Source organism: Podarcis pityusensis (assembly GCF_964106645.2).
Source record: "Podarcis pityusensis genome assembly, chromosome: 3".
NCBI classification, from domain to species: Eukaryota; Metazoa; Chordata; class Lepidosauria; order Squamata; family Lacertidae; genus Podarcis; species Podarcis pityusensis.
The window spans coordinates 114,142,715-114,214,803 of record NC_138026.1 but is presented as its reverse complement, the minus strand read 5'-3'; the positions used below and the strand labels follow the sequence as shown (position 1 = coordinate 114,214,803).

The window sequence follows — 72,089 nt, the reverse complement described above, 5'->3', positions numbered from 1 at the left end:
CAAGTTACAGGGAACCAGGCAGAGGGCCTTCTCGGTAGTGGCGCCCGCCCTGTGGAATGCCCTCCCATCAGATGTCAAAAAGATAAACAACTACCAAACTTTTAGAAGACATCTAAAGGCAGCCCTGTTTAGGGAAGCTTTTAATGTTTAACAGGCTATTGTATTTTAGTGTTTTGTTGGAAGCCGCCCAGAGTGGTTGGGGGGACCCAGCCAGATGGGCGGGGTATAAATAAATTATTATTATTATTATTATTATTATTATTATTATTAACCTTTTCTTCTCTTGAAGATATCCTGCAAGGCAGTGGAGGTTAAAGATCAGAGTCTTCCTTCTCCTAGATGGGGTACCTTCCCCGGTTGATGAGCCCCATTTTCTCCTTACTTCCCTCTACAACATATGCAGAAACTGCTTCCTTTACCGCTGGACTCACTATTGGTCTCATTCGCTCAATCCGCCAGACCTTGTCTTTGTATGCAGGGGATAGACAAGCCCCTAACTCATGGGGCCCCTAAGTCCCATCAGCTACCCTCACTTGGTTTAGCTGGCCAGTCAAAGCCGTTTCCTGAGGTGTGGCTGCTGTCACAGAATCCTAGAATTCTGGTGTTGGAAGGGACCCCAACTCATCTATTCCAACTTCCTGCAATGCAGCAATGAATATGCAGCTGTCCCATATGGCAATCGAACCTGCAACCTTGGCATTCTCAGCACTAGGCTCTAAGCAACTGAGCTGTTGCATGCTAACAACTTCTCGGAGCCACAGGTGAGAGCTTAGTATGGTTTGTCCCAAGGTGGACAAACTACCACAGAAGGAGCCCAACATGTGTCACCCTCCCCCACCAGAAGTACTACCCCTCCTCTAGCACCTCAGAGCATTGCTCCATCTAGTATTGTCCACACTGAGTAGCAGGGACTCTTCAGGATTTGGAGCAGGGGACATTGCCCAGTCCTAAACCTGAGATGTTGAGATATTTGAACCCGGAGCCTTTTGCACACAAAGGAGATGCTCTGCCCCTGAGCTACAATGCTATTGTATGGACTGGAGAAGGAAAACAAATTAACCAACGGGGGGCATTAGAGAGGTGTTTACAGTTATGAATGGGATGGCAACCCCACTTCCTGAAACAATGTGCAAACCGAAACACAGCCCCCCTTTGAAATCCACCCTTTTCTGAAGTTTGCAATGCCATTATCCAGCAAAGTGATGTGTCGAAAACTGCCTGAGTTAGTGTTAAGTATGCTTAGATATGTGAATATTAATGAAAATAGTGTACAAAATCCTAATATGTGTACACTCAGGGGATAAAATTGCACATAGTGATGTGTGTTTTTGGAGAGATTTGCACTCAAAGGCTGATGAGTTTCCCTGAGGATTTTCTTCTTCTTTTTTCCTTTTTAAATCAAGAAACTCTTTTGGAAATGTGGATAACTTAATTTAAGGTACAGAGAGACATTGGAATGGGTGGATTCACCCAGCCCTGGCAGGGAGATGCTAATCAACTAGGGTCCTCGATTGTGTAGAGGAATTTAAGGTAAAGGTAAAGGGACCCCTGACTGTTAGGTCCAGTCGTGGATGACTCTGGGGTTGCGGCACTCATCTCACTTTACTGGCCAAGGGAGCCAGTGTACAGCTTCCGGGTCACGTGGCCAGCATGACTAAGCCGCTTCTGGTGAACCAGAATTGTGCATGGAAACGCCGTTTACCTTTCTGCCGGAGCGGTACCTATTTATCTACTTGCACTTTGACGTGCTTTCGAACTGCTAGCTTGGCAGGAGCTGGGACTGAGCAATGGGAGCTCACCCCGTCACGGGGATTTGAACCGCCGACCTTCTAATCGGCAAACCCTAGGCTCAGTGGTTTAACCCACAGCACCACCCGCTCAAAAACAACAAGTTGAAGGCCTTCCTTGCACATGCAAGATTGTTGCGGTTAGGACTTCTGTTCATGTTCCTGCTCCAATCCATACTATGAGCCTTCATGTGTTCAGACACATGCCTGAACTTGCCATTGTCAGCAACTGACCTGCAGCCTTGGCAGTTGCCTTCTTCCAGAGAGCACAGCTTCTTCCTTATGTCAGAATGTCCTGAAACTGTGTCTTAAGAAAGGAACAGAAGGAATAAGCCCTATTATCCAATACTAGGCTCCGGATGAAGGAGGACTAGTCAGACCTTGAAACTAGCTTCTTGAAGAGCTATTGGCCAGGCCAGGGTCTGTGACAAAAGTATGCAATCCAGGCTTATGCTACCATCTGAGCATCTAGGAGACTCATGTTCAATCAATCAATCAATCAATCAATTTGTTTGTCGCCTTTCCAATATTAAAACCAGGCTCTAGGCAGATTACAACATATTAAAAATTACTGTCGTACTTTGGAAATCAAACGGAATCGGTTCTGGAAGTCCGTTCGACTTCCGAAGCGTTCAAAACCCAAAGCACAGCTTTGGGTTGGCTGTTTTTTAACATATCATTTCCAACAATCGTTTAACATATTTTCTTATCTTATACAATGTTTTAGACTTTGTAAAAGACTTTGTAAAAACTTGGCCACATCTGAAGATTTTTCAATCTTTATCACTTTGTCTACATTTCTTAATTTCTCTATTACTTTTAATCATCCTTAACTAATAACTCTCTTCATAGTCTTCATTGCAATATTTCACACTGTCCTCCTTACAAAACTTCTTGCAGTCCTACTAGCGTAATCTGTTTATTACAATTGCTTTCCAAATACTTCAAATATTTACTCCAGTTCTCTAAGAATCTCTGGTCCTGCAGGTTTCGGATCCTTCCTGTCATCTTATCTAATTCTGCCTAGTCCATTAATTTCATTTGCCACTCTTCGTCTTTCGTCGGTAGTTCTTCTGAACTGAAACCGTTCTTAAACTGAGGCGCACTTTCCCTAATGAGGCCTTCTGCCGCTGGTGCCCTTCCACCGTTCGGCTTCCGTTCTTAGACCGAGGTAAAGTTCTCAAACCAGGACACCATTTCCGGTTTTGCAGAGTTTGTAAACCGAATCGTTCTTAAACAGGACTGTTCTTAAACCGAGGTACCACTGTATAGAGTACCCTGAGGCCCTTGGAGAAGGGACTATGCAATATTTTTTGTGTCAGAGAGAGGGAGGGAGAAGGGGTTAAGTTCTGCTCTCTTTTGCACACTTCCCCATTCCTGCTTTAATATTGCATTAACGGATCTGCAGCTTTTGGGGGGATTTGAATATTTTGCTTTTTGTTGTTGTTTAGTCGTTTAGTCGTGTCCGACTCTTCCTGACCCCATGGACCAGAGCACACCAGGCACTCCTGTCTTCCACTGCCTCCCGCAGTTTGGTCAAACTCATGTTGGTAGCTTCGAGAACACAGTCCAACCATCTCATCCTCTGCCGTCCCCTTCTCCTTGTGCCCTCAATCTTTCCCAGCATCTGGGTCTTTTCCAGGGAGTCTTCTCTTCTCATGAGGTGGCCAAAGTATTGGAGCCTCAGCTTCAGGATCTGTCCTTCCAGTGAGCACTCAGGGCTGATTGCCTTCAGAATGGATAGGTTTGATCTTCTTGCAGTCCATGGGACTCTCAAGAGTCTCCTCCAGCACCATAATTTAAAAGCATCAAATCTTTGGCGATCAGCCTTCTTTATGGTCCAGCTTTCACTTCCATACATCACTACTGGGAAAACCATAGCTTTCACTATACACACCTTTGTTGGCAAGGTGATGTCTCTGCTTTTTAAGATGCTGTCTAGGTTTGTCATTGCTTTTCTCCCAAGAAGCAGGTGTCTTTTAATTTCCTGGCTGCTGTCACCATCTGCAGTGATCATGGAGCCCAAGAAAGTAATATCTCTCACTGCCTCCATTTCTTCCCCTTCTATTTGCCAGGAGGTGATGGGCCCAGTGGCCATGATCTTCATTTTTTTTTTTTTTTGATGTTGAGCTTCAGACCATATTTTGCCCTCTCCTCTTTCACGCTCATTAAAAGGTTCTTTAATTCCTCCTCACTTCCTGCCATCAAGGTTGTGTCATCTGCATATCTGAGGTTGTTGATATTTCTTCTGGCAATCTTAATTCCGGCTTGGGACTCATCCAGCCCAGCCTTTCGCATGATGAAAAATGAAAGGAATCTGGTGCTGTTAGGGTGGGCGGTTTGGAGAGTAGCGTAGAATGCAGCATGTGAAGTAAAAGTGCTACTTGGGGAAACTTGCAACAAGCAGTTTATAATGAAAATGCTTCTTCAAGCAGAACTGTAGCATTGCAGCTGCAAAGCCATATAATACAATAAACTATCCTATTAAATCTAAAGAGTTTGATTTAATAAGACAGGGCTTGTATATCAAATAAATGCCAAGCGATTATTAAGAATCGTTTCATGCCGAGGATTAACAACTATTTCATGTGCTTGTTGCCACCTTATTACACCTGAATAAAAAATGCACAGAAGCAAGCGGGGTGGAGAGGGGGTGGCCGAGGATGCCCAAACATGTGGATGTTACGAATGATCTGTTAAAAGCCGCAAGCGTCTTTATAGCGATCCTTCCAAATATTGCATTAGAAAGGGAGCGAGGGACAAAGGGAATTTGGCAGCTTGCGTAATTGAAGCAGGAATCTTTCCTCAAAACACAGTCTCAACAGATTGTGGCAGGAAGAGAAGAACAATAGTCCGCTAAAATCCCCCGCACCTTGCTAACTCTTTGATGAATTTGCTTGCTCTGGGTTTGGGGATGATTCATAAAGTCTGTCGCACATCAGGAGGGACGGGCAAACTAAGCTGTAGCAAGGAGGCGGTTGGATGCTGGTGTCAATAGCAGGGCTGCTTACACCTTGACCTCAAAGAGTAAGTGTATCCCCCAAAAAAGAGGGCAAAAGAGGGTGCTTATTTGCATAACATTTGCATATGCTGGTGATGTAATGCTGATGATGCCTATTTGAGGCATATGATGTGGGCACATCCTAGGGTTTCTTCTTGGTGGTCAGAAATAGTCGTTCGCCATTAACTCCATTTTGGGGGGGGGGGAAATCCTTGATATTCGCAGATGTTCACGCAGTGTTAAATTATATTCTTGTGATGTGGGGACAAACAGATGAGCCATGGAAGTGGATCCCATGAGCCCATCTGATTTGCAAAGAGACTTATACCACAAGGCTGGGAGGCTAAAGACCCATAATCCATTACTCAGTGGTCTGAAGCTCTTACTGCCATTTCCAGATTTGAAAATCAATCTTATAACCATCACTCTTATTTCATTATCTGTTTGGACACACAGTCTGTCTGTCTGTCTATCTATATCTATCTATCATCTATCATCTATCTATCTATCTATCTATCTATCTATCTATCTATCTATCATCTATCTATCTATCTATCATCTATCTATCTATCTATCTATCTATCATCTATCTATATCTATCTATCTATCTATCTATCTATCTATCTATCTATCATCTATCTATCTATCATCTATCTATCTATCTATCTATCTATCTATCTATCTATCTACCTATCTATCTATCTATCTCTATCTCTATCTATATCTATCTATCTATCTCTATATCTATCTATCTATCTATCTATCTATCTATCTATCTATCATCTATCCTCTATCTATCTATCATCTATCTATCATCTATCCATTAAAGATAATGGGCTTAGGCTCCCTCTGTACAAGGAGAGAGCAGAAAAAATGGTTCTGTTCTGCAAAGCAGGGGTGGCTACTTGGATTTGACCAAAAGGTTGGCCCTGTGGACCAATTCTGAGCCACCCACATGCCAACCAGCTGACACTCTTATGACAAGAGGCAACAACTTCAAAGGGGTTTACTGGAAGCGCAAATCAGAGTTGTTGGCCAAGGTTTTGCTTGCAGGCTTCCAATGGGCTTGCAATGGGCATCCTCATATGAGAAGAGGATGCTGGACTGATGGAGCCTTGGCCTGATCCAGAAGGCTCTTCTGATGTTCAGAATAGAACCATTCCACTTTGCTAGAACTTTGAACATGGCTATCAAGGGGTGATATGATAGCCATGTTCAAATATATAAAAGGATGTCACCTAGAGGAGGGAGAAAGGTTGTTTTCTGCTGCTCCAGAGAAGCGGACACGGAGCAATGGATCCAAACTACAAGAAAGAAGATTCCACCTAAACATTAGGAAGAACTTCCTGACAGTAAGAGCTGTTCGACAGTGGAATTTGCTGCCAAGGAGTGTGGTGGAGTCTCCTTCTTTGGAGGTCTTTAAGCAGAGGCTTGACAACCATATGTCAGGAGTGCTCTGATGGTGTTTCCTGCTTGGCAGGGGGTTGGACTCGATGGCCCTTGTGGTCTCTTCCAACTCTATGATTCTATGATTCTATTCTATGATTCTAACTTCAGGGTTGCCAAAGTGCCCTAACTAACCGTGGGCCCAATCCAGGCTACATTAAGCACTTTCCAGGTCTGTTGACTTCAGTGGAACATATGCCACAATCTTGTGCATGCTTCCTCGACGGTAAGACCCCCTGACTGCATGAGAACTTTGTTGTTGTTTAGTCGTTTAGTCATGTCCGACTCTTCGTGACCCCATGGACCAGAGCACGCCAGGCATGCCTGTCTTCCTCTGCCTCCTGCAGTTTGGTCAAACTCATGTTTGTAGCTTCGAGAACACTGTCCAACCATCTCGTCCTCTGTCGTTCCCTTCTCCTTGTGCCCTCCATCTTTCCCAACATCAGGGTCTTTTCCAGGGAGTCTTCTCTTCTCATGAGGTGGCCAAAGTATTGGAGCCTCAGCTTCAGGATCTGTCCTTCCAGTGAGCACTCAGGGCTGATTTCCTTCATGAGAACTTACTCCCAAGTAAACGAATTGAGGACTGCAGTGCCGTTGCTTTAAGCCACCAGCCATTCTTGAACTGACCCTCCTTCCTTCTTCAGCTTCCAAATGCTTCGCTGTGCCGCGTTGTCCCATCAAATGTTCCTAAGGCCGTCTGAGGCAAGAACGTACATATATGAAATGCAGCTGTGTTGAAAATAAAATAAAATAAAAAAATAAGCCCCAACAGAAATTAACCTTAAACTCTATTTCTGGCCTGCAAGAGGTGGAAGAAATCTTGCAAGCAGCAAGCAGAAAATGCGGGGTTGACAAATGAGTCCATTTACAGTCCAGATTTCGGACACCTTGTCCTTAGTCACCAATGACATCCAATTTGTCCCTTCCCCCCCTCTCTCTCTTACACACACACACACCCCCCCTTTGCATTTTTGTTACCTTAGGCCTGAGGTTCAGACTTGTGGCTGCCCCTCGTAAAATCTGATCCCCTATCTATTCCCGGAAGCTTCCTATTTAGAAGAAAAACAACCCAAAATTATTGTTACTATTACTATTTTTTAAAAAGTAAAAGAGAAATGACCCTGAATTTAGGAATGAGCTGCCATGCATTTGTGTGAAATATTAGCGGTTGGAGAAAGAGAGAGAGAGAAAGTTTGGAAAGGGAGACAGGAAGAGAAAAAGCAGCAAAGAGCTATAAAAAGCAAATGAACACACACACACAAACTCTCTCTCTCACACACAAAAAACCCCCACTGCTTTTTACCGGCCACTGAACTATCTCTGTGGGTATACACTATACAGGGACATCTGTCAGTGTTAATCAATACATGGTGTGTTAGTCATGGATGATAAATTTGAAAGGGATTATAACAGTAAACAGTGATCAATAGAGACTTTGCTGGAGGAGACAGGGAGGAAGAAACTACGTTAAAAATGTTACAAGGTTAATAAAATAGGGTGGTCAGTCTTAAAGGAAAAACTCCAGCGAGACCCACTTATTTTCCCCTTCCTCCTCCAAGCTTGTGGGGGTTTGGGGGATGAGAAAGGAGGCGAAGGGCATTAGGAGGAGAAAGGTGTGTGTGGGGCGAGGGAAGCAAAAAAAAAGGAGGAATAAAGGGAACGCTAAACACACACACACACAGAGCAATTTTCACAAGGCAATTGCTACTAAAATGGCACATTATTAATTTAGAGCATATTTGCTGATCCCTCTGTTTGGAAGTCAGGTTCTCCATTAGCACTGAGTGGGAGATGCTTTGCTGGCTATGAGCTTGCATCTCTGAAGCCCCAGAGAATCTCATTTGCCTCTCCCCAAGCTGCCACCTTTTATTTTCTTAATACACTTTCCCCTTCTTCGCCTACCCCTGACTTCACCACGGGCCTGCGATGGATCACGACGTTGGCGAATGGTGTCACGCTTCCCGGCAAAGACATTTATCCAGGGATTTCAAGGGGTGAATTTATTTATTTTATTTTTTTTAGAAAAAGCAACAACATTCCCTCCCCCTTAAATGCAGAGAGTTCCCACTGTTCACCTACAGATGACTAGAATGATCTGTCTTGTCACCAAGGGTCGTAACAAGAGGTTACTGCAGGAATATACCTTGGGCTTAGATGCTGACGTTTGCAGGCAAATTCCTTTAAAAAAAAATCTATTATCTATCTATCTATCTATCTATCTATCTATCTATCCTGCCGTATCAAGAAAGAAGAGTGTTTATCCAATCCTTCTAGAACCTTGCTGGGTCTGTTTCCAAGATCTTTGAAGCTACAGCTCAGGGGATATATATATATATATATATATATATATATATCCTGCTGACCTTTTTGTGTCCTTTCTGCCACACTGTATAAACCATAAGCAGATATATGAAGGCAATTTTTAGTGGTGCCACTTGTATCTGAGTGATTGCACACACTTTACGTCGCTGGCCTGCCAACCTCCCAACCTTTTTGAAGATCTCTATTTCTCTTCAAGGAACTGCAACAGAGGTGAAAGGAAGTTTAACTGCTTCAAGGCTCTGATGGACACAAAGCCCTCGGTTGGGCTGGAGGAGTGTGTGTGTGTGTGTGTGTGTGTGTGTGTGTGGAGAGATGGGAAGAGGAGGCAAGACAAAGGGCTAGGACGCCCAACAAAAGTGCCAGAACAGCTGCCAACAATTTTGATGATGATGATGATGAGCCAGTGCGCAGGAATATATCTACTGACAGGGCCGACCCGCCCATGAGACAAGGTGAGGTAATAGCCTCAGGCGGCAGAATTCATTGGGGCAGATGTAGATCTTCCTTCTTCCCTGGTGAAGAGGGAGGTGCCATTTTGGGGTCCTCTCCAAGTGCCAGAATATCTTGGGCCAGGCTACTGAAGCCTTTTCTTTTCATTTTTGTGGGGTGGCTTTACAGCAAGGTTGTTTTGAATCAGGTTTCTTATGCCTTCAGTTCTGCAGCAAATGCAGCGAGCTCCAGGGAGTATCTTTTTTAAAAATAGAAGTTCCCCAAGAAGAACAAAGAAGGCCTGCTGAGAAAAGTATTGATCCCAGGAAATTGGCAGTTGTGTGTGATGTACACATATGCAGCGCTCATACAATCCATGAGAGATATTGCTTGGTTTCTCTTGTACCAAAGAAAAAGAAATTTCATGTATTTGGGGAAAGTGGGCATAAAATAGGCATTGCTTATTTATTAGCATTTACAAACCACTTTAATGTTCTTTCTTTTTTTCTTTTTAAAGCCCTAAGTGGCTAATGAGTTGTTGTTTTTTCAACGGATACAAAATGCATTATATTATGGGAAATCATTTGCAAAAATGTGTATATCTGGAGAAAAGCACCTTAAATACTGATGAGTTTCCATGAGGACTTAAAAAAAATGTTGTCAAACAGACGCGAAGATGTAGTGAACTGAACGGAAGATCAGGTAAAAGAAATGAGAAAAACTGAACCTGACAGATCTGCCCATTCCTGCTCTTCAGTATGGAAAAAGCTCCCTCAATGCAGAGTATGCCTTGTCCCTCAATGCTACATAAGCAATAAGTGGACCAATAGCAGGGGCGTATTTTGGGCTGTGTGAGTGATGGACACACACTGGGCACTGAGCCTATGGGAACACCTTCTCAAAGCCTGCTAAGTGAGGTGCCAGGTTTCGAAAGGAGGTGTGATGCTCTGACAGAATTCTAGAAACTCCCATCCACCTTCTCAAAGCCTAGGTAAAGGGACCCCTGACCATTAGGTCCAGTCGTGACCGACTCTGGGGTTGCGGCGCTCATCTCGCTTTATTGGCCAAGGGAGCCAGCGTACAGCTTCTGGGTCATGTGGCCAGCATGACTAAGTTGCTTCTGGCAAACCAGAGCAGCGCACAGAAATGCCGCTTACCTTACCACCGGAGCGGTACCTATTTATCTACTTGCACTTTGACGTGCTTTCGAACTGCTAGGTTGGCAGGAGCAGGGACCGAGCAACGAGAGCTCACCCTGTCGCGGGGATTTGAACCGCCGACCTTCTGATAGGCAAGTCCTAGGCTCTGTGGTTTAACCCACAGTGCCACCCGCATCCCTCCCAAAGCCTAGTAATAATAATAATAAAATGTTTATTATTTATACCCCACCCATCTGGCTAGGTTTCCCCAGCCACTCTGGGTGGCTTACAGCATATCTAAAACCATAATAAGAACATCAAACATTAAAAATCTCCCGATGCAGGGCTGCCTTCAGGTGTCTTCTAAAAGTTGTGTAATTCTTTATCTCCTTGAAATCTGAAGGAAGGGCAGTCCACAGGGAGAGTGCCACTACTGAGAAGGCCCTCTGCCTGGTTCCCTGTAACTTCACTTCTCACAGTGAGGGAACCAGCAGCAGACCCTCAGAGGAGGGCCTCAGTGTCTAGGCTGAACGATGGGGGTAGAGACGCTCCTTCAGGTATACAGGGTTGAGGCCATTTAGAGCTTTAACGGTCTGCACGAACACTTTGAATTGTACTTGGAAATGTACTGGGAACCAGTGAAGATCCTTTCATGCTGGTGTTATATGGTACTGACAGCCACTCCCAGTCACGAGTTTAGCTGACACATTTCGTTATTAGTTCCTGAAGGTAGCCCCACGTAGAGTGCACTGCAGTAGTCCATGCAGGAGATAACCAGGGCATGCACCACTCTGGCAAGACAGTCGGCGGGCAGGTAGGGTCTCAGCCTGCATACCAGATGGAGCTGGTAGACACAGAATTGACCTGTGCCTCCATGGACAGCTGTGAGTCCAAAATGACTCCCAGGCTGTGCACCTGGTCCTCTGCACCTGGTAAGTGTGTTCCCAGCTTTGGAAAGGAGGTAGGAGGGCTCGAGTTCCCTGCCAGAGCCTCGTGCCTCCTTTCCAAAACCCAGTGACTCACACTGGGTGCCATACTGCCCACTGCCACTGCCAACAAGATATTGTGACACTTGAGTCTGTAAACCAAGTTCCTTCTCTTTGCCTGATTTGCATGTTTAGGCCATTATGACATCATCAGCTGGTATGTGTTAAGAAGGTGTGTCCTCCAGAAGTTGCAGGAGTACATATCCCATCATCACTCACTAATGGCCATGCCAGCTCGGGTTGATCAGTGCACAATCTGAATGCAATCATCATGCATACATACATGTTACGTTAAACATGTAACTTAATATAAGCCCTCCAAATGTATCCTGAGAGACGTCCGCACAAAAGTTATGGCTATATGAAATGTGCTTAAACATGTTTGTGTGTGATTTTGCCTAATAGGCACACTTTTGCAAAGCAATTTCCCCAGGTACCGTATTGGCCAGAATATAAGCCGCACCCGAATATAAGCCACACCTTTAAAATTCAAGGGGGGGGGGGAGAGAAGAAGAAGTCAATAACCGAATATAAGCCTCTCAAAATTCCATAGGCACTCACACCCGTAAATGGCAAACGTAGAAGAAAATCCTACAGCAATATCGTAAAAGCCAATTTTTGTAAGGTCGCAAATTTAAGCCGCACTTTAACTTTTCATGGTCGGAATTTGGAAATAAAAGAGGCTTATATTCAGGCCAATATGGTATAACACACGCTCGTATGCTATTTTCACTTATCTCTGCATTCTATGCTCACTTTACTCCAAAATATGGCTTTTCATACACATTCCTTGCTTTGAGAACCGCATTGCAAAATTTGTAGGAGTGCAAATTTCAAAGGGTGGCTGTTTTTTCAACCTGCCAATCGTTTAGGAAAACGCAAGTTTCAGTCCGACGTGAACTGAATCAAATTTCTTCCCTACCCACCTCCGAGTTAAAGTATCCGGCAACGAGGAAAGCCCCAGCTGTTAAGAGTTCTGACTCTTGCACTCTTCTGAAAAGCACGTAGGCCGAACCGGGGGGGAAATGGCGGCAGGAACTCAGTTGTGAAAGGAAAGTGTGGCCAGCCTGTTGAGAACAGGAAAGGGAAGTTGGGGCTAGTGCCTGCCCACTCACCTGCCGCCCATCAGTGTGGCCATAGTTCTATAGCCATCTCTACCACTGTTGGGCATCTTGCTGACAGTGAACAATTTTCGCAACGAGTGGTTTTCACAGTCATTCAGATAGGTTTCAGTGGTGGCGAGAGGAACTTTTGTTCCCTTTTTTTCCCCCTGAGGCAAAAGAGCTCATAATGACCCTGGTTTTTTCCCCCTTCTAAAGGTATGACATTTAAATTTAGTTCTTTTCAGATGTCACCCTGTTAAGCTATTGTTTTACAACAAGAGTAAAAAGTGGCGGGTTCAGCCTTCCGCGGTTTCAAACAGTTCCTCGTTTGAACCGCTGTTTTTGTTCCCTTGGGAAATAAGCTATTTGTCCCCTCCATTTCTTTTCTTCTTCTTCTTTTAGTTTTATTTTTCCAACCCCCCCTTCTTTTTTTTACCTCAGAGGTAGCAATCCCACTGCTATTAGCAAGATGTCTATTATAGTGTCATTTAAAAAGCTATAGTCAGAGCATGGAATGACTCACATCATGGAGGAGTTAATAATTCACTGTAATAAAAGTATAAAGTTTTATGATAAACCACTCTCAGGGGAGTTAAATATAATCCTTAGCGGGTCACACACTGACTACAAAGCTTACATTTGTAATGGTAATTTGAATTTACTACATCACCTTTCGTTTTTAAGCGTTTGTGTGTCATTAGACCTTATAAATTGATTTATATGTTCAACTCCAGTATAATTCCACATAAAGGTACAATAAATTTTATGGCTTGGAGATATGGCATCTAAAACATTTTTTTGGGGTGGAGGGGGAGAAATAATTTTATTAAACCAACTTAAACGGCGGTGACGTACATAGGCAAAGATCCCACGACCCATAATAAGTCAAGTCCAACAGCCGTGGGCTTGGTAGGTTCATTTGAGTCAACATAGAATCCCTCATCGATCCAACTTGTTTCATGGGCATCTCCTCTTGGTCCATTTTATTTTTCAGTTTTGCTTCTCACTAAGTCCTCTGATCCCACCTTGCCCTCTCCGCCCATCTCAGCAGCTCAGCCAATCACAGTTGTCAGAGACCCCTGAGATCAGAGCAGCTTGCCCAATGTCTATCCAATGCCTCTCTCATCTCAGTGCAGATCATCCAATCACAGCCAGAGGCTTTAACAAACCCTTAGCATTGAGTAACACACAAGAAAGGCAGATTAAAATAGGAGAAGCTGAAACAAGAGAAAGGGAAGACTTGTTTTAGGTAGTAGTAGTAATAATAATAATAATAATAATAATAATAATAATAATAATAATAATTTATTTATACCACACCCATCTGGCTAAGTTTCCCCAGCCACTCTGGGTAACCTTTTTTCCTTACAGGATCTAGTGGGGTTCCACTTACTAGCTGTAGCCCATGCATAGCATCTCAGCTCAATCTTTTTGAAGACTAACAAAAAGGGAGCTCTGAAAAAGAATGTTTAAGATGGACTTATGAGATTCGGCTTCAGACACCTGAATGTTTGAGGGTTTTTTATTGTTTGCTTGGTTAGACAATACTTCTTCGAGAGTACGTTAATTATAATTGGGCTAAACCTGTAATGGCCATGGGAAATGCATGCAACGTTATTTCTACAAAAGCTTGAGTGAAACACACATACACACACTGTTTCAAACCCACCGTTTTTCATCAAGGCTTTGACTTAATGCTTTAGTCCTCATCCCAAATTGAAGTGAAGCTAGCACGTAGTTGTTCTGGTAGATCGCATTGTGCTCATATTTACATTTTAGCATTTACGTAAATAACACATCGTTTATTTGTATGCCACCTTTCCATAGTTCAGACCACGCTCAAGGGGGATTACAACATGAAAAACAATTACATAACTGCAATGTGGCAAAAGTAGTTATAAGTAGTAAATAAAACAGCAAAAAATACACAACCAAACTGAACCGTTTCCATATAAAGATCTAAAATAAATGTTGAGATCCCATGTTGAGTTCCTGTATTGCAGAGGGATGGATTAGATGACTCTAAGGGTCCCTTACAACTCTACAATTCTATGATTCTATTACTAAAGATTTTACTTTCTAGGGCTCCATGATCACTGCAGATGGTGACCGCAGTCATGAAATTAAAAGTCGCCTGCTTCTCGGGAGAAAAGCAATGACAAACCTAGACAGCATCTTAAAAAACAGAGACATCACCTTGCCGACAAAGGTCTGTATAGTTAAAGCTATGGTTTTCCCAGTAGTGATGTATGGAAGTGAGAGCTGGACCATAAAGAAGGCTGATCGCCGAAGAATTGATGCTTTTGAATTATGGTGCTGGAGGAGACTCTTGAGATTCCCATGGACTGCAAGAAGATCAAACCTCTCCATTCTGAAGGAAATCAGCCCTGAGTGCTCACTGGAAGGACAGATCGTGAAGCTGAGGCTCCAATACTTTGGCCACCTCATGAGAAGAGAAGACTCCCTGGAAAAGACCCAGATGCTGGGAAAGATTGAGGGCACAAGGAGAAGGGGACGGCAGAGGATGAGATGGTTGGACTGTGTTCTCGAAGCTACCAACATGAGTTTGACCCAACTGCGGGAGGCAGTGGAAGACAGGAGTGCCTGGTGTGCTCTGGTCCATGGGGTCACGAAGAGTCGCACACGACTAAATGACTAAACAACAACAACAATTACTAAAGATACAAAATATTAATAGCAAAAATAGCAACAACACCCACCCCCTAACAAAATCTCCTGAACAATTCCCCAGCCCAAGAGTCTGTTCAGCAGTCTCAGCTTTTGTAGCTGGAGTCAGTCAGGGCCCATAGCTCCCAGGCCAGGTGGGAAAAGACCTGCAAGGCAGGGAGCAGGTTTTCAGGACACACAACCAAGATAGTCCTTGTTAGCCTTTGCTCAGGATGGAGGAAGAGACCACATTTGCCTCTCCTGAAACAAATGTGAATTTTAGCTCCCCTGAGAAATTGGCACGTCACTAAACGTGATTCAGTTTTCCAACCAACAATGTCTACAACAGCCCCCCCGACAAATTATTGGAAAGTGTGTGCATGCATTTGTGAAGTTAACACACACAAATGCATTCTATTAAGGGGAAGGGCATACAAAAATGTGTATTTTAGGAGAAATTTGCACTAAAATGTTGACATATTTTCACGAGGACTTTAAAAATAAAAATCTGCAAACAGATGATGTAATGTGGCAAGACCAGAAAAATGAGAAAGTAAGAGAAACCAAAATTGCCCATCTTCTCTCTTGACACTCTCCCTGTTTACTTTTTGCGTGTGTGTCCCACATTTGCCAAAATGTAGACTGTAAGCTCCTTGGTGCAGAGACCGGTCTTTATCTTCTTATGCTACTCTCTAAAGTCATATGCACATTGATGATATGATCAACATTCAGACAAAGAAGTGTGAATTCTGTGCCCAGTTGTGTGAATTGTTTACCCAGCTTTTAGGAAAAAAGATTAGCTCTTTCCTTTTGCAAAGAAAAGCTGGCTGTTTACATTTAGAAGAGTGGTTTTCAAAAAAAAAAACAAAAACAAAAAAACCCTGGCCAAAAAGCACTTGATAAACTTTAGTGTCTGGCTTTCTTTTAATAAAAATATAAAAGTAAGAAGCCAAGAAAACATGGCTTTAAATATTCAAGTGCCTTTTAAAGCTGCTCCCTTTTAAGGCTGGTGTAATTTCAGCACTGATCTTCCAAAACCTTTTGTCTAATCCTGTGCTGTAAGCTTTCCCATAACAAAACTTAAAAAGAGCCTTCCTCTCCCCAGTGGGCAGTTATCATTGTACTCCCCCCATCGCATTTGCACATTAGCAAAGCTTTATCCCATCATCATATACAGTTCTCTGTTTTGTTTTGTTTTGAAAGCATCTAGGTAACTCTCAGGTGGCATCTAACCAACGCAGAGTGGGTGTGTCACTTGCTAAATGACCCAGCTAGCTGGACAGGTTTAGGTACAATTTACTGGAAATGTATTAAACGCGCCTTGGGAAATGATTCTTTCAAATGTTCCCACTGCCGGTGCAATGCAGATTAAGACCTTGGCAAGAACCAGAAAGAAAAATTAAATAATAATGACATTTGGAAAGAAGCAGGGTGGGTGGAATGAAAAAGTGCCTTGATGTCTGACGGATGTTGCCAGCTCTCGAGCAAATCCAAGTGCAGACATTGAGAGTGTCGCTGAGACGGCTGCAGCATTAAGCTGGTCAGAACTGGATCTCTGCCGTGCTAGGTGCTGTACAGGCACGGATAGTTATTGAGATTTAAACCTTTCAAGTACAGTGGTACCTCGGGTTAAGTACTTAATTTGTTCCGGAGGTCCGTACTTAACCTGATACTGTTCTTAACCTGAAGCACCACTTTAGCTAATGGGGCCTCCTCCTGCTGCCGCACCGCCGGAGCACGATTTCTGTTCTCATCCTGAAGCAAAGTTCTTAACCTGAAGCACTATTTCTGGGTTAGCGGAGTCTGTAACCTGAAGCGTATGTAACCTGAAGCGTATGTAACCTGAGGTACCACTGTATAGTGAGCACAAACACATCACTTTCTTATGTTCTTATCTCAGCATAGCTGTCAACGTCTCCCTTTTTTAAAGGGAAATCCCCTTATTCCGAATAGGATTTCTCAGAAGAAAAGGGAAAAGTTGACAGCTATGTATCTCAGGGGTAGGCAAACTAAGGCCCGGGGGCCAGATGCGGCCCAATCGCCTTCTCAATCCGGCCTACGGATGGTCCGGGAATCAGCGTGTTTTTACGTGACTAGAATGTGTCCTTTTATTTAAAATGCATCTCTGGGTTATTTGTGGGGCCTGCCTAGTGTTTTTACATGAGTAGAATTTGTGTTTTTATTTAAAATGCATCTCTGGGTTATTTGTGGGGCATAGGAATTTGTTCATCCCCCCCATATAGTCTGGCCCCCCACAAGGTCTGAGGGACAGTGAACCGGCCCCCTGCTGAAAAAGATTGCTCTAGTGCTTATTGGCTGTGGCAGTGGGAGTGCCTGATTTATACTCATTGCGGAATATCAGAGCTGTTATAGGTCCTTGGTGAAGGATGGGAATTGAGAATCCTAAATTGCTCCCTCTCAAAAAACATTGCAACCTAGGGACAATAGTGTATAGTTCCGGCCCACGGCTGAAAAAGGTTGCTGACTCCTGTTCTTATCTCCACCAGCTGGTGGCCACAACATCACTCCCAGAATATCCGGTAAATAGGATAATTGGGGGGTGGGATAGCTGCCACAAAAAATTTACAAAGCAGGTAAAGTAAGGCTTTTTAATATTAAAAATTGCAATTTTTTTTATTCCCATATTTATACAATTGCAAAAACTTCAAAGTAATAAAAGATAATTAAAAGATAATTCTGATTAAGGAGGGGGTGAGTGGAGGAGGGGTTAGTCTTCCAATTTCCTTATACCATTTCAATCCCCCCAAAAAGTATCGTCCGCTCGTCTGTAATAACATTGCATTTATTTTTAACTTTCTGGGAGCTCGTTAGAAGGGATGCTCATTATAGACAGGAAAGAGGGTGAGGAGAGGGAAAGAAAGGCTCAAAATGAAATGGGATGTTCGGAACTCCCCTGAGAATTTTTGACAGCCTTACGGTAACTCTTTTCTCTTAACTTTGACATCCTTGGATGTTTTGCTTAAGCAGGTACCTATAAATTTGTCTCAGATATGGCCTTGAATGAACCGCAGAGGGTAAGATGTCTGGCTGTCCTGATTGAAACCCTTTTAGCTTCCATTCAAATCTCTTGGATGTTTGATCAGAGCTAACAGTGGCTAACTGGATAAATTTTTCAATATACTTCCTTTGCTCTGGGTGTGACAGCAGAAATTGGCGAATCCCGGTCCATGGCATTTTTGCATGTTCTCACCCATGAGCCTGTTCGGTCCTTCTTTCACATTAATTAGGGGTTGTTTCTAGTCCGTATAAGCATTTATTTGTTATTACTTATGAAATTCATATACTGTCCCTCATCTGAAGATCACAGGGCTGTGGATGAGGTGGTGATCACATCAAATTCCTCTAGCTGAAAATGGCCTGAGTTGTGTTGCTGTGAGCATGTTGCTTGCTTTGTGCAGAAATAGGAATTCTGTTTTTCTAATCTTAAATCCAGTTCTCCATGTTTCTCTTGCAATCTGCATTTTTTTTTAAAAAAAATCCTCATAACAATTCATCAGCAGATTTTTAAACACATTGTTTGTATGCGGTTTTGACTAAGGTAGAGTTTTGCAAGGGACTTTCCCCATCTAATGCATTTTGTATGTTCTTTCCACTAATATATTCACTTGCCGATCAGAAGGTCGGCGGTTTGAATCCCCGCGACGGGGTGAGCTCCCGTTGCTTGGTCCCTGCTCCTGTCCATCTAGCAGTTCGAAAGCACATCAAAGTGCAAGTAGATAAATAGGTACAGCTCCAGTGGGAAGGTAAACGGCGTTTCCGTGCGCTGCTCTGGTTCGCGAGAAGTGGCTTAGTCATGCTGGCCACATGACCCGGAAGCTGTACGCCGGCTCCCTCGGCCAATAAAGCGAGATGAGCGCCGCAACCCCAGAGTCGGTCACGACTGGTCCTAATGGTCAGGGGTCCCTTTACCTCTTTACCTTTACCTCCCCCTAGCTATATGCATTTTTGTAAATGCTATTTGGTTGGAGAACTGCCCCATGAAACTCGCAGAAGGGCGGATTTTGAAGGACGTCTGTCCTTCAGTTCTCGTACTGTTTCAGAAACTGTGTGTTAGGTAAAGTTCGCCTTTGAATGTGAACCAAATCCAATTTCTCCGCCAAGCCTTGCAGGAAATGACTCTGCTCTTGAAGATGAGCACCGCCCAGGAGTCTGCCTGCTCCCACCTGCTCAACTTGTATATTAATAAACAGCAACAGCAACAGGCTAGTGGTCCTTTGCTAAGAGAATGACCCCCGTAAGTGGCTGCCCTCCAGAAATATCCATAGCTGTCAACTTACAGATTTGAAAATAAGGGACCTGCAGCCTCACCTGTTCCAGGCACTCCAGTCTCCCTGTCCTCCTGCAATCTGGTCAAACACATGCTGGTAGCTTCGAGAACACTGTCCAACCAACTTTGTAACCAGAGGTTCAACTGAATAGAATCTGAATCACATGCACCACAAGGCCTATGCAGCCTCAACTTAAGATGGCTCCCCGGCCTGGCTTTGCACTGCAAAGTTTGCAGCAGCACGTGCAAGAAAATGGCGTCCAGCATTCAAAAACTCCCTCAGCTTGCATTAACTAGCCACACACAAGGCATGCAAGCTCCACCCCCCAGTCGTTCTTAGACTTCTTATTGGGTGAGCAACACAGCCAAGCAACACAGTTGGAGCCTCCCTCCTCCCTGGCCGGCAGGGAGGGAGGGAGAGGAGCTGCTTCCTTTGAAATTTAAGGGACATCATTTAAGGGACATCATTTAAGGGACATCCATCAATGAGGGACAGCAGCAGGACATGGCGCTGGAATAAGGGACTGTCCCTTCAAATAAGGGACACTTGACAGCTAGGGAAATATCCTGTTGCTTGAAGATAGCAGGGAATGTGAAACAGTATAACTAGGGTATCTCGCGCCATTCCCCCCTTCTTTTTGCAGTTGCCTCTGATGCCAAGACTTTACTAAACAAACCCATTAAACCAACCTATTCCTTCTGCTAAAAACACTCAATTTGAAAATAAAAGATAATAACTGACAATATACTGGTGCCGAGTATTCCATTCTTCACAGATTAAATGATCCTTGCTTGAGATCATCAAAAATAATAAAACCATTTGTAGACTTTGGGATGAAACACGACAATTGGAGAAAAATGGTTTCTTCCCAATCTGTGCCTTAATAATGAAAGAATCAAATAATAATAACAATAATGAACATGCTGATGGCCATGATGAATGGAGGGGGTTCTTAGTGATGCAGGAAATTGAAAATGGTCTGAAGAAGGTCTCAGACTAGGGATGGAACAGAATTGCTCGCATTGTTTCACGTCCAAGTTTTCTTTTCTAAAAGAGATAACGTGTTTAGTGTCTTTAGCTCAATTTCTCAACTATTTTGCAATCATTTAGGGCTGAATTCTTTGCCGCTATCCCCCCAGAGAACCTGACGTTTTGCAGATGACCCCCAAATGGCTGAAAGTTCAGCCACCTCATTGTTGTCTGGGGCCTGGAGGTAGTCAGAGTGTCAGTCTTGTTCCAGCTTCACAGTGACTTATTCACAGGTTAATTCGGGCTCAGTTTAAAATGCTGGTGTTGGTTCCTTCTTAAAACCTTGTGGGGCCAGGTTATCTCAAGAGCAACCTCCTGTCATATAATTCATCATCATCATACATCCATCTTTCTTTCTTTCTTTCTTTCTTTCTTTCTTTCTTTCTTTCTTTCTTTCTTTCTTTCTTTCTTTCTTTCTTTCCTTCCTTCCTTCCTTCCTTCCTTCCTTCCTTCCTTCCTTCCTTCCTTCCTTTTACAGTTAGACCAGGGGTGGAGAATCTCAGACCCAGAGGTCAAACGCAGCCCTGAGAAAAGTAGAAACCTGACAGATTTGTGCATCCTTACCTGAAAGACCGGGATGCGGGTGGAGCTGTGGGTTAAACCACAGAGCCTAGGACTTGCCGATCAGAAGGTCGGCGGTTCGAATCCCCACGACGTGGTGAGCTCCCGTTGCTCGGTCCCTGCTCCTGCCAACCTAGCAGTTCGAAAGCACAAAGTGCAAGTAGAACAATAGGTACCGCTACAGCGGGAAGGTAAATAGCATTTCCGTGTGCTGCTCTGGTTTGCCAGAAGCGGCTTAGTCATGCTGGCCACATGACCCGGAAGCTGTATGCCGGCTTCCTCGGCCAATAAAGTGAGATGAGCACTGCAACCCCAGAGTCGGCCACGACTGGACCTAATGGTCAGGGGTCCCTTTACCTTTACCTGAAAGACCACCTTCTCCCATGCAAAGCCGTCTAGGTGTTGACATCTTCCACAGAGAGTCCCTTCTTTCTGTCCTGCCAATGTCTGATTTTTTTTGAAAGGAACCTGAGAGAACCTTGCCCAGTCATTTTACAGCAGGCATGTCCAACAGGTAGATCGTGATCTACCGGTAGATCACTCGACGTCTGTGGTAGATCACTGGTAGATCAGTGGCTCCCCCCAAAGACGCTGAACAACTTTGACTTCCCTAACAAAAGCTCAACATTTTGGCTCTTCAGCCCCCCAAAATATGGGCCTTCCCTCTTCCCTAGAAAAAGCTCAACAACTTTGACCTGAACCCCCTCAAAGGGGGTAGATCACTGCCAGTCTTTAACTCTGTGAATAGATCGCAGTCTCTTGGGAGTTGGCCACCCGTGCTTTCCAGGAAACTAGCTATTGGTTGTGTCAGACCATTGGACCATTTAGTGCAGTACTATCTACACTGACAGTAGGTCTCTAGAGTTTCAGACAGAGGTCCCTCTGAGCCCTACCTGAAGATGCCGGGAATAGAACCTGGGACCTTCTACATGCAAAGCAGATGATCTACCACTGAGCTATGCCCCCTCACCATGTAGAATTGAGTAGGAAACCCGTAGTAAATGCATGCATTCTCATTCATAAACCACAGCCTTCACAGTGTGTAAATGTGGGCTACATTGCAAATCTAGCAACAGTTCTTCTTCTTCTTTTTCTTCTTTTACACAGTAATACCTCCTCGAATGTCCGACTCGTCTAGCATCCATTCCGGCAAACATCCGCGGCAAACCCAGAAGTACCGGAATGGATTACTTCCGGATTTGCTGCTTGCACTTGCGCAAAAGCACAACATCTCGCTTCGCCCATGCGCAGAAGTGCAAACTGCTACGCTCACGTGCAGTGGCGTAGCGTGGGGGGTGCAGGGGGGGCCGGCCGCACCGGGCGCAACATCTGGGGGGGGCGCGCTCACACTCGCCGCTCTCTGCCCCTACCTAAAATCCACGGGTTAGGGGGTGCAAATTACTTGCCTTGCCCCGGGTGCTGACAACCCACGCTACGCCACTGCTCACGTGCGCTTTGACCTGCGTCCTTTTTGGCTAGTGGCCGGGGCTCCGGAACGGATCCCGGTCACATAACAAGGTACGACTGTATTTATTTGTTACATTTATAGATGACCTATTCATCTAAGAAGCTAAATGTAGTGTACATGGTTCTCCTCTTTTTCATTTAATCCTCACAACAACCATGTGAGGTAGGTTAGGCTCAGGGTCACACAGTGAGCTTCATGGCTGAGTGGGGATTCAAATCCTGATCTCCCAGGTCCTACGCCATGCTGGCTGGCTCTCACATGCATGCTTAAGAATGGATCAATGGGATCCTACCCCCCGCCTGTTCTGCCTCCAATTCTGGAAAAGGGTCAAGAATCACAGAATTGTAGATTAGGAAGGGACCACGAGGGTCATCTAGTCCAACCCCCTGCAATGCAGGAATATTCTATCAACTGAGCTATCCCAGCAGAAGGTGAACATGGTTGTTGGACTCTCAAGATTAGGACTGGCTGCCCAGCCCAAGACTGAAATGTCTTCCATATTGTGCCAAACTTCATTTGAAAGAAAGTAAGAAACTTTCCAAATATTTCACCCCTATCCAATTGCATAGACACTCTTTAAAAATTATATTCTCCCCACGCTTTCCAGCTTTTGAAAGGCAGCTGCTGTGTTATCCGTCATATTAAATAATAAAATAAAACTGGCTCTTTGATTGCACTTCGAAAGATCAAGGAGGGGACAGGTTCATACTGCTAAGTCGGCAGGTCAGCTTATGGAACTGGCAAAGGGTTAAAACGAACCGGCCAAAACGGAACGGTAGAAATTGTCTGGCAGGATGATTTACAAGTATATTTCAATAGTCCCTAAAAGGCAAGAAAATCAAAATCAAATAAACCATTTCCCCCTCTTTTATTGGTATGGCTAATTCTTTTTCATTAGTTCACATTTATGACCATGGCTATGGTAGGCTTTCTAAAAAGTTTGTGTTCTTTTTTTTCTTCTTATTAAAAAGTCCGCTCATTTCTGCCAAAATTCTGAGTGCCGTTTAAAGCTGCAACAGTTGTTGGAGGTGAAACCATATTGGGGAGGGGCAGGCCTCTGAATATGACTTCCCTGACTTTCCCCCTTCCCAGCATAACATTAGCTTGCATCGCTCACTTTCATTTTCAGAGGTGTTCTGCCTCCGAATAGCAGCTGCTGGAAACCGCTGGAGGGGAGATGGCTTTTGTGCTTGAATCTTGTTCCCTGGTTTCCCACAGGCATCTGATTGGCCACTGTAACAACAGGATGCTGGACTAGATGGACCATTGACCTGATTCAGTAGGCTCTTCTTCTGTTCTTCTGTTCAGCTTACATCCCCACCAGGTGTAGCCAAAGTATGTTCTCCTTCCTGGAGAGCACGTGTTGCAGTGGGGTCTGACAGGCCACCCCCTCAGTTGCTGGGTGGGATCATTTAGATGGCCATTGGCAGTGATTGGGCTAATTTTGATGTTGCCAATTTGTGGAATGGACCAAAGGTTTTATATGCAGGGCACGCGGCATTGAGCGTTCTCTTTTGCTGCGTGCACCAGATCACCTGCCCACCCTCCCTAATTTAGGGCTCTTGCATTTGACCTTGCTATGCCTGCCATGGGGTTGTCTGCTTTTGGGGCAGGGGCCTGGTAGGAATTTTGATGGACTATATGGAACTGGCAGAGATGACTGGCAGAATCCGAGACCAGGGAGAAGAGTCGGTGGAAGAAGAGTGGAAGAAATTCAAAGATTATCTACAGAAATATTGTAAAATTAATGAATGTTAGAATGATGTTGGATAGAAATTAAGTGGTTTCCAGCTGTAATGCTTTAAGGGAATATGAAAAAAGGGTTATAAATAGGTAAAAATCTAATGCTATTATTTTTAAGATCAAGGATTAGGATAATTAAAGAGGGTAAGGATTTGCTGAACCAACAGATTGAAGTGGAATACAAAAAAGGGAGGTATGAGGAGGTCCGGGAAACAAGCTAAAGGAAAATAACTAATGGAAAATCTGGGTGTTTTTAACCATTTTTATTTTGTATTTTTGTTATTTGTTTCACTTTTATTGTAATATTTTAAAAAATCTTAATAAATATCTTATAAAAAAAAAAAAAGGAATTTTGTCCATTTGGCTGATTGGCTGGTGCCATTTGGTTTTTGCTTACTGCGTAGCAAATCGTCACAACTTGTAAGGTTGCGGTTAGGCATTGGTTAATTTTTGGTTGGTGGAGGGGTATGGATTGGCAGTGCCTGCCCCTCCAATGTTGCTGCTGCAAGGGAATTCCGTTAAAGGAATCCAGGGGCTCGCCATGCTTTTGTCCGAATCCCTGGGAGCATGCGGAGAGAGGTGAGAGCCTGGGGCTCAGCTCCATTTTCTCCCCAATATTGTTTTCCCTTACTGGCTTTCACTCGAATCCGGAAGTCCCTAGACGGGGACAGATAGCCAGAACCAATGCCTAAGCAGCCACTCACATTTATGTATTTTAATAAAGTTGTGAGCAAAATTATGCCAAAAACCTTAAACAAAAATTCTGTGTGAGTTGTGATTTGTTTGAGGGTGGCTTGGGGACCTCGACACACAATGTTGCAATGCATGGGCAGGGCAACACACAAAGTGATGATGTCTTATTGGGATGGTGTCTTTGGGCGCAGTGGTGCCCTTAGGGTCTTCTCCTGACTCTCACAAAGTTTTTGAGCCCCTCTCCCTCCCCCATTGGCAGTAAGGGTTGCTTACCTCCCCCCCCCCCACTTGAAAAGTACCGTATTTTTCCATGTATAAGACAAGGGGTTTTTTTACCAAAAAAAAAAAATAGGTTTACAATTGGAGTTCGTCTTATACACGGGTAGTGCTGAGGGGTGTTTTCTTAATTTGGAGTCCCCCTAGGGACTCCAATAGGGGGCATCTTATACATGGAAAAATACAGTAAATAGAGTTGAAGGAGGAAGTTGGAAGAGTGACGCTCTTTCCCACTTCCTCTTTCAGCTCTACATGCTTTTCCAGGCTCAGATTAATTCCGCCGGATGGGACTTTACCCAGCTCCCTTGGAGAAGTGAAGTGTGTGTGCATATGTAGTGTATATGTCTGCACTTTTATTCTTCTGTCTCAAGGGGGCAGGGGGCTGATCTGGGGGGTGGGGTGGAAAAGAGGAGACCAGAGGGAGTGGAGCCAACAACCCCTGCTCAGAAGTCCAAATGTTCCCATAGGCCTAAAATCTTGTTGGCCGCTTTGTAACATGATGGAGCAAATCAAGGGTGTACACCTTTTCCAGGATTTAGGGGCATATTTCCTTGTGGGAATGTGGTCAGGGTCCATGTGCTGGTGGCTAGGGTCAAAATAAAAATAAAAATGGATGGGGCACCCTTTTCTTCCATCCTGTTCACTTCCCTTTCTCTGTCTCTCACTATCTGCCCTCCCTCTATCATCTATCCATTCATTCTGTCTTTTACACCCACCCACGAACTCATACACCCAATCACACACGCCCATGCATCCATCCTCTCCTCCCTTCTTTCATCCATCCTTCTCTCATCCATCATCCGTCCATTCTTCTTCTAGGCTTTGGGGTGGGGTCGAGAAAGGGCATGCTAAAAAAGTAAAAATGCCCCATGGGTTTTACAGTGGAGAATTATTCCTGTTCTTATTGTAACATTTTTTTATATCCCACTTTTCCCGAGACTGGGACTCAAAGTGGCTTACCCAAATTAAAGCACCACAAGTAGAATACAAGATGCTAAATAAATCTTTAAAAAATCATCATTAAAAAAGTAATTAAACTCCACAAATTGTTGTTGTTGTTGTTGTTGCTGCTGCTGTTAACATAAAAGGTAAACAAATTAAGTACTTAACCCAAGGTACCACTATACTGGATCCAGTTCACCCCCCAGCCAAAGATTATCAGAAGCTACTCCTGATCCATTTATCTTAAAGGTAAAGGGACCCCTGACCATTAGGTCCAGTCGTGACCGACTCTGGGGTTGCGGCGCTCATCCTGCTTTATTGGCCGAGGGAGCCAGCGTACAGCTTCCGGGTCATGTGGACAGCATGACTAAGCCGCTTCTGGCAAACCAGAGCAGCACACGGAAATGCTGTTTACCTTCCCGCCGGAGCGGTACCTATTTATCTACTTGCACTTTGATGTGCTTTCGAACTGCTAGGTTGGCAGGAGCTGGGATTGAACAATGGGAGCTCACCCCGTCGAGGGGATTTGAACCACCGACCTTCCGATTGGCAAGTCCCAGGCTCTGTGGTTTAACCCACAGCACCACCCACGACCCATTGCTGTTAACATACAGATAATTAAAAGAGCATAGCCCCACTAAAGCCCTTTAAAAAACAGTCAGTCCCCAAAGACCTGTCAGAATAAAACAATCTTGTTGTGGAAAGACATCAAGGAGGGAGCCAGTCTAGCTCCATTAGGGAGGGAGTTCCAAAATCTGGGAGCAGCCACCGAGAAAGGCATGCCATTTTTGGCCAGATCCTTTCTGCCAAGTAAACCTTATGGTTCAGCCTTACTTCAGATGCTCCCAGTACAAGGTCTCAATCCATGGAACTGAAGCACAGCAGGTAGGGAGGGAAAAACAGGACCCCCAAAGCATTGACTGCTACATATGCGAGAGAACTCAAGCTGGTGCAGTTTCGTCTCATCCTTGCATAGGGATGCAAAAAGGCATCTTTCCTCATTCTTCTCTACATCCATTGCATGCAGAGTGGTTTCCATTCCGCTGCAGCTTGCCTTCTGTCAAAAATAATTCACTTTGCAGTCTCCCACAGCGAAAATCATGTAACTTAATTATGTAAGCGGTGTCATCTTTATGTTATCCCACCCCATTCCTTTCAATGGAAAGGAAACACAAGGCAAAGCGGGGGAAGCAATCAATTATGTATTGTCTGCAGACTGAAAGAAACAACAACAGGGAATACCGATTGTATTCGCCAAATTGATTTCCGTTCTAGGTGTGGGGCGAGTAAGCAAACATGGGCAATTTCCTCTCCCGTTTCTGTTTTCATTGGAATTCTCTGACATTCTGACCCTTCCATGACAAAAAATAATGAGTGGGGCTCCCAACCTGTCAGTTAGGGATAGACGAATCTGTCAATTTCAACAAACAAACAAACAAACAAACAAACAAACATCTGATGAGGTTTCTTCTTGTGCACTGCGTTTATTTACCTTTGGGCACCCAAATGAGCAAGCAACAATACTATAATAGAGATGTGCATACCATTATTTAGAGATTGGCTATGCCTGCATGATGATGTCTTATTGTCAGTGAATAGGGAGGGAAAATATTCTTATGCCTGCACCAAATATTTTTTGATTTCAATGTTCATCTCAAAAGTGGCAAAGACCACACTGCCCAAAGAAGGATCTTGAGAACTGCAGATTCTTAAGGGTCTCCTAATATCTCAGCAGCTTTAGCAAACCACAGTTTTCAGGATTCCCATTGTTAAAGTGGCAAACTCTCAGATGGTTTATATGTCCTTTGACACCTTATTTTCCTGTGTGCTGTTTTTTCTTGATGGCATTTCCTTCTTCTTAAGCGCACTGACTTCCGATGAAGTGTGCCAACGCTGTCATTTAAGGAGATCGCAAGCATCTGTGACATCATGAACAAAATAACATGGGTTGCCATAGCCAATATTCTGGGATTCCTCCAAGGCTCCAAAGAGCCATGGTATGCATGGTTTTGCCTCTCTGTTCAAGCCACACAAGAACCCTGCGAGGTAAGAAAAGGTAAAGGACCCCTAGATGGGTAAGTCCAGTCAAATTTGACTATGGGATGCGGCGCTCATCTCTGTTTTCAGGCTGAGGGAGCCAGCGTTGGTCCACAGACAGCTTTTCCAGATCATGTGGCCAGCAGGACTAAACCGCTTCTGGCGCACGGAGGACAGTGACGAGTGTCAGAGTGCACACAAATGCTGTTTACCTTCCTGCCACTGAGATACCTATTTATCTACTTGCACTGGCGTGCTTTCGAACCACTAGGTTGGCAGGAGCTGGGACTGAGCAACGGGATTCAAACTGCCGACCTTCTGATCGGCAAGCCCAAGTGGCTCAGTGGTTTAGACCACAGCGCCATCTATGTCCCACTGCCTCTGAGGTAGGCTAGGCTGGGAGGTAATGACTGATCCTAGATCATGCTGTGCTTGTTTAGGGTGGAGGGGGGAATTTGAATTCAGGTCTACTCAGACCTAGTATGGGATGCTAACTGCTTCACCTCCTTGTCTCTAAAATAAAAATAAGTGGTAGTGAGGGCAAAGAATGCAAAAATTAAAAAATTTAAATGGTGCAAAGTACATCATGGGATGTACTCAGCGATACAAAATAATTAAGAACAGGAGGGATTTTTAAAATATATATATGAAAATACACACAAAACAAAATTGTCAGGTAATATCCAACTGTTTTCATCTGCCAAGAGAATGGACTGGATTCCCCTTCCTTTCTGCAGTCCTTCTGTGCCGTCCAAATCAGATCCTAGTTTGGGGACAAGGTGGGGAAAAGGAGATAGTGGGGAAGCTCCATTGCAGAAGTGGAAGTCAATTTGCACAATGTTGTAAATGGCACATGAATGCTTAGAAACTGTTTTTTTTTTTTTAAATGCATTTTTACTATTGGTAAAAGGTGAATTTATCACACCACAGTGACCATTAAGTGCAGCGGTGATGAGGTGGACCACAAACCGGTACAAGGGCGCAGGGTCTCAAGGCAACACACTGGCAGTGAAGAATAAAGATAAACATTTCCATCGTCGCCCCCAGGCCCCAGCCCCAGCCAATCTGCCGTTTGTTCCCAGGAACACTGGGAGTGAGAGCGAATGCTCTGCTGAGTGAACACCGTCGGAGAAGTTCTGCAGGCATTCCCCCGTTCTGTACTCTGGAGGTCAGCAAGTTTGAGGTATTACAGCCACTAAGTGAAAATGAAAACTTCAAGAGGCTTGCTGTCTATCACCGCCATCACTAAATCTTTTTTCAACAATCCTGGGCAGTGAATTATGGAAGCATGGAATTGACTTACACTTCATTTCGAGCTGTAGTCAGTTACTCTGTCAAACACAACAGCGTTCAGAAAAGGCCTATAAAAATATATGACAAACGAAACTGGCAACCTCTATATCTTTTTACATGGGCAGAGCGTTTAAAATATAGCTGTGCTGAAATGGACTCTCGAAACTCTCCACCTTGTTTGTGGGGGAAGCAAACTGGGGAGGGAAGGGGAATTATTTCAACAAATTTCTCCAGGGGTGGAGAAATTCTCCAACAGTTTCTTGGGGGAGGCTCCCCATTAGCAGTTCCTCCCATATTATTTTTTTGTTGCCACTGTTGCAAATCACAGCAGCATTTTGTTGTCAGGCTGGGTACCATTTTGTTTACAATGCGCAAGATCTGGCATCCTTCTGGGGTGTTGCTTGTGCATGCATGTGGAAATCACAGCATTGTTTGTGCATGCAAGTGCAAATCACAGCATGGTTTGCGCATGCATGTGTAAGTCACAGCTGCCACAAAAAAATGGTCAAGAATATCGAGGGAAAATCAAGAATGTAAGAATAACACTGATGTCCCGTCTAAACTTGTGTCCAATTCTTTCTGGATGCATATGGGCTTGTTCACATGTTAGTCTGAACACAGATACAAGCTGTCGCTATACACATAAAAGCGTTTGTGCACGGTGGTTCCGACAACTCAGCATTTTTCTTTTTCCAATTATCTTAATGTGTTTTATGTACAACAATTAGGGATTTTGCATATTAAGCAGCATATAAATATTACTGATGGTGAGGAACTGCTCTGTACACAGGCCACAGACAGTACACTCATTGAAGAGAAGAGTTTGGATTTGATATCCTGCTTTATCACTACCTGAAGGAGTCTCAAAGCGGCTAACATTCTCCTTTCCCTTCCTCCCCCACAACAAACACTCTGTGAGGTGAGTGAGGCTGAGAGACTTCAGAGAAGTGTGACTAGCCCAATGTCACCCAGCAGCTGCATGTGGAGGAGCGGGGAAGTGAACCCGGTTCACCAGATTACGAGTCCACCGCTCTTAACCACTACACACTACACGTCCACAAATGTACAGCCCAACTACTTAGAACCATAGAATCATCGAATTGTTGACTTGGGAGGGACCCCAAAAGTCATCTAATCCAACCCCCTGCAATGCAGGAATCTCAGCTAAAGCATCCATGACATATGGCCATCTAACCTCTGCTGAAAAATCTCCAAAGAGGGAGAGTCCACCACCTCTCGTGGGAGTCCGTTCTACTGCCGAACATCTCTTACTTTCAGAAAGTTCTTCCTGATGTTTAGCCAGAATCTCCTTTCTTGTAACTTGAAGCCATTGGTTCGAGTCCTACCCTCCGAAGCAGGAGAAAACAAGCTTGCTCCATCTTCCATGGGACAGCCCTTCAGATATTTGAAGGTGGCTCTCATATCTCCTCTTAGTCTCCTCTTTTCCAGGCTAAAATATTGAAATATGTCTTGTATGTAATGTGTGAACAGACGTTATGGGAGAACTGCAGGCAGGATCTGAAAGCAAAAACACTCTTTCTTTTCTTTTTTACAAAAAGGAGTTTACCTTCAGTATTTAATATCAAAAACATTTTCTTGCATTGTTTAGTCATTTCAAACTGACAAATTTCAAAAAAAGGTGAAATGGTATTCACACATTTGTTAAATAAGCAACAAAACATTGTAAGAAAAATAAGAACTTAAAGAGGGTCAAAAACTGGTCCTTTTCAACCTCATCAAAACATGCTTGTAGTGAAAATTAATTTTACATATTTAAAATAGTACATTAAAAAATATTAGTTACATTACAGGTACAATGATGAACACTGCGACTATACATAATATTGCACAACCTGGCTTCAAATATGGGTTTCTTTAAATAGTGCAAAATACTTTTTACAGGAATGTACTCCAAAGGGGATTTCTCAAACCAAATTATCTTTACAAAATATTATGTGAACAGAAAAAAGAAACTTTCAAAATAAAAAAGCTACAATCTGTACAAGAAATTGCCATTGACAACATTGAATCTCTATTCCTTGAGAAGTGGGTCTTAATCCAATCCAATAAAATAAAATAAAATAAAATAAAATAAAATAAAATAAAATAAAATAAAATAAAATAAAATAATGAAAGCAAAAACACTCTTCCCACTTGTCGTTCCTGGCAGCAGGTATCCATAGGCATGCTTCCTCTGACATAGGAAGTAAGGCAAATCCCATCTGGCTAGTGGCCATTGGTGACTGTGGCGTTTGCCCTCCTAGGTGTGTGACATCATACTGGGTTCATAAGGAAAGGGTTAACTAATTGTAAAATGACCAACCAATGGGAACCCAAGGGGAGGAGGTAGAGTTGTTAAGAAGTCAGTCTGGAGTTAGAGAAAAGATAGAGAGGATAAGTCTGTGGGTTGGGCTAGTCTGATGTGGGAGAGTGAGAGAATCTGTTAAGAGGAGTCAGTCAAACAGCTGATATAATCAGTCAGAAGGTATTAAGAAGGTATAGGCCGGTAAAGAAACTAAAGTTAAGAAACTGACAAGAATAATATCTGAGAAACCATAAACTTGTTAATACTTATAAAATAAACTTGTTTATTTGGTTCAATTTTAACAACTGTCTGGACTCAGTGTTTTACCCGAGAGTAACGGGTTGGTGGCAGCAGGGAAGCGAGCACAGTGGTGGCACAGAAATCAATAGACTGTTAAATGTCCGGGGACCCTGTGTGATCACCACAGTGACCATATCCAACTCTGCAAAGTGGCCATCTTTTTCTAGGAGAAGGAGGGAGGGGGTGAAAAGAGAAACATCTCAGAAATGTTCCTGGGAAAATGTTATCTTGAGACATTTTGGCTTGGTCCTGGTTCGACTGAAAGACAACAAAGATGGCAGACTTGAATGCCCTCAGCTCTGGCCCTGCAGAGAAACACATTTGGGGAACCACCGGAAGAAAGCCAGTGGTCCATGATTTAGGGCGAAATCCTACAGCAAGATACACCAGGATGAGCAGGGTTGGGATCCAGCAGATCGCCAGCTGAGCCGGAAGATTCTCGGTGCAGTGGGGCGATGCAAACCTAAGTCCCTAAGGATCCATTGAGTCCCCTCTTTTAAATAAATACTCATTTTTAAGTAATGCATCAAGCTGGAAGGGGGCAAAGGGACAAAGGTTTTGTCGCATGCCACCCCAATCTCTTAGTGGTGCAAAATTCCACGGGTCCCTGGCACTTATCCAAGGTTTGGTTTCCTTGGAATGAGGGGAAGCAGCCTGTATCCTAAACCTATTCTGCTCAGTCATGTGACCTGGCAACCTGAAGACAGGCAAACTAATACCAGTGTACTGGAAGAAGCAAAGATCACCAGTTTCAAAGCAATGATTCTTCAACATCAACTTTGTTGGACTGATCATGTTGTGCGGATGCCTGATGATCGTCTTCCAAAGCAACTACTCTCTTCCAAACTTGAAAATGGAAAGCGTAACGCTGGTGGTCAACCAAAGAGGTTTAAAGACTCTCTCAAGGCATTTTTTAAAAAAATATAGCATAAATATCAACAATTGGGAAACACTGGACTGTGAGCCCTCCAGTTGGAGAACAGCATTTACCAAAGGTGTCATGGGCTTTGAAGACACTCAAACTCAGGACGAAAAGGGAGAAACGTGCTAAGAGGAAGGCACACTTGGCAAATCCACACCGTGATCAACTCCCGCCTGGAAACCAATGTCCCCACTGTGGAAGGACGTGTGGAACCATAATTGGCTTCCACAGCCACTTACTGACTCGTTGTTAAAACTGTGTTTATGGAAGACAATCTTACTCGGCTACGAGTGATTGCCAAAAGAGAAGAAGACACATGCAAAAAGGGTGGTGTATCTCAAACACTGTTTTAAAGGCTTCTTCTACCTCAGCCAGGTTCCTGAACACAGGCCCTCCAAGTGTCCCTATTTTCCAGGGACAGTTCCGCATTTACAGAAGGCACCCCAGTTTCTGATTTGATCCCAGAATGCCCTGCTTTTCCTTAGGATGTCTCTATTTTGAACAGAGGGTACAGAGTTATGCAACCCCTGAGCCAAGGAGATAAGTAACTATACAACCTTTAGAAGACATCTGAAGGCAGCCCTGTACATGGAAGTTTTTTAAAAATGTTTAATGTTTTATTATGTTTTTATATATGTTGGGGAGACCCAGCCAGATGGGCAGGGTAGAAATTAATAATAATAATAATAATAATAATAATAATAATAATAATCCACCCAGAGTGGCTGGGGCAATTCATTCAGATGGCTGAGGTATTAAATTTAATAATAATAATAATAATAATAATAATAATAATAATAGAATGGTTTGTCCCTATTTTAATCGGAGAAATGTTGGAGGGAATGTGATCAAAGCTAGGATCGGGTGTAACTTTACAGAGGCTTTCTTTCTTTTAGCTTCTTCTATATAGGATAGGCACCATTTTTTTAAAATAGGGAGGTACAATTTATTTTTTCCTTCTTCTGACTGGCAAACCCCACTTGTATTTCTGGTTTCTGCAACAAAGAAAGAATGGCTAGAGAATGGCAATATGGTATATTCAGCTAGAGGTTAGACTGTTCTTCCCGACTCTCTTGCTGAGGCACAGTTTTTCCCACTGAATTCAGCATAAAGCGTTTCCCTAACAATCTTGTTAAACCTATGGCCTTATGGGCAACGAGGAACCTTAAATTAAAGGGTTACGGCTAGGGCTGAAAGGTTTATGGTAAAATATTGTTTTCTCACAGTAACAAACATAGCATATTTCATGGCACATTGTCAAAGACTTGGGTATTTCATGATCAAATATGAAATATTTATTAATCTGGGAAGCACTTTGAATTCATTTCTGGTCCCAGGTACAGCTGGCACGTTGTGAAGCTGCAGGCAAGGGATCGAGAAGTCACATGACCCTGTGAGCGGGGGAAGGAAGCGAGGACTTAATGGTCTAGAAGCCAAGCCTTATGAGGAACGGTCAAAGGAGCTGGGCATTATTTCTCCACTTGCCCCCCACCCCCAGTTATGCTCCATCAATTAATGAGAAAAGAAACTGCATCCAAAAATTATACAAGGTCAATGGAAATGCTTGCGACATTCTCAGGAGGGGGGGTGCTGTTGCAGCGGGCATCGTTGCCCTTACCTTAGTTTCAAAATGGCTGAGGGTTGCTTGCAATTGTCCTCCCCTCCCCCAGCATTCCACAAATCTTTCCAGACTGTGGACTACACTCTGCAGCCTCCCTAGCTGCCCACACTTCAATTAAAGCCTAGGTAGACATTGTCACCTGCCCCATCAGGCATAGGCAGATAGGGAGGTTGCAGAGCACTGGAGAAATGCTGAACAGGAAGAAGAAGAAGAAGAAGAAGAAGAAGAAGAAGAGGAGGAGGGGTTGGAGTTTGGACTTGATATCCCGCCTTTCACTCCCCTTGGTAAAGGTAAAGGCTAAAGGGACCCCTGACCATTAGGTCCAGTCGTGACCGACTCTGGGGTTGCGGCGCTCATCTCGCTTTACTGGCTGAGTACAGCTTCCAGGTCATGTGGCCAGCATGACTAAGCCACTTTCTGGCGAACCAGAACAGCACACAGAAATGCCGTTTACCTTCCCACCAGAGCGGTACCTATTTATCTACTTGCACTTTGACGTGCGTTTGAACTGCTAGGTTGGCAGGAGCAGGGACCGAGCAACGGGAGCTCACCCCAGCACGGGGATTCGAACCGCCGAGCTTCTTATCGGCAAGCCCTAGGCTCCGTGGTTTAACCCACAGTGCCACCCAAGTCCGTTCATTCCCCATAAGGAGTCTCAAAGCAGCTCACAGTCTCCTTTCCCTTCCTCCCCCACAACAAACACTCTGTGAGGTGAGTGAGGCTGAGAGTTCAGAGAAGTGTGACTAGCCCAAGGTCACCCAGCAGCTGCATGTGGAGGAACTGGGAAGCGAACCCAGTTCACCAGATTACGAGTCCACCGCTCTTAACCACTACACCACGCTGGTTCTACACTATATGCATCATTCCTGACCACCTTGCAATCACAAGTTAAGCTCGAAACCCACTGGAATTAGAAAGTGCCCTGAGAATAAGACAGGTAAAAACGTGGAAGTGTCTTTTGCAAAGGAAGAAAACCTTGAGAAATGGGGAGGTGGCAGCTTTGCTCAGCACTAGAAGCAACCAGTCAAACCTGAGACTGCTGGCCTTGACATGATTCTATTTCGCCATCTGTCTCAGCGCTTGCACTTAGATACAAGAAGTTTGTACGAGGGAAGAAACTTCGACTTCTGCGTCTACTGGGGGCCTGCTTACTAGCAGAATAAACTCTCTGACAATAATAAAAACCCTCTGCACTGTATGATTTGGGGCTTTTCTTGTGCATTCTTTCACATTCAGCCTGAAACAAATTGCAGAGTATAGTGGCCCCCTCCCCAAATAAAATAAAATAAAATAAAATAAAAAGATGCCCCACAGAGAGGTGGCACAATGCAAAATGTAATTAGGAGCACTTTGTTAAAAAGTCAGCGGCAAAACCTAACAAAGCCGAGTCCCAGATTTATATGCATGTAACTGTATAATACATAATTGTCAACTGTTCCGAAAAGATCTAATTTTGATAATGCATATTGAGATTGGTTGTCTGTTTTGTTAATGAGGGGTCTGAAAAACACTTGGCTTGACAGCTCGAAAGGGAGCAAACTGAGCACAGCCAGAGAATGGAGAGCCAAAGGGGATGTGAAATCCCCCCCCCCCCGCTTTGTTAAAAAATATATATAACATAAAATAAACCTTTCTTAGAAATGAGAAAGAAAAATGGAGTATTCACAGTTTACCCCAGACTTCGAATTATCCTGCTGAAATATTAACAACTCTACAAAACAACATATTCATCCACTTTTGACAATTCATAATTGATGTGCACAGTTTTGGTTCCAAGTCAGCATTTCTGAGTCTCGCTTGCAAACCAGCTGCACACCTGCAAAGGGGAGCAACAGGAGAGGAGGAAAGAGCGGCAGAAACAAGATGAAATAAAAATGTATGCAAATCTTCGTCACAGAACAAATTTCCTTCCTTCCTGCCTGCCTGTTTCCATTTCCATTTTAAAAAAAGGAAATCTCCACTTTCAAATGTTAAACATATTTAAATGCCTTCCTCCTGCCCAGGTCTTTTTAAAATAATAATAATATATATTTAGGAACATAGCAGCACACAAAGGTGGTTAATAACAAGTCAGACTATCGGTCTGTCTAGCTCAGTACTGTCTGCTCTGACTGGCAGAGGCTCTCCAGGGTTTCAAACGAAGGTCTCTCAGAGCCCTTTTTGGAGATGCTGAGGTCTGAACCTGGGACCTTATGCATCTCAAAGCAACTGTCACCACTTTCGTTGCTGGTGGATAAGGCATTGGGATGGATCTAGGGCCATCTTTACCTGGGGGTGCAAGGGGTGCGGGGCACCCGGGCGTCAAATTCTGCGGGGGCACCAGGTGCCCACCCCTGAAGCCACCTAAGCGTATTGTATTGAGCTGCTATGTGGCGACGAGGCCAGCGGCACCTTTGACACGACTGATCTTGTACCGCATGTCTGTCGCGAGGAAGGGGAGTGACAGCAAAGAGGAAGAGACAGACAGAAAGAGGATGCGCCTATCTAGCGACAGGAGCGTGCACAGGCTCCTTCCCAAGAAGAACTCGTATATGTGCGCTCACAAGGGCCCTCCCCACTCTTCTAGAAATAAGGTTGCTCCCACAATGAAAGTGTGATGGCCTGAGATTTGGAACCTGAGGGATCCCAGCCTGCACAGGATTCCCTGCCTCCGGAACCAGCTGAGCCGGGCATGAGCCTGAAGGGTCCTCACCTGTGCTGGATCCTCAGGCGCAGGCACCAGCTGAGTCTGCTCTGGCTCCTGAGGTGATGGAGGACCCATTGCCTGCAGGTGCTCCACTCTCAGCCCCGTCAGAGGAAGCTGAGGTTGCCTCTGGGTCTGGTAACTCTCCAGCCTCTCCTGAGCTGCAGAGGCTCAGGGCAGAGAGGTGGAGGGAACTAAGTTCCCGCAGGAGGAGTGCTCGCCTCCAGGCCAGGAGAGGCAAGTCACCAGAGGATCGGGGCCGCCCTATGCCTTGGGGCAGATAAAAGCTGGCCAGCCCCTGTCCCAAGTTGCAGGAGCAACATTGTTGGTTGCTAGTTCCTGCCTGAACCCTGTCCTGCTTTCCTGCCTGAGCTCCTGACCAGCCCTGGCTCCCTACTTGCAAGCCTGTTCCTGACTTCACCCGACTCCCTGCCCTGCACCCAGCTTCAGCTACTACGGACTGCCTCCACAATGCACCTTTGACCATGGACAGGACTTGGACCTCGCATGCACACAATGCCTGCCTGTCTCATCTTTCAGACACCTCCCGACGACCGTAAGCTCATGCGTGGAGTCTGTACACCAACTCCCAATGTGTTCTTTGTCTTCTTTAGAAAAGCTGGTTTTAAACAAAAAAAAAAACCCCTCCTTTTGAGCTGCACAGGCATGAGCCCTATTTATCAAATAATAATAGTGACATAAGGCATAATAAAAGTTAATTTGGAGGGCTAAACTAAATTTGGGGGTGCTGGGCGGATCTTTGCACCCCGCAGTGCATATGCTAAAGACGGCCCTGGATGGATCCCTAGTTAAAAGGGGAGGGTTGAGGGCCCTCCACCTGATGCAAAATGGGTACCAATATACCTGAAGGAGCATCTCCATCCCCATCGTTCAGCCCAGACACCGAGGTCCAGCTCCGAGGGCCTTCTGGCGGTTCCTTCCCTGCGAGAAGTGAGGTTACAGGGAAGCAGGCAGAGGGCCTTCTCGGTAGTGGCACCCGCCCTGTGGAACACCCCCCCCCATCAGATGTCAAGGAAATAAACAACTATCTGGCTTTTATAAGACATCGGAAGGCAGTCCATTTTAGGGAAGTTTTTAATGTTTGATGTTTTATCGCTATTATTATTATTATTATTATTATTATTATTCTATTGGGAGACGTCCAGAGTGGCTGGTGAAACCCAGGCAGATGGGCAGGGTATAAACAACAACAACAACAACAACAAATGAGAACTGGAATACAAGAAAGGGAGGTATGAGGAGGTCCGGGAAACAAGCTAAGGAAAAATAAGTAATAGAAAATCTGAGTGTTTTTAATCATTTTTATTTTGTAAATTTTTTTCTTTTTCATTTTTTATTGTAATATTTTAAAAATCCTAATAAATATCTTATAAAAAAACAAAACAAATGCAACCTGGGCCTAATGCATTCACAGTATTAAAACCCTGGAAGGTCTTGCTTCTCCCATAGTCACAGCCTTGGATTTAAGCAGAATTCAAGCGTGGCTCTTCCCCTCAGGCTTCTGCCCGCATCCTGCCTCCAGTATCTAGCTCACGCACATATAACTCTGCCCCAGTCCTTCTCACCAACAGTCAGGTGAGAAAGGGGGTCCCATCATTTCGCCCTGTGGCACGAACAGTACTTAGAGGGCCATTAACTCATCAAGAAGCTGGTTAGCCAACAGTTGTATCCTTGCTGGATCCTGGAACTAGAAGGGATTCAGACATACAGCCTAACACCCCACCCTCCCTGCAAACTCACAACAGTATTTTGAAAAGTGTGTCAAAATGGTGGGATATACACGCTTAAAACCAACCTGAGAATTACTTGGAAGGACTGAGCCCCAGAGACATTTGCCTAATTCTAGCTGTTTGTTCCTTGCCTTCAAGGAAAAATAGGTATGGCTGCCTCTTGCTAAATATGTTTCTTTTTCAACAGAACAACAGGTATAATGATTTCATGGGTCTAGGAGATAATTTCAGTAGAGAGATGTTAAACTGCTGGCAGAACACAGGCGCTGTGATTGAAGGCGGAATTCTTAGGGAAGTGAATAAATATGTTTGTTTTTTTTAAAAAAAAACACACCCTGGCAATGTTTATTTGTAGTATGTTTTTGACCTCCCGAATCGTATTAAGAGTGGCTTTGATGTCCTGGATTGGGTGGTGTTTTAATATTTGAAAAATGCCATGGCTACAGAGAGTGCTCTCGCCGAAAGAGTCAAGTGGAGACTCAAAATGCGCCGTCATTAAGGCATGTGGTGTTGCATGAATAGTAAATATTTTAAAATGATACCCATTTCATGGCTAGCCAGCTCATGAAACATCCACTGCATTTTTTCTCTCCATTTGCCACTGGTTTTCTTCTTCTTTTTGCTTAGATGTTAGCTCTAGGAACTGAGAACAGGGAGGGAGGGGAAAGGAAGTCTTTTTTTTTAGAATCATAGAGCAGGGGTCAGCAAGGTTTACTCCGATGGATCACTCCCACGGAGATGGTCTCCCGGAGCCGGACTGGCTCAGCGTGATGCTGGAAATTGCATCTGCGCATGTCCATGGCACTGGAAATCACTTCTGCGCATGTCCAGACGCTGAAAATCACGCCTGTGCAGAAGCGATTTTCAGCGTCTGGACATGCGCAGATGCGATTTCCGGCACCGCTTGGCGAGTCCCCTCGCTTCGCTGTTCTGGTTTAGTGCAGTGTGGGGGGGACTCGCCGATTGGGTGGCTCAGTTCAGGGGCAGCTCGGGGGCCAGTAAAATTGTCTTCGTGGACCGCATCCGGCCCATGGGCTGCACGTTGCTGACCCCTGTCATAGAGTCATAGAATTGTAGAGTCAGAAGAGACCAGAAGGCCCATCTAGTCCAACCATAGGAGCCAAGTCATGGGGGCCGTGGGGGTCTTTGTCCCCCCCTAAAATATTTGAGGGTGCTGCCACTGCGATTCAGAAGGATTAATGCCTCCAGCTGTGGATGCAGAGCATAACTTTCATGGTTAGTAGCCATTGCTTGCCCTCCCCGTCATGAATTCCTCCGATCTTCTTTTAAAGCCATCCAAGTTAATGGTCCCTCAAACAGAGTGTGTGCACTATGTCTTGTGAACGATTAAGTGGGACCCAATGTTTTATTCAAATTGGCACTCCTGTGTCCAACTTCCTGCAGTGCAGGAATCATTTGCCCCACGTGGGGCTCAAACCCATGACCCCAAGATTAAGAATCTCCTGCTCTACCGACTGAACCATGCTCAGACTTAATAATACCATGCACCAGAGCCGTCTTTCCTATTGGGCTTAGTGGCGCATTGCGCCAGGGCGCTGGCCTCTCAGGGGCGCCCCAGCGAGTGGGGGAGCTGCGGGGCTTTGCTGGTAGCCTCCTCTTTCCCCTGCATGCCCGCCAGCTGTGCCCCATCAGCCATATGGCTGGCGGGCATGCAGCTTGCCTCCCAAGCCTCCACGGGGGGAAAGCAACTCTGGGAAACTGGGGGGCGGGGGGCAGGACACCAGAGGGATCTTTGAAGCATGCCACCGTATATGCTTAAGACGGCCCTGTCATGCACATTGCTCTTTTAAAGTACAGTGGTACCTCGGGTTAAGAACCTAATTCGTTCCGGAGGTCCGTTCTTAATCTGAAACTGTTCTTAACCTGAAGCACCACTTTAGCTAATGGGGCCTCCTGCCGCCACTGCGCTGTCGCTGCACAATTTCTGTTCTCATCCTGAAGCAAAGTTCTTAACCCGAGGTACTATTTCTGGGTTAGCGGAGTCTGTAGCCTGAAGCGTCTGTAATCCAAGGCACCACTGTATCTAAAGAAGGGGTGAGAATCTGTGGCTTCCTCAAATGTTACTGGCCCATGGCTCCCATCTCTCCTGGTCATTGACCATGCTGGCACTGGCTGACTGCAGTTGGAAGCCAGCAACATCTATAAGGCCACAGTTTCTCTGTTCCTGATAAAAGCATGACTAATACAGTCATACCTCATGTTACGTTTGCTTCAGGTTGCGCGTTTTCAGGTTGCGTCCCACGGCGACCCAGAAGTACCGGAAAAGGTTACTTCCAGGTTTTGCCACTCGTCATGCGCAGATGCACAAAATGACGTCACGCACATGCGCAGAAGCGGCGAATCGCGACCTGCAAGTGCGCAGATGCGGGTTGCGTTCTGCTCATGTTGCGAATGGGCCTCCGGAACGGATCCCTTTCTCAACCAGAGGTACCACTGTACATTATCTCACAAACCCTTACAACAGTGACACAGGGTATCTCATAATGACCTAAGGAGAGCCTGTTGGCCAATGACCCATCTATTCCACAGCATCCTGTTCTCACAGTGGCCAACCAGTTGCCTGTGGAAAACCAGGAAGCACAAGAGCACACTCCCTTGTTGTGGTTTCCAGCCACTGGTACACAGAAGAATTCAAGCCACCGATTGTGGAGAAAGAGTATAGTCTTCATGGTTAGTGGCCATCGATAGCCCTTGCCTTCTTGAATTTCTCTAAAGTAAAGGGGACCCCTGACCATTACATCCAGTCATGACCAACTCTGGGGTTGCGGCGCTCATCTCGCTTTATTGGCCGAGGGAACCGGCGTACAGCTTCTGGGTCATGTGGCCAGCATGACTAAGCCGCTTCTGGTGAACCAGAGCAGCGCACAGAAACACCGTTTACCTTCCCACTGGAGTGGTACCTATTTATCTACTTGCACTTTGACGTGCTTTTGAACTGCTAGGTTGGCAGGAGCAGGGACCGAGCAACGGGAGCTCACCCCATCACGGGGATTCGAACCGCTGACCTTCTGATCTGCAAGTCCTAGGCTCTGTGATTTAACCCACAGTGCCACCCGTGTCCCACCTTGAATTTCTCTAGTCCTCTTTTAAAGCCATCCAAGTGATGGCCACCACCACTTCCTCTGGGAGCTCATTCCATTGTTTAACTGCGTGCTTACATGTTCTCAGAAACAACAGCACTACAAGGTTCATAATCTCTTTTTTTTTAAAATGATATTTATTAAAATTTCAGAAACAAAAAGTTACATAGTTAAAAAGAAAAGAAACAAGGGAAAAAATAAAAAAGAGAAAAAACATACAAAATACAAAGTACAGAAAAAAAACAAAAAAAACTTAAAAACAAATTAATCCTTCCGTATCTTACATTTCATTTCCTTGCTTCCCTGACCTCTTCTCACCTCCCTTTTTTGTATTCCAGTTCAATTGGTTAATTCAGCAATTCCTTTCCCTCTTTGTTTTTGTCTTAGTCCTTTAACTTAATATATTATAACTTTAGATTCTCAGCTATTAACAATCCATTTTTACATACACCTTTATGACATTGCTGCTAAAACCACTTAACTTCATTCTGACATCATTCTAACATTCATTAATTTTGCAATATTTCTGTAAATAGTCTTTAAATTTCTTCCAATCTTATTCCACCGACTCTTCTCCCTGGTCTCGGATTCTGCCAGTCATTTCCGCCAGTTCCATGTAGTCCATCACCTTCATCTGCCATTCTTCCAGAGTGGGTAGATCTTGTGTCTTCCAATACTTTGCAGTAAGTATTCTTGCTGCTGTTGTGGCATACATAAAGAAAGTTCTATCCTTCTTTAGCACCAATTGGCCGACTATGCCCAGAAGAAAGGCCTCTGGTTTCTTCAAGAAGGTATATTTAAATACCTTTTTCAATTCATTATAGATCATCTCCCAGAAAGCCTTAATCCTTGGGCACGTCCACCAAAGGTGAAAGAATGTACCTTCAGTTTCTTTTCATTTCCAACATTTATTATCGGGCAAATGATAGATTTTTGCAAGCTTGACTGGGGTCATGTACCACCTGTATATCATTTTCATAATATTCTCTCTTAAGGCATTGCATGCCGTAAACTTCATACCTGTGGTCCATAACTGTTCCCAGTCAGCCATCATTATGTTATGTCCAACATCTTGTGCCCATTTAATCATAGCAGATGTCACCGTTTCATCCTGAGTATTCCATTTCAACAGCAAGTTATACAGCTTTGACAAAATCTTAGTTTTGGGTTCTAACAGTTCTGTTTCTAATTTTGATTTTTCCACCTGGAAGCCAATTTTCTTGTCCGAATTATATGCCTGCATTATCTGATAATAATGAAGCCAATCTCGCACTTTGTTTTTTAGTTTCTCAAAACTCTGCATTTTCAATCTATCTCCATCTTGTTCCAGAATTTCCCAATATTTCGGCCATTGGCCTCCATATTGAGCTTTTTCTGTGCTTTCGCTTCCATCGGTGACAACCACCTTGGGGTTTTATTTTCCAATAAATCCTTATATCTTATCCAGACATTAAACAATGCTTTCCTGACAATATGATTCTTAAATACTTTATGTGCTTTGACCTTATCATACCACAAATATGCATGCCATCCAAATACATTATTGAAACCTTCTAAGTCCAAAATGTCTGTGTTTTCAAGAAGCAGCCATTCTTTCAGCCAGCAAAAAGCTGCTGATTCATAATAAAGTTTAAGGTCTGGCAGGGCAAATCCACCTCTTTCCTTTGCATCCGTTAATATTTTAAATTTTATTCTGGGCTTCTTGCCCTGCCAGACAAATCTAGAGATATCTCTCTGCCACTTCTTGAAGCAATCCATTTTGTCCAAAATTTGCAATGTTTGAAACAAAAACAACATTCTAGGCAATACATTTTTATCGCAGCAATACGGCCTAGCAGTGAAAGCTTCAAATTTGACCAAATTTCTAAATCTTTTTTCACTTCAGCCCAACATTTTTCATAATTGTCTTTAAATAGATTCCCATTTTTAGCTGTCATGTTAATCCCCAGGTATTTCACTTTCTTAACCACTGTTAAACCTGTCTCATTCTGAAACCTCTCTCTCTCAATCGCAGTTAATTTTTTCTCTAAGACCTTTGTTTTTAACTTATTCAGTTTAAATCCTGCTACCTGATCAAATTCTTGAATCAATTCCAAAACCCTTTTAGTACTAGATTCTGGCTCCTGCAATGTCAATACTAAGTCATCTGCAAATGCTCTCAATTTGTACTGTTTTGCTCCGACTTGTACAAGGTTCATAATCTCGTATCTCCAGGTAGGGCAGGATGCGACCCTTGTCCAGAAGTCTGTAAAACCACTTCCAGCCAGTAAAGAGAGCGCTAAGAGAGATGAACCAATAGTCTGGCTCAGGCGGCAAGTTCAATGAGACCAACATACGGACGTCAAAGGGAACTGTCCAAAGGGGTCTTCACTGATTATGACTGTAAAATGGACACAAGCCATGTACAGCAGAAACATTCTCAGGATGGTAATGTGGTGAAGGTTGGCAGGGGCAGGGCGGGGCAGAATTCCTGAAAAATTCATTTTCTTCTCTGATGCTGATTTTCACAGTGGCCTTGGGCCATTCACTTAATTTCACTGTGTTTATTTCCTTTCCCCCTCAAAAGGCAGTCATTGTACTTGCAATGGTAGTCAGCCCTGTGGGGCTTAATTAACCATTTTGGCTCTTAATCACGTTGAGGATGAGGTGCAACTTGCCTCGTCTAACCTCAAACCTCTGCTGCACTGGAACCCTATGTGCCTTCTTGGGAGTAAGCTCCGACGCAAACTTGGTGAGGCTTGCTTTTGTGGAAAGATGCCTAGGATTTGGCTGTCAGTGTTAAAACGCAGCTCCTGCCTTTTGCATGACCCCTGCTCCCGTTAACATTTGGAGCAAGTCTTCCATTCTTGGCAGTCCACATGCTGTTTAATCCTGATTTTTTTTTTTAAAAAGCGAGCGAGCTTTTGAACTCAAAGAACGAAGCCCCGTTTCCTTCACTGTCTCTCGTGCCAACTCCCTCCCACAAAATGGGATCCAAAGGCCTCAAAAGTCCTTCTCTTCGCCTCAAGGCCCAAAATTTAGTAACACTCCCTCTGTGAAAGCCTTGGTTGACAAGTTTCGGATGCTGTTCATTAACATTTTCTTCAGATAACCCTTGAAATGATGCGATCCTGCGCCGGTGCAAAGAGAAGGCTCCTTTTAAAACAGATGCATGCGATTGCCCTAACGCAACTGGTTATTAATTAAAAGCAATCGTCGTGGGACCGGCAGAAGGAAGAAGACTCTCCATTTCCAAATGGGATTCCGTTTGTGGCACTTCTCTTGAACCGCCTTGAGAGAGGGTCTCTCTAAAGTGCAGCTCGTAGCGTTACATAATTGTTCGCAGGGTGAATTATTTAGCTGGTCAGAAAGCTCTGGTTGGGGAGGGAGCAACACACTCCTTCCCCATCTTGAGTGGACAGCCCAGTCGCAAGCAGTCAGGCATACCAAATCTGCGGGAAAGGGAATCAAAGAGGGCATGAAAGTTTCATTAGAGCCGAACAGGAAAAGCCATCCTGGCTGACATAATTTCCAAGTGACCCCTGAAGCCGGCCACAACCAACCGGGGCACCTCCTCATGGAACATCTGCAAGGAGAGGCTGGTGCTAAGCTGGCTCGGAGATCGAGCCGTCGAGCATCGTCAGGGGGAGGTGAGAGAATGTGCATGCGTGGCTGTGTGCGCACCGGCGGCCCCGTGCGCCGAGGAGGGGCGAGCGCAATTTCTTCCGAGAGAAAACACTTCGTGTCTTTTGCCACAGAGGACAAGCGTGCAGGCCCAGCCAGCTTCTCTGCTGCCTTCATCTTTTCCCCGTTCCTCACTTCAAAGCTGCCTGGGTTAGACGGTTGGCCTGTAATTACCCTGGAGGTATTGCAGAGTCTGAACAATAGCACTGAACTGACTGGTGTAGCGTCGCGGCGAAGATGCTGAGCTGCGGATCAGAAAGTCCCTGGTTTGAATCTTACCTTGCTCCCTTTCTCAGTCTCCACCATCCCCATTTTGGGGGTGGGGGTGGGGAGGGAAGGGGAAATGATAATATTGACTTCCTTTGCAGGTTTCAGAGGACTTATTCCCTTCTTAGATGTCTGCCCTGCCCTTACTTCCCTAGGGCAGCAGTCAGTCAGTTAGTAAAACTGAATATATATATATTTTTTTAAGGGGAAAAAAAAGAACCTGGGATCAGGGGATGGGGAACCTGTGACTCTCCATGTTTTTGGTGGACTACAACTCCCTTCATCCCTCTCCATTGGCAATGCTGGCTGAGGCTGATGGGAGATGGAGTCCCACAACATTTAGAAGGTCACAGGTCACCCCCCCGTCCTGCACGGTCCATCTCTGAGCTGCCATCTCTCCCCAAATCATCCCAGGTGCACCAAGCAAACTGCCCCGACCCTTCTCTTGACACTGCATCAAAGATAACTAAATCCGGGGCTGCAGGGGCCAGCCTGACTTTTAAATATCAGCTGCAGTTCCTGCCGGAGAATATTTAATCATGAACTTAAAGTTTGTCAAAGAACGGCTCTGACCTCCAAAGCTTTTTTATCGATTAGCTCCGAGTCCATTGTGTTTCGGCGCACTTTCTCAGGCAAGCGAGGAGGCAAAGTCAGGCATAAGCAAAAACAGAGAGAGAGAGTGTGTGAAGTCAGATCCCAGCGAGTGATAAGCAAGAGCTCTGCTCCCGATTTAATAAGAGCTATCACTGGCTCCTCAAGACAACAGGCATGAAATATTGCATTATGCCATATGCTACATAGGGGGGGAAATCCGCTGGAATCACACAGCTCCGGGGAGATGCGGGATGGTGGCAGCTCTTTTGCATTAATAAATGGAGCCTTGATAGACAAAACTGTAATTGGTCCCCATTGTTGTGGTGTCTCCTGCCTCTTAAATTCCTGCACACTTAATGTTTTCTTACTCTAAAATAAATGCGGGAGGTTGGCGTCGTGGGTGTTAATGAGCTCTGCTGGCTTATGAGACTGAGGAAAAGTGGGGGGCTTCAGGCTCGCCGACCAAATGTGGCCCTCAGGAGCTCTCTAACCTGGCTCTTGGGACTTTCCTCTTCTGAGGCCACATCCCTCGTTGCCCCTGCTCCACACCTTCCTGGGGTGCTCTCACCAGGCTGGATCGTGTCCTTCTTTGCCTGGAGCAGGTAGGGGCAGCTTGAATAAAATGGAGGGGGGAGGTAAGCCCCACCCCACATAACTGATCACAAGATGTGGCGCAAGCACACCATATGAAGGGCACTGCCCTCTTATCTTTTAAGAGATCAAACAAAACAAAAATTCAGAAATGATTGGAATATATTTAAACAATATCTGAAAGATCATTATGGAGATTTTTTTTTTTTACTGGTTTAGAATAACTTGTAAGGAAAAATATTAAAATATAGTGGAAAAAATAGGTTACCAAAAATATAGATGTGTTATGAGGGGCATTCAACAAAGTAAAATAGGGGACCGAAGTAAGAAGGGGAGGGAATTCAAGTGTAAACGGAGTAGAAATGAATCAAATGAATAAGTACATATTTTGTTTTCTTTATTACGTCTTGAAATCACGTGTTTAGTTACAGGAGAAGTGAGAAGTTACAATGTGATTTCATGAAGGTTTGTCAAAAGAAACCAATAAAGATGAATTGGGAAAAAAAAAGAATTGCAATGCCCATCAACTTTGGGGGGCCCATCTCCCTCAAATATTTTATTGGGGAGAGGCTGAGCTCCTATGGCTCCTATGGCCTGGAGGGAGGTGTTTATATGTGTATAGAAACCTCTGAGTTTTGCATGACTGGAATGTGGCCTCCCGTACACAGGTAAGAACCCCATCCTGTCATGGTCCTGTTCACGGACAATCAAAGTCCCGGCTGGGGACGTCAGGACTGGGGGCAAGATGGCGGGGTGGGAGCAGGAATGGGAGTCCAGAAGCCAAGAGTAAGAAAGCCAAGAGTCCGAGGGTCAAAGAGCCGGGAGTCAAGAAGTCATGGGTCTGAGAGTCAGGAAGCAAGGAGTCACAAAGTCAAGGGTCTGAGGATCAAGAAGCAAGGAGTCACAAAGTCAGGGGTCCGAGGATCAAGAAGCAAGGAGTCAAACACAGCAAGGCAGGGAACATGTTGCTGTGGCAAAGAGCTGAAGGGAAAATGCTGACCTTATATCCCTTCTCGGCTCTTGCCACCAGGTGCTGTGAGTTACCAATCGGCCTCACCTGTGCGGCCATGCCTTACCTCTTCAGAACAAACTTAGGAAGGCCCTAGTCCTGCAGAGTCCTATTGGTCACAGGGCCTGGCTCCTGCACGCACACATGACACATCCATTGCTCTGCCCTTCTTTGCCCCGGGGTCCATGCTAATGTTTGCCGACAACTGCCAAAGCTCCTACAGCTGCTCACCTAAGGAAGGTTCCCCACTTCTGGTACAGAAAGAGATTTTAGAGAGAGACTCAAAAGCTTGGTCAGAAAGCGGTCAGAATGGAGGTCAGTACATGGGTTGGATGCTTCCAGCTTGGGATCACAAAATATCTCTTGTTTTAAGCATATATATATATGGGGACATCCTTCTTCATTGAAAGTGCCATCATTTGCCCTCAGTCCCAGTTGTCCACACTTGCCCATAGTGACACCATGTCACCCAATCTGTCAACATGGCACGTCAATTCATTTTTTAAATATCTACTGACATTCAGTGATGTCATCATATTGGATAATAACCAGCTAAGCCCTTTGGCCAATGTGAGGACTTCTAGTTGTGTGACTTCCTATGTACAATAAGCATCTGTATGGAAGCATCCTTAGACATGGCCATCTTATCAAAAGGGAATATGAGTAAACATGCTGTGACTGAGACCAGCACAGTTCAGGCTTAATGCTACCATTGCATCTCCTCTTCTGCAGTATTTTTTAATTATTCTCACAATTTCATATTCGGAGATCACTACAGTCCTGTTCTGGTATACCGTCAGGTATCCGCGAGTCAAATCTGTGTTAAATATGAGAATCTACTGCCTTCGCCTTTATCTGATTTGCGATTCATTTCCACTGCCTTATCTACTTTTAATTAAATACCGTAAAATGCTCCTGGTCAGCAGTTTGACTTTTCATTTCCTTATGGTGTCACTAATTCAGGTTGATTGTTGCCACCTTGTGAGGAATTAGATTTTTTTCGAGATGTTACCCCGGCGTGGTGCAAGTTCGAGATTCAAACTCTTTAGTGCCTTTGGAAAAGTGACTTTAGATGTCCTGTTACACAGCTTGCTCCAAGATCAAAAACGTGCTTCAGAAATGGAAATTGCCTATGTTGAGAGGAAGGAGGAACCCACTCTGGGTTCCAAAGATGGCCTCTTAATGGCCGACACCAACGCTGAAAAACTGAAAATAGCCAGGGCAGGGTGAAGACCCAAATGTCTGTGGATTATGGAGACCAGTGAGTTCACATAAACACAAAATCAAAGCCCTCCTAATCATCTCCATTCACTCTTTTGCACAAATATGATACATATTTTGGGCATATCATTTTGCCCAACAATCCATGAGAGACTCAGATGGAAGTGAGCACTTGATGCAAGAGTCAGTCCAATGCAGCCAAAGTTTAAGGGGTCAAAATCACAAAATTCTGTATATAAATTGGTACATGTATCCATTTACACTACACCAGCAGACTACAGCAATGAAGTGTGGCCAGCTGAACCAGGTGAAGGTGGCTAATGGGTCTCAAACCCTCCGTGAGTTAGGGACTCCGTGACTTAGGGATTTTTACTGTTGTTAGCCGCTCTGAGCCCGGCTTTGGCTGGGGAGGGCGGGATATAAATAAAATATTATTATTATTATTCATGTGCACTGTCCAGACTTGCTCCCTGGGGAGATCACTTTGGTGCTGCTCACGCAACAGTTTGACTTCACCTCTAGAGGCTCACTCCATTGTCACTTGAGACAGACAGATGCCAACAAGTTCAGTGCAGTGATTAGAGTGTTGGACTAGAACCTGGGAGACCAGGGATCAGATCCCTGCTCAGCCACGAAACTCACTTTGGGCCAGTCACTATCTTTCAGCCTCACCTACTTGGGGTTGCGATGGAGAGGAAGAGAACCACTTATACCTCCTTGAAGTCCTTGGAGGACAAATGTGATAAAGAACAGAAAAAAACCCAGGTTCCTCCACCATCCCAAGTCAGGAGAAACTGGTAGAGTTTGGAGCTTGTTTCATTGTTTGCATAGGTGTTGATGGACCTGTTGCACCCTGTTTTTAGCTTCTAGGAGCTTGAGGCCACTTTAAATATTCTTGGGCAAAGCCCTATTCCTGTTTTGTTTTCACCAAAGTGTCGTCGTTTTATAAGAGTATGGTTGCAGAAGAAGGCAAGGGGGTGGGGAGAGGGAGAGAAAAAGCAAGCATCAGCTGGATTTCCCTGTCTGTGCACCTTATGAAAATAAACGTATCATCTCTTTTTTGATTTATGGTCTCCAGGAGTTTGTGAACAGTGTAAGTCAGTTCCTTCTCCATTACCTTAGGCGTTGGAAGCAAGACCCTTCCTACTCCAGGCTTGTTCAGCATGGATTCAGAAATCACCACTTCATTAAAAGCATCCCCTCTGCTGGATATTATTCTACATGCTGGTCTGATATATTGCTCCTTAGCTATATTTTCCCCTCCCTCCCTTCGTCCTTTTAAGCATGGATTCATTTCCTCCTCGTCACCTGCCACAAAAATTTATTCTATCTAATGACAGGAAGCACCAGAAGATTTGAATTGTTATTAGAACCTGGAGATGTGCCTCCATGACAAGGATTTCAGCCCAGGAATGTTATAGTTATCCAACGGGTTGTGTTCTTGAGCTGGATAGGGTAGTTAGGAATGGACAAACCTGTCGATATCAGGTCTTTATAACTTTGGTCTGCTACATTTCATCTGAGCAGTGTGAGATTCCAGGGGTTCCAGGCGGTTATCAACAGTGTGATGCAGTAGCAAAAAAAAGCTAATGCTACTCTAGGCTGTATCAACAGAAGTATAGTGTCCAGATCAAGGGAAGTAATAGTAGCATTCTATTCTGCCTTGGTCAGACCACCCTTGGAATACTGTGTCCAATTCTGGGCACCACAATTTAAGAAGGATGGTGACAAGCTGGAATGAGCGCAGAACAGGGCAACCAAGATGATCAAGGGTCTGGAAACGAAGCCTTATGAGGAACGGTTGAAGGAGCTAGGTATGTTTGGCCTGGAAAAGAGGAGACTGAGAAGAGGGATGATAGCCATCTTCAAATATCTGCAGGGCTTTCACATGGAGGAGGGAACATGCTTGTTTTCTCCTGCTCTGGAGGGTAGAACTCAAACCAATGGCTTTGAGTTGCAAGAAAGGAGAATACGACTAAACATTTGGAAAACCTTTCTGACTGTAAGAGCTGTTCAGCAGTGGAACAGAATTCCACAAGAGGTGGTGGACTCTAATTCCTTGGAGGTTTTTAGGCAGAGGTTGGATGCAGCGGTGGAGGAACCGTCTCTGGCACCCAGGGCAGGGCGCCGAGGGGTGGGGCGAACTGCCCAGTGGCGCACACACGACATCCGTATGGACTGCGCACGCACGGCATCCTGTATGGAGTGTGCATTTGTGGCAGCCCATACGGTCGCTGTGCAAGAGGCAGCACATAGGGGCGCCCGTATGGATGGCGTGCGAGAGCGGCAGCCCGTATGGACGCTGTGCGAGCAGCGCCCATACTGACTGCATGCACCCTCGGCCGCTCTACAGCTGGGGGGAGACAGGGGCCATCTTGTCACACACTCCCAAAGGGGCACCCAGAGCGGACCGCCCCCTCCGCCCCCCACTTTGTATGCCCCTAGTTGGATGGCCATCTGTCATGGATGCTTTAGCTGATTTTCCTGCATTGCAGGGGGTTGGACTAGACGACCCCATATGATGCTATGATTCTATACTGGTCTGTGTTTTTTTTATTTCAGATACAAACAGGAATTGCATTCTTTTTTTTTGAAGTTAGGAAAGAAAAAAGGAAGGCATTCCCCATTAGGCTTGAAGGAAGAATACAGCGATGAGTTACAGTTTGTTTGCTTTGTTAAGGGCCTCCCAGCTCTTTGAGGTCTGTAAATTCCCTTTGCTAGTATGAAGTACAAAGGTAAATTAATATGAATAATAGCATTGTTTTTTTGTGTGTGTACTATGTTCTGAGGGGACGTGGGAAAACTGCTCAGGCAAAATCAGGCATTGCTTTCTGCGGGGTGATCTCATTTTCATCTCTGGAATGACAGACACTTCTGGCTTCTAGGATGGGATTGTCCTAGTTCAAAAAGTAAAAACCCGAAAGTTGTTAAGATCTATTCTAGGAGATAATTCAAAGGGGGAAGAGGTTTACATCATTTGTTGGCACCTTGGGCTGTGTGTTTCTGAGCATACGAAAACTTCCTTTCCTCCAAGAAGAAGTCCCTCCCCTACTTAAAAGAGCCCTGCTGGATCAGGCCGGTGGTCCATTTAGATAGCATCTCACCTGTGATTCCCATGAATTGATATTCAGAAGAATTACTGCCTCCATCATGGCAGTGTGTGTGTGTGTGTGTGTGTGTGTGTGTGTGTGTGTAGTTTTCAAAAGTTTACAAATGCACATCTTACAATCACTTACTTTCAGTACAAATACATCTCAGACTTCCCTCCCCATCCCTTTTGTGGTTTCTTCTCTTAGTTAAATTTTCAACACTGCATTTTCTACTTTACTCTATTTCTGAATTATTATTCAATTAATCTTGGTAATACTTTTAACTGTTTGGTTTAAGTTAACCCTACTAAAGCACTTACAGTGGTACCTCGGGTTACATACGCTTCAGGTTACAGACTCCGCTAACCCAGAAATAGTGCTTCAGGTTAAGAACTTTGCTTCAGGATGAGAACAGAAATCGTGCTCCGACGGCACAGTGGCAGCAGGAGGCCCCATTAGCTAAAGTGGTGCTTCAGGTTAAGAACAGTTTCAGGTTAAGAACGGACCTCTGGAACAAATTAAGTACTTAACCCGAGGTACCACTGTAGTTGCATACCATGATTTTTCAAATATTACACAAATGTTCCTCACTCCTTAATAAAGTCCCCTCCCTTCTTAGTTTCTTACCACACCCGTTAATTTTGCCATTTCGGCATAATCCATTTAATCAGCCACTATTTCTTAGTTGGTACAGCAACCTCTTTCCACCTCTGGCTGAGGTTGTAGCATACATAAACAAATTTCTAAGGTCCTTCACAATTTCTGTATTCACTATCCCTAAAAGAAAAGCTTCTGGTTTTTTTTTACTAAAAGTTATTTTAAACATTTTCTTCAATTCATTGTAAATCATTTCCCACAAAGCTTTTGTTCTCTTACAGGACCCCCACATATGATAGAAAGTGCCTTCTTTTTCTTTACATTTCCAACCAAGGAATTGATTTTGATTTATACATTTTTGCAAGTCTGCTAGGAGGTAAATACGATCTATAGATCATTTTCATATAATTTCCTTTCATTGTATAACATACTGCAAATTTTAAATCTACATTCCATAGCTTCTCACATGCAGCCATTTCAATATTGTGACCAATAGGTCTCTGCCAGCGGATCATCACAGATTTCACCAGTCTGATCCTCTTTTAAAGCTATGTAACCTGGTAGCCACTGCTGCCTCTTGTAGAAGAGAATTCCATAAAATATGTGCTATGGGAAGAAATACTTAAATGTCTCAGGACCACAATACCTCAAGGACTGCCTCTTTCCATATGAACCTACCCAGACTCTGAGATCATCTTCTGAGGCCCTCGTTCATGTGCCTCTTCCCCAAGAGGTCCGGAGGGCGGCAACATGAGAACTGGGCCTTCTCTGCAGTGGCTCCCCATTTGTGGAATGCTCTCCCCAGGGAAGTTCACCTGGCGCCTCCATTATACACCTTTAGGCAGCAGGCAAAAACATTCCTTTTTAACCAGGCCCTTGGTTGACCTGATGAACACCCTTTTCAGATGTGGTTCTTTTTTTGGGGTGGGGGGATATTATTGAGTTTTTGTTTTTATTTTCTATATTATGATCTTTTTTGTGAACTGCCCTTAGACCTCTGGGTATACAGCGGAACCTTGGGTTGCAGACGTAATCCGTGATAGAGGCACGTCCGCAACCCGCAGCGTTCGTAACCTGCAGCGCCACTTCTGCGCATGTGCGTGATGCGATTTGGTGCTTCTGCGCATGCACAAGTGGCGAAACCCGGAAGTAACCCTTTCCGGTACTTCTGGGTTTCCTGAAGTCTGCAACCTGAAAATGTGTAACCCAAAGCGTCTGTAACCCGAGGTACTACTGTATAAATAATAATAATAATAATAATAATAATAATAATAATAATACTTCCTTCTGTCTGTCCCGAACCTTCTAACATTCAGTCCAAGCAAAGTGTTACACAGTTTTGAGTGCCTTTAAAAGGACAGCATCCATGTGCAAATGGGAAGTATCAAGAGCACTGGGAGACCCTCAAGATTTGTAGGAATACCAGAACTTCTTAAGGGAAATTAGCCTAAAGCAGCCTTTCCCCAACCTTGGTGGGAGGAAGAGCATAATTGGGAAAGGACACCCTGTTTCCTGGACTGATTTAGCAAGTGGTCTTCCCATATTGTCATTGTGTAGATCCAGGGGTAGGGAACCCAGGCATGGGGCCCAAATATGCCGCTCTTTTTCTGGCCTTCTGAACTCTCCCCAGTGTGACATTCCTCACCACCTCTGTTTCTGTCTTCCTTGAGTGCTTTGACCTGGCTTAAATGCATCCTTCAAACTTGGGTAATGCCTCTAGCTTGCCTGGACAGAAGTGCATTTGTGTAGACTTGGGTTTTTTGTTTGTTTTTTGTTTTTTTAGGTGTCTAGAACATAGCGGGTGGCGCTGTGGTCTAAAACCACTGAGCCTCTTGAGCTTGCAGATCAGAAGGGTGGTGGTTCGAATCCCCGTGACGGGGTGAGCTCCCATTGCTCTGTCCCAGCTCCTGCCAACCTAGCAGTTCGAAAGCACGCCAGCGCAAGTAGATAAATAGGTACCACTTCGGCGGGAAGGTAAACGGCATTTCCATGCGCTGCTCTGGTTTCGGTGTTCCGTTGCACCAGAAGAGGCTTAGTCATGCTGGCCACATGACGCAGAAAACTGTCTGCAGACAAACGCCGGCTCCCTCGGCCAGTAAAGCGAGATGAGAGCCGCAACCCCAGAGTTATCTGCGACTGGACTTAAATGTCAGGGGTCCCTTTACCTTTACCTTTTTTAGAACATAGGAACACAACTGTAAGAGGTACCTCCCCTGCCCCAGACATTTTTGCCTTTGCTCATCATCGAAATGTGGCCCTCGGGAGGTTGTTAATTAGGGAATATGGTCCTTGGGGTGAACTCCCCCCCCCCCGGCAGCATAGACGAAGACTGCAGTCCCCAACAGGTGAGGCTGAAAGTGCACGTCAGCCCCGAGGTATGTATTTCCAAGGCTCTCTTGTCTTTTATGAGTTTCAAGTCTACCAGACACCACAATGTCAAGACACTGCAGCCATTGATTTACATCCGAGCAATGAACCAAACACAGGCGGGGACCCTCTATTTTTATTGCTGACTTTGTTTGAAAAAGCAAGGAAAGAGGGGAGCCGCAGCCATAAACATGAAAGAATTGCCGCAGGGTCATTGCACATTGCGGGAGCTGGAGGTGAGTGGAGGATGGATTTGCAAAGCGCAGAGGGAAAGGGATCAGGCTCGGCTTTCGACACTCCTCAGCTGGCATCTGAACCGGATCCAGGAGCTGCCGTTGTGGAAACGGCTTCTGTCCGGGAGCCTTGAGGGAGCGGATCACATTCTCCGTGGAGGCCGCTTTGCAAGCCGGCCGGTCACTTGAGAAGACAGCCCCTGGGCAAAAGCATTGCTGAGTCGCTCAAAGAGTTTTTAGAAGTCTGTGCTCCGCTGGGTGAAAAATAAACCATGGAGTAACCGAGAAGAGGAAAGGCTCCAGGGCTGTGTCAGCTGGCCGGGCTAGATTCTCGCCACTCTGCAAACATCTGATCCAACTGCATTGATTTGGCCCCCGTCTTCCAGAAGTTGACATTGCGGGATGCTTCCAGTATAAGATGTGAGTTGTGTGCTCCTGAGCCAGCAAGGCCTAGTCTTGGGGGCGATTGAAGGACCCAGGACCAGGATCTTTGGCTTCTGCACATAAAAGGAACTCAGGTCATAAGGCTGGAATAGATGCCTGGCCAAGACCCTGGAGAGTTGCTGCTGGTTGGAGAAGACAGGGCAGGGCTTTCATGTCGATCCGTGGCTTGGTTTCTTTCCGCTATAGTAGAAACTTCAGGAGCAAGGAGTCAGGCTCTTGGGGCATCTAGCTTGTGATTACAATGGCTCTCGAGGATTTCAGACAAAAGTACTTCCCAGCCTTGCTTGGAGATGCTTCCACCATGCCAAGCAGATGCTCTGTAACCCTTGCTAAAAACAAACAGTAGTTCAACTCAGTATAGGGGACCCAGCCAGCAGTTGTATTTGAAAAAGACAGATACAGTAGTACCTCGGGTTACATATGCTTCAGGTTACATATGCTTCAGGTTACAGACTCCGCTAACCCAGAAATAGTACCTTGGGTTAAGAACTTTGCTTCAGGATGAGAACAGAAATCTTGCTCCGGCAGCAGGAGGCACCATGAGCTAAAGTGGTGCTTCAGGTTAAGAACAGTTTCAGGTTAAGAACGGACCTCCAGGACGAATTAAGTACTTAACCCGAGGTACCGCTGTACTGGATCCAGTTCACCTCCCAGCCAAAGATTATCAGAAGCTACTCCTGATCCATTTATTTTAAAGGTAAAGGGAACCCTGACCATTAGGTCCAGTCGTGACGACTCTGGGGTTGTGGCGCTCATCTCGCTTTATTGGCCAAGGGAGCTGGCGTACAGCTTCTGGGTCATGTGGCCAGCATGACTAAGCTGCTTCTGGCGAACCAGAGCAGTGCACGGAAACGCCGTTTACCTTCCCGCCGGAGTGGTAGCTATTTATCTACTTGCACTTTGACATGCTTTTGAACTGCTAGGTTGGCAGGAGCAGGGACCGAACAACAGGAGCTCACCCCTTCACGGGGATTTGAACTGCGGACCTTCTGATCAGCAAGTCCTAGGCTCTGTGGTTTAACCCACAGCGCCACCCGCATCCCTTCCCATTTATCTTAGTGCTTTGCAAATTCACCATTCTTTCCCATGCATCAATATGCACTGACCCTGCATCCATTCTGTCGTGTTGGAGCTGGACTACAAAGGCTGAAGAAGAAGAAGAAGAGTTTGGATTTGATATCCTGCCTTTCACTCCCTTTAAGGAGTCTCAAAGCGGCTAACAATCGCCTTTCCCTTCCTCCCCCACAACAAACACTTTGTGAGGTGAGTGGGGCTGAGAGACTTCAAAGAAGTGTTACTAGCCCAAGGTCACCCAGCAGCTGCATGTGGAGGAGCGGAGATGCGAACCCGGTTCCCCAGATTACGACACTACCGCTCTTAACCACTACACCACACTGGCTGCTGATCTGACTTGGTATAACATATGTTAAGAAGCCAAGTATTAACCTGTTCTCCTGGGCTTTGGGGCTTGGGCAGAGCTTCTTTCAAGCAGGACAATTCAGATCAGGCAAAATCAAGTCAAGTCCAGGTCAAGTTAGGTTGGGTCAAGTCAGGTCAGCTCTAGAAAAGGCAGGTCCCTCTAAGCAGGCCAGGACCCTAGGAAGCTCCCATTTCCCCCTAAATGGTTTTGAAAATGAAGCTAAGTGTTATAGCTTCACTTCAGGAAGCCTCAGAAAATCAGAATGTTCTCTTTCCTCAGGGTGTGCCTGGTTGACCATAGCTCCTAAGGGACTTGAAGACCAGGTTCTCCAGTCTCTCTCTCTCTCTCTCTCTCTCTCTCTCTCTCTCTCTCTCTCTCATATCTGCTTCTGCTTCCTCCTCCTCCAGCACACGGCCTGTAGCACTCAAAGTCTACACAGTACACAGTAGAGTAATCCCAAATCTTATGCAGGGGTTCAGTTCCAAGAGTTCCGTATATACACAGAAATTGCATATACTCAAACCCATGGAGCCACCCAATGGCTAGTGTTTGGGGAGTAGAGAGAGCACATCCACATCACTCCCAGACTAGGGATGCTCACCCGAGATCTTCCTAAATTTGGATTGCCCCATGAGATCTCGTGAGAGCACCCTAGAACCGTGATGCTGAACAGGGCTTGCCCTCTTCCCAAGCAAGGGAGAGAGCTTAAAAGCTCTTTCCAGAATGGGGACCCATCAGTGGACCTTGGGCAGAAGGAGCTTCTGAGCTCTTTGCCTTGCTTGAGATTTGACTTGTGCCATTTCAACCAGCCCTTCAACTGCGTGGGGTTGAAATTGTACTAGCTAATGCACGCAAGCTTCTTGGGAAAAAAGCAATGACAAACCTAGACAGCATCTTAAAAAGCAGAGACATCACCTTGCCAACAAAGGTCCGTATTGTTAAAGCTATGGTTTTCCCAGTAGTGATGTATGGAAGTGAGAGCTGGACCATAAAGAAGGCTGATTGCCGAAGAATTGATGCTTTTGAATTATGGTGCTGGAGGAGACTCTCGAGAGTCCCATGGACTGCAAGAAGATCAAATCTATCCATTCTTAAAGAAATCAGCACTGAGTGCTCACTGGAAGGATAGATCCTGAAGCTGAGGCTCCAATACTTTGGCCACCTCATGAGAAGGAAAGACTCTCTGGAAAATGTTGGGAAAGATGGAGGGCACAAGGAGAAGGGGATGACAGAGGACGAGATGGTTGGACAGTGTTCTCAAAGCTACCAGCATGAGTTTGACCAAACTGTGGGAGGCAGTGGAAGACAGGAGTGCCTGGCGTGCTATAGTCCATGGGGTCATGAAAAGTCGGACATGACTAAACAACAACAACAACAATGCACGCAAGGTGTGGGATTATGGTATTCCACGGAGAGAAGCTAGTGGCATCATGATGAGTTCTAGGACAAATTCCAGGCAGGCAAAAAACACCTAAGGAGGGAGTGAAGTAGGGTCAGTAGAGGGTGGGAAGGGGAAGAAGGATGTGGTCTTGAGGACTTGATAAGGGAGAATTGGAAGGCCACATTTGCTTCTGAGCCTGGGGCTCCCTACCTCTCTCTTTGGAGATGCTTCTTGTGTTGTGAGCTTTGCAGGGGTTCCCATGCTTGAATTCTCTGCTTCCATAGAGGCAAAGGGGATTCCTGGGAGCCACATTTTTTTGTGGGAGGTGGGAATATGCTCCTCAATCTACTCTGGTAGGAAAAGCACCAAGGATCTTCGTTTCACATTCCCCCACCTCCCCGCCGCACATAAACCTCTAATTGTGTTTTCTTCTATGGCTCGGCAATCCCCAGAACCACAATCACACCAATGTAAATTATAAAGGTATAATTTAACAAAGTTTAGTGATGTTTCGACATACCAATAACAATACCCAGTGATTGATGGCCAGTAGGGGAGTATCTTACAGCAAAGAGATTGCAGGATGTTGCCGCTTACAAGAACAGGTAAATCTTAAGTAAATAAGGAAGATAAAAACGATAACCTGAAATGAAGAAATGAACATAATAACCAAGATAAGGGGAGCCGGTGGTGGTGGTGGTATCTTAGGTTGCAAATCAGCAGATCAAATTTTTTTAAAGCACACTTTCAATACCCAGAGCAACATGCCTAAGTTAAAATAAAAGTTGATCATGTGTTCTGTCTTGGTTTGGCCAGAATTAAAGCAAAAAATAACAAGATCTCTCTCTCTCTCTCTCTCTCTCTCTCTCTCTCTGAATAGAATCAAAACAGGATACAGGAACCTGTCTTATACTGGGTCTATTGAGCTCAGTATTGTCTGCAAGGAATGGCAGTGGTTTGCCTGAAAGGAGAGACTTGAAAAAGCACCAGTTTCCACAGGCAAACAGATACATATAGGGCAGGTTGCTCCCTCAAGAAAACTGGTCTCAAACTGGCCCCAATAAAAGAAAAACGTTGAACTTGGCCCAGTAACAAATCGGGAGATATCGCAGAATTTTGAGCACAAGTTTCATATGCTTGCCAGATCTCACACTTGACAGCAGTACATGAATAGTATTGGAGGCTTGTCCACTAGAGCAAATGGGGCACTGCTCCATCAATTTTCAGGAGCAGGTGCCAGGAGCTGGTCAGCAATAACTCACACGAGGTCAGTGAAATGAACCCTTTATTCAAAGAAACCAGTCAGCTCAGGACGCCTCCTCTCTCAGTCTGCTCCTTCCTCTCTCTCTCATCACTCATTGTCATTCCACCACCAGTCCTCTGGCTCTGAGCCTTCTTTCCTTGGGGGGTTCCCCAGCTGATACCTCCCACCATTCCTCTGCATCTACCCAGCCCATGGCACCTATCTCCACTAGTGGGATTGCCATATGTCTGGGTTGTCCCGGACACAGGATCCATCAGACCTCACCTGGCAGTCCTTATACTCAACAACCAGCCCAGCATTGCCTGGCAGCTTCTTCCTCCTCCATCTCTGTTTCTATGCTGCAAGCCACTTTGAGCATGACTTCTCTGTGCGGAAAAGCAGCATACAAATGAAAAGAACATGCATCTCATTGCAGTGGTGGAGCTTCATGCTCTGGCAATGGGGGCGGAGAGCAGGGGCATGATGCGCATCCTGGGGGCGTGGCGCCCAGTGTGGGCAGGTGGCAGCCGGATGGCACCGCACCGGGATGGCACTTCTGGGGGTGGTGCGCTCCTTCCGCACTCCTCTTCCTCCGCCAATGTCTCATTGTGGCCCTCATAGAGCTCAGGAGTAGCCCATGGGAACAAAACGAGCATTAGTTGGCCCTGCCTGTCGCTGGCTCTAGCGCCCCCTACTGTTGGGCTCCCTGCTTTCTGCCCAATCAGTCCCAATGGTCACCAGCCACCACCGCTGAATAGCGCTACAGGGGGGAATCGGTTTTCTAACGCTGAGCCCTGGCTCCGTATTGTATATCTTGCTCTTCAATGCAGAAGGCACTTAAAGGAAAGAAAGTTTGTGCACTATAAGCCGGATGACCTTGAGGTGATAGACTGGAGGGCTCTATGACTCTGCACGCTCAGTGCTATTCAACACTCTGCCTGAAAGGGAGGATGGGAATGGATTTATTGACTTGTGACTTTGACTCAGGCCTGTGTATCAGGGTGGTTATTATGTGGAATGATTAGGCTGCAGTGTCAGGGACAAGCGAAAACTAGAACAACAAAGGACCTCCTTAACCTCTACCTGGACACGGGGCCATCTATAACAAGTTGCGCACGGCTTTGGAAAAACTAAGTATATCTTGCAGCACTCAATACCTTTTGCAGCTGTGGCAAGCAAAACAGAAACAGGAAAAGATGGATGGCAGGGGGAGTCGGGTTGTAATTCAATTCTGCATAGGTTACTGTTTACGATCCTGAGTTCGGGAGGGCGTTGGGGGAAAGGCAACGTCGTTTTCGTTCAAGGCGCTTGAAAAACTGGACCCAGTAGCTCTTGACCTAGAAAACGCCCATTTGTTATGCAGCACAATAAGGCAATGTAGTAAAGCACAGAGCAGCAAGGAACTTGCTCTGAAAAAAATCCCTGGTAGACTAGGGATGGGCAGCAAGTATGCGGGGATCTACTGGTAGATCTGGGGGGATCTGCAGGAGATCAGACATTCTGGGACAATCTGTTAAGGCGGAGAGTAAAGGTAAAGGTAAAGGGACCCCTGACTATTAGGTCCAGTCGTGACGGACTCTGGGGTTGCGGTGCTCATCTCGCTTTATTGTACAGCTTCCAGGTCATGTGGCCAGCATGACTAAGCCGTTTCTGGTGAACCAGAGCAGTGCATGGAAACACTGTTTACCTTCCCGCCGGAGCGGTACCTATTTATCTACCTTCCCGCCGGAGCGGTACCTAGAATCATAGAATCATAGAATCATAGAGTTGGAAGAGACCACAAGGGCCATCGAGTCCAACCCCCTGCCAAGCAGGAAACACCATCAGAGCACTCCTGACATATGGTTGTCAAGCCTCTGCTTAAAGACCTCCAAAGAAGGAGACTCCACCACACTCCTTGGCAGCAAATTCCACTGTCGAACAGCTCTTACTGTCAGGAAGTTCTTCCTAATGTTTAGGTGGAATCTTCTTTCTTGTAGTTTGGATCCATTGCTCCGTGTCCGCTTCTCTGGAGCAGCAGAAAACAACCTTTCTCCCTCCTCTATGTGACATCCTTTTATATATTTGAACATGGCTATCATATCACCCCTTAACCTCCTCTTCTACAGGCTAAACATGCCCAGCTCTCTTAGCCGTTCCTCATAAGGCATCGTTTCCAGGCCTTTGACCGTTTTGGTTGCCCTCCTCTGGACACGTTCCAGTTTGTCAATGTCCTTCTTGAACTGTGGTGCCCAGAACTGGACACAGTACTCCAGGTGAGGTCTGACCAGAGCAGAATACAGTGGCACTATTACTTCCCTTGATCTAGATGCTATACTCCTATTGATGCAGCCCAGAATTGCATTGGCTTTTTTAGCTGCCGCGTCACACTGTTGGCTCATGTCAAGTTTGTGGTCAACCAAGACTCCTAGATCCTTTTCACATGTACTGCTCTCAAGCCAGGTGTCCCCCATCTTGTATTTGTGCCTCTCATTTTTTTTGCCCAAGTGCAATACTTTACATTTCTCCCTGTTAAAATTCATCTGGTTTGTTTTGGCCCAGTTCTCTAATCTGTCAAGGTCGTTTTGAAGTGTGATCCTGTCCTCTGGGGTGTTAGCCACCCCCCCCCCCCAGTTTGGTGTCATCTGCAAATTTGATCAGGATGCCCTTGAGTCCATCATCCAAGTCGTTGATAAAGATGTTGAATAAGACCGGGCCCAAGACAGAACCCTGTGGCACCCCACTAGTCACTCTTCTCCAGGATGAAGAGGAACCATTGATGAGCACCCTTTGGGTTCGGTCAGTCAGCCAGTTACAAATCCACTGAGTGGTAGCATAGTCAAGACCGCATTTTACCAGCTTCTTTACAAGAATATCATGAGGCACCTTGTCAAATGCCTTGCTGAAATCAAGGTAGGCTACATCCACTGCATTCCCTTCATCTACCAGGCTTGTAATTCTGTCAAAAAACGAGATCAGGTTAGTCTGACATGACTTATTTTTCAGAAATCCATGCTGACTATTGGTGATCACAGCATTCCTTTCTAGGTGCTCACAGACTGTTTGCTTAATGATCTGCTCCAGAATCTTCCCTGGTATTGATGTCAGACTGACTGGGCGGTAATTATTTGGGTCCTCTCTTTTCCCCTTTTTGAATATAGGGACAACATTTGCCCTCCTCCAGTCTGCCGGGACTTTGCCTGTTCTCCAGGAATTCTCAAAGATGACTGCCAGTGGTTCTGAGATCACATCTGCCAGTTCTTTTAATACTCTTGGATGCAGTTCATCTGGCCCAGGAGACTTGAATACATCTAAACTAGCCAAGTATTCTTGTACTATCTCCTTAGTTATTCTGGGCTGTGTTTCCTTTGCTGAATCATTTGCTCCAAATTCTTCAGGTCGGGCATTGTTTTCTTTATCGGAGAAGACTGAGGCAAAGAAGGCATTGAGGAGTTCAGCTCTTTCTGTGTCCCCTGTTTGCATTTCACCATCTTCTCCTCTGAGTGACCCCACTGTTTCTTTGTTCTTCCTTTTGCTACGGACATACCCATAAAAGCCTTTTTTGTTGCTTTTAACCTCTCTAGCAAGCCTGAGTTCATTCTGTGCTTTAGCTTTTCTGACTTTGTGTCTACACGTGCTGGCTATTTGTTTGAATTCCTCTTTGGTGGTTTCCCCCCTTTTCCATTTTTTGTACACATCCTTTTTTAATCTTAACTCAGTTAAAAGTTCTTTAGATAGCCACCCTGGCTTCTTTAGGCACCTTCCATGTTTCTGTCTCATTGGTATTGCCTGACGTTGTGCTTTTAGTATCTCCCTCTTAACAAACTCCCAGCCATCATGAACTCCCTTTCCTTTTAGTATTACTGTCCATGGGATCTCACCCAGCACTTCCCTAAGTTTTATGAAGTCAGCTTTCTTAAAGTCAAGAAATTGAGTCCTAGTATGCTTGGCTGCTCCTTTCCGCTGTATAGTAAACTTCAGAAGAGCATGATCACTCGCGCCTAATGATCCTTCCACTTCTACCCCACTAACCAGGTCATCAACATTGGTTAGGACCAGATCTAAAATGGCTGTTCCTCTTGTTGCTTCTCCCACTTTCTGGACAATGAAGTTGTCTGCAAGGCCAGTGAGGAATCTGTTTGACCTTATGCTCTTGGCTGAGTTTGACATCCAACAAATATCTGGGTAATTGAAGTCCCCCATTACTACTACCTCCCTTCCTTTTGCATGCTTGGCCATCTGTTCCAGGAAGGCATCATCTATGTCCTCCGTTTGGCTTGGGGATCTATAGTAAACTCCCACAATGAGTCCAGTTACAGATAGGTAGCCGTGTTGGTCTGCCATAGTCAAAATAAAAAAAATTCTTCCAGTAGCACCTTTAAGACCAACTAAGTTAGTTCTTGGTATGAGCTTTCGTGTGCAAGCACACTTCTTCAGATACACTGAAACAGAAGTTGTTTCACTTCTGAACTTCTGTTTCAGTGTATCTGAAGAAGTGTGCTTGCACACGAAAGCTCATACCAAGAACTAACTTAGTTGGTCTTAAAGGTGCTACTGGAAGAATTTTTTTTATTCCCACAATGAGGTCACTGTTATTCTTCTCTCCCTTAATTTTGACCCAAATGCTCTCACTTTGGCTTTGAGGTTCTAAATCTTGGATCTCTTCACAGGTATACACATCCCTGACATATAACGCCACTCCTCCTCCTTTCTTGTCTGGTCTGTTTCTCTGAAATAGATTGTATCCCCCCATTATTACATTCCAATCGTGGGACTTATCCCACCAGGTTTCAGTGATGCCTATTATGTCATATTTAGTTTGCTGTACCAAGAGCTCAAGCTCATCTTGTTTATTTCCCATGCTTTGCGCATTAGTGTACAGACATTGAAGTCCATTAATCATTCCCCCGTGACTCTTATTTAAGGATTTTTTCCTCCCACCACTAGGTCTGCGTGCTGTTTGCTCCATTTGGTCTATGACATTTGGATGATCATCTTCATCAATTGATAGACTCCTACCTTCAGGAGCACTGTCTCCCTCCCCCACATTAGTCAGTTTAAAGCCCTCCTGATGAGGTTTCTGAGATTTTTGGCAAAAACATTTCTCCCAACCGTTGTGAGGTGCAGCCCATCGCTTGCCAGAAGTCCATCTTCAAGAAACTGCAGTCCGTGATCTAAGAATCCAAACCGTTCCTGTTTACCTATTTATCTACTTGCACTTTGACGTGCTTTCAAACTGCTAGGTTGGCAGGAGCAGGGACCGAGCAACGGGCACTCACCCCATCCCGGGGATTCGAATCGTCGACCTTCTGATTGGCAAGTCCTAGGCTCTGTGGTTTAACCCACAGTGCCACCCACGTGGCAGAGAGTAGGCGGAGAGTAGAAGACGCCTAACTAATGTAATCAGTTCTAAACTATTTCCAAATTTACTTAATATTTGACTGTGCTTGTTTACATTGTATATGTGTGGATTGTTTCTTGGGAGGGATGGTGATATATGGAGATATTTCTTTTTAGAAACTAAAAAATAAAGTTAAGAAACGGGGGGGGGGGGGGGGAATGATTTCTGACTAAACCATTACAACACACTGGCTTCCCCCAGTTCTCCAGATGATCTAAGTGGTCTTTCAGGTGTATACTGGGGCAGGTGGTCTTTCAAGTAACCTGTTGCCAAGTTGTTCTGGTCTTTCTTGAACTTAGCTGATTGGTAGCCAGTTCCTTCAGCTCCAGGGCTCTTCCTTTCTTTAAAAGGGCAAAGCGACTTAGGCTGTCCCTGTTAGAATTCCTGGTCTATGACTGCAGTCATGGGATCATTGTCTATCACATGATGGTGTATGTTTTGACTCCACAAAGTGGGAAGTGACGGATGCTTAAAGATGATAGTCCAACATTCAGAAGGCACCATGTTGGCTACCCCATGTTGGCTACCCCTGATGGAAGCACACAATGTGGGTGTGCTTAAAAGCTTACACTGACTGCCCATAGGTTATTGGGCCAAGCCCAATATTCTTGTATTCATTGGCGAATAATACCCCTTCTGAATTTATAAGAAATTGATCTCTTATTGTGGCAGCAAACCCGAAGGCAACCCTGTTTAGGGAAGCTTTTCATGTTTGATCATGTTTTTAATATTCTGTTGGCCACAGAGTGGCGGGAGAAACCCAGCCAGATGGGCGGGGTATAATAAATAGATAAATAAATTATTATTATTATTATTATTATTACTACTACTACTACTACTACTACTACTACTACTACTTTGGAACTCCTTGCCTATTGATGTTAGGCAGGTTCCTTCACTATATGCTTTTCAGCGCCTGCTAAAAGCATTTTTGTTTTTTGATAAGCCTATCCAGGTAGTTAGAATGTTGGTGATTTTTTAGTTTATCGCTGGTTTTGATTTTTTCAGCTCTTTTTTACTGATAATTGTATTGCTCTATTCTTTTCGTTAACTGCTTTGAGGTTGATGGTTTCTCTACAATCAAGTGGTATATACATTTTATGGAACAAAAAACATCTTTAAATATTGGGTCCATGATACCTGAAGAACCATGTGAATCTTTCCATCCCTTCCTGATCACTGGTATTTTTTGGGGGGTGGGGGATTCTCTGTTAGTGACCCCTCATGGTTCAGATTCATGGTCCTGTATGTCCTGTCCTGTGGAACTCCATCCCAGCTAAGATCAGACAGGTTCCTTCCATGTTGAACTTGACGTAGATTTAAAAATCAGCAGACATTCTGAGTAAGTTCTTTCTGTTTCCATAATTTGTCAGAACTGGTTTTATCGACGGTATACCCTTCTGCAACTTTGCCTTGTGTCTGTTAGGAAAGATGCCGTTAGCTAAGCAGTATGGAAATCATTGCAGCAGAGGATGGAGTTGGCCAACCAGGTGCCTCCCCCAATGTTTTTGAACGATGCCCTCCATCAGCTGCCATGGTGGCGAAGGCCAATGCGGAGAAACAGACGCGGGCAGCGGAAGATCTCCCGCTTTTGTCGCTCGAGTCGACGCCGGGCTGTTTGGTCTGCCGGTTCGCTACCTCGCCTCGGCTGCTGCATTGTCTTCCCCTGCTTTACAACACAGTCATTATATCCCTAAACCACATTGTGATACACTGTGGCTTCTGTTTACGACTCCCCAAACTCCCACTTCATATATCAGCTGCCATAAAACCCATCAAACCGCTGGTAGTAAAATGGAGCACAGTGGTCGACGCAGGAGCCGGGCGGAATTGTGTGATACCCTACTGTGGTTAATGAGAGTGAAAATGTGGTTAGGATTTTAGTCAGCCGATGTTCATTTGCAGGGCCATTGTTGCGAGCCTTTTGTTAACCCGGACGGCTATGTATTTTCCATTGTACCAAAGAGCTGAGTGCCAAGTTTGGCAAGTTATCCGTCAATGGCAAATAAGTCAAACTGTGACCTTGAGTGATTACTGTGTTTCCTTTTTCCTTTCTTTTTCTTTTTTAGAGGGGGAAAAAAATGGGCCAGCAGACTAATTAATGATACGCTGAAATGCTATACTAAGATTATGAAAACATTGCTGTATTTGAAAGCCAGGCCTTGGCATTTCAACCATGCACTAAAGTATTATTTCTGCAAATCTGATCATTCCCTCCTCACCCACTCATAGAAATAATCTTCGTCAGTGACAATTTTTAAAATGAGACTTTTTAATATATAAAAGTGAGATTGGTTGAATTTAAAACTCTTTGACTAACCTGGAAGTCATCTGAATATTTTTATTTAAAAAATAAAGAAAACCACAAGATCTATCTATCTATCTATCATCTATCTATCTATCTATCTATCTATCTATCATCTATCTATCATCTATCTATCATCTATCTATCATCTATCTATCTATCATCTATCTATCTATCTATCTATCTATCTATCATCTATCTGCAGTTTACATAAAATGTTGTGAAATATTCATTAAAAGATAGCAATAAAAACAGATGTCAAAAGCAGTAAATATAATGAAATGACCAAAATATAAATAAAAACCACCAGATTTTTTAAAAATAAAAAAAACTCAAAGGTACAGAATAAAATACATATTTGGGTAGGCTTGCCCCCCCCCAAAGCTTTTCGCACATGTTAAAAAGAGTATAACAAAGGTGGGCCAAAAATGTTTGGGAACTGCTGATTCAAACAATTTCTATACTGCTTAACTACAACAGTCCTCAAGCGGTTTACAAAGATGCAGTAAGAGAGAGAAAATCAGCTGAAACTATAAAATCAGACATCAATTTAAATGCCTGTTGGAATAAAAAAGGAACTGGAAGCTGGGGAGGAGACCTGTCTGACCTCAACAGGAAGGGAGTCTCATATGGGATCTTCCTTTATGCCATGGCAAACTTTGGGATTATTGTAATCAGTGAAAAGTTGTGGCCATTTAATCCAATCCTTTGTGATGAGAGGTGAGTGTGAACAGGTCCCCCAAACAGAGACACCACATGATGGTTTCAGCTCAGATTTTGCACATAGAATCTCCGCTTCAAGATTTAGTGGTCCAAGGCCCTTGCCTACTGGTCATACTGGAATATCTAGCCCAGTAAATATGGATGGAAAGTGGCTAAAAGATCTCCAGCTGATGATGACAATAAGAAGAAAGAGAGAGAGAGAGAGAGAGAGAGAAAGAAAGAAAGAAAGAAAGAAAGAAAGAAAGAAAGAAAGAAACTAAGAAAGAGTTTATGTCTTGAAAATAAGTTCTGGTCGCCATCTTTCTCCATCCCCCAGTAAAATAACCTTATTTTATAAAACAAGCATTTGACAGGTAGGCAAGAGACGGGAGTGGGATAGAGATCAGCTCTATTTTTTTTTTTAAAGATATTTATTAAAGTTTCAAAGAAAAGATTACATAAATAAAAAGAGAAGAAAAAAAGAAAGAAAGAAAAAAGAAAAAAAAAATACAAAATACAGAAAAAAGATAAAAAACACTTAAAAAACACATCAATCTTTCCATGCCTTACATTTCATTTCCTTGCTTCCCTGACCTCCTCACACCTCATAGAATCATAGAATCATAGAATCATAGAACCTCCCTTTTTTGTATTCCAGTTCTATTAGTTAATTCAGCAATTCCTTTCCCTCTTTGTTTTTGTCTTAATCCTTTAACTTAATATATTATAACTTTGGATTTTCACCTGTTAACAATCCATTTTTACATACACCTTTATAACATTGCTGCTAAAACCACTTAACTTCATTCTGACTTCATTCTAACATTCATTAATTTTGCAGTATTTCTGTAAATAGTCTTTAAATTTCTTCCAATCTTCTTCCACCGACTCTTCTCCCTGGTCTCGGATTCTGCCAGTCATTTCCGCCAGTTCCATATAGTCCATCACCTTCATCTGCCATTCTTCCAGAGTGGGTAAATCTTGTGTCTTCCAATACTTTGCAATAAGTATTCTTGCTGCTGTTGTAGCATACATAAAGAAAGTTCTGTCCTTCTTTGGCACCAATTGGCCGACCATGCCCAGGAGAAAGGCCTCTGGTTTCTTCAGAAAGGTATATTTAAATACCCTTTTCATTTCATTATAAATCATCTCCCAGAAAGCCTTAATCCTTGGGCACGTCCACCAAAGGTGAAAGAATGTACCTTCGGTTTCTTCACATTTCCAACATTTATTATCGGGCAAATGGTAGATTTTTGCAAGCTTGACTGGTGTCATGTACCACCTGTATATCATTTTCATAATATTCTCTCTTAAGGCATTACATGCCGTAAACTTCATACCTGTGGTCCATAACTGTTCCCAGTCAGCCATCATTATGTTATGTCCAACATCTTGTGCCCATTTAATCATAACAGATTTCACCGTTTCATCCTGAGTATTCCATTTCAACAGCAAGTTATACATCTTTGACAAAATCTTAGTTTTAGGTTCTAACAGTTCTGTTTCTAATTTTGATTTTTCCACCTGGAAGCCAATTTTCTTGTCCAAATTGTATGCCTCCATTATCTGATAATAATGAAGCCAGTTAGAGATCAGCTCTAAGTTGTTCGTCTCAGTGGAACAATTATATTGTTTTCAGGCTCCTGAAGGAAATGGGTCCAGCTCCTTCAGAGTTCAGAGGCAACCTGATTTCAATTGAGAAGAACAATTTTGAAAAACAGAACCGCATTTTTTTTGGGGGGGGGAATTAAACCATAAAAAGTGCATTATGGTAACACTGAGTAAAGATGAAGGGAACCACCTCAAAACCGAGGTTGTTGGGAAGGAAAGAAACTCATGCTTAGTGGCCCCTTTTAGGATTCTGATGCGTTTCTCAAACGTAGTCACCCACCCAAGACTTCAGAGGCGGCCATCAAATCATGAAAGCAAATAAGGGCTGCAGCTCATTGGTAGAGCATCTGCTTAGCATGTAGAAGGCCTTAGGTTCAAACCTTGCCATCTCTAGGTAGGGCTGGTAGAGACCCATGTATGAAATCCCGGACAGCCACTGTCAGTCAGTGTTGTCAATACAGTGGTACCTCAGGTTACATACGCTTCAGGTTACAGACTCCGCTAACCCAGAAATAGTACCTCAGGTTAAGAACTTTGCTTCAGGATGAGAACAGAAATTGTGCTCCGACGGCACAGTGGCAGCAGGAGGCCCCATTAGCTAAAGTGGTGCTTCAGGTTAAGAACAGTTTCAGGTTAAGAACGGACCTCCGGAACGAATTAAGTACTTAACCTGAGGTACCACTGTACTGAGGTAGATGGACCACTGGCCCTGATTTATTTATTTTTAATTATTAAGAAATATAATTAAAAACAATACAAAAGAAAACCATGTTTTTTGAACTCCCTCCCTAAAGAAATTAGACTGGCTCCCTCCTTGCTGTCCTTCTTGTGGGATGTAACATGTAGCAGTCAAATGCAACATTTCCTGTTTTCCCAGAGTGGACACACAGGCGGATGTTACTCCAGCCAGCAGGACTTCCTGTCACACCTGTCTGGAGCATCCTCCCCCTGCATGTGACAAGGTAGATGGGCATGACCCTGGCAGACCCTACAAAAGAGCTAGTCACGCAGCCATCTTCCCCTTCTTCTTGACTCTCCATCTTCCTGATGTTATTTTGCTGTCTGCTGGCTCTCAGCCAGCAGCACACGGGCTCAATCCTACAAAGGATGCAAGCCACACTTTCTTATGTAACTACAAGCTAAAGCCTGCCTCAAGGATCATACTGTGAACTGAATGTAAATAAAGTTCTTATCATTACTTTTAAAGAAGACTGTTGTGTCTTTATTGTTTTAAGCAGTGCTTTTTTTTGGGGGGGGGGTGCGCAGGGGTACGTATACCCCCTAAACATTTTGCGAATCTAAGTTTGGCCTCATTGAGGGGCATTATTTCAATATGAGTAGGAAAATGAGAGTACCCCTAAACTTTATTTTTTTTAAGGAAAAAAGCATGCCCCTAAACATTTAGTGAATCTAAGTTTGACCTCATTGCGGGGCAGTATTTCAATATCAGTAGGAAAATGAGAGTATCCCTAAACATTTTTTTAATAGAAAAAAGCACTAGTTTTAAGAGGGAATAAAGAGGAATTTATCTGAATAATCCAATCTGGACAAGCCAGACTAGATTGTTTAACTCAAGAGGTTCAAACGAATCTACCAACCAGCTTCCTGCAATATACAGGGGATTGTACTCTGCTACCAGCTCACTAGCGTGAGTGAGAAAGGATAATATTTAATCAATATATCCTCTCCTACTATCCACAGCATTCCCACACTTCTGCTGATGGGTGAAGACTTCCTTATCCCATGATGGTTTTTTATGTTTTTAGTGATTCTTGTTTTTATCTGTAAGCCACCTTGAGCCCCTTCAGACAAAAAGGTGGAGTGTAAATATGTAATAATATCCAGTCAGCATAGCAGCAGTAATGGTTTCAGAGAGCAGGAACCCAACAGATCTTTCAACCATAAGCACAGTGAATAAGATACTTTTGGTTTAGGGATGGGTAGAGATTTGGTTTGTTTCACACATAATCCACACTTCCCATAACATGCTATTCTTTGCGATTCATACTGCTCTGAATTTTGTGATGCAAATCTCCAGTAAAAAACATGTATATGAGAGGAAGGTGTGATTGAAAATG

The 72,089-nt window shown here is 44.5% G+C and overlaps 1 long non-coding RNA gene across 1 annotated transcript; it reads left to right on the top strand.

The window, feature by feature from the left end:
- The first annotated feature begins 27,862 nt into the window (after nt 1-27,862).
- LOC308474070 lies at nt 27,863-29,304 on the top strand. Its single transcript, XR_013984481.1, has 2 exons — nt 27,863-27,956; nt 28,849-29,304. It is a non-coding gene; the product is annotated as an uncharacterized lncRNA (long non-coding RNA).
- The last annotated feature ends 42,785 nt before the right edge of the window (nt 29,305-72,089 follow it).